The 59,184-nt window shown below is 43.2% G+C and overlaps 2 protein-coding genes and 3 pseudogenes across 2 annotated transcripts; 2 read left to right on the plus strand and 3 right to left on the minus strand.

Moving 5' to 3' along the window:
• Positions 1–3,719: 3,719 nt before the first annotated feature.
• LOC125523963 (phytoene synthase 1, chloroplastic-like) lies at positions 3,720–10,440 on the minus strand (annotated as a pseudogene).
• A 3,903-nt stretch (positions 10,441–14,343) lies between these two features.
• LOC125547150 (uncharacterized) lies at positions 14,344–16,873 on the plus strand. The gene is made up of 8 exons (XM_087532945.1): positions 14,344–14,769; positions 14,851–15,107; positions 15,329–15,551; positions 15,628–15,734; positions 15,846–15,941; positions 16,010–16,104; positions 16,179–16,281; positions 16,574–16,873. The coding sequence occupies exons 5-8, from the start codon at positions 15,888–15,890 to the stop codon at positions 16,871–16,873; spliced, it is 552 nt and encodes a 183-aa protein (XP_087389071.1). The 5' UTR covers positions 14,344–14,769; positions 14,851–15,107; positions 15,329–15,551; positions 15,628–15,734; positions 15,846–15,887.
• Positions 16,874–20,735: 3,862 nt separating this feature from the next.
• Positions 20,736–21,920, plus strand: LOC125519575 (uncharacterized; annotated as a pseudogene).
• A 7,397-nt stretch (positions 21,921–29,317) lies between these two features.
• On the minus strand, positions 29,318–33,291 carry LOC125545878 (phytoene synthase 1, chloroplastic-like). The gene is made up of 7 exons (XM_048709936.2): positions 33,033–33,291; positions 32,223–32,933; positions 32,054–32,104; positions 31,291–31,463; positions 30,402–30,637; positions 30,093–30,285; positions 29,318–29,888 (listed from the first exon to the last, which is right to left on the minus strand). The coding sequence occupies exons 2-7, from the start codon at positions 32,689–32,691 to the stop codon at positions 29,715–29,717; spliced, it is 1,296 nt and encodes a 431-aa protein (XP_048565893.2). The 5' UTR covers positions 32,692–32,933; positions 33,033–33,291; the 3' UTR covers positions 29,318–29,714.
• Positions 33,292–57,274: 23,983 nt separating this feature from the next.
• On the minus strand, positions 57,275–58,372 carry LOC147962620 (uncharacterized; annotated as a pseudogene).
• Between the last annotated feature and the right edge of the window lie 812 nt (positions 58,373–59,184).

Below are 59,184 nucleotides of genomic sequence, written 5' to 3' on the forward strand. Positions count from 1 at the left end.
ACGGCTAAACTATGCCGACGGCTGACCACGCCCATTGGCATAGGGCCCTATGCCGACGGCTATACTACACCGACGGCTATACTACGCCGACGGTCTGACAAGACTACGCTGACGATATCTACACCGACGGGTCTATGCCGACGGCAGCCGTAGGCATAGATCTATGCCGACGGCAAAGGACCTATGCCGACGGCCCCTCTGCCGGTAGTGACACCCTCTTCCTCTCAAAGTACCGTACTGAGGAATTCCTGGTGTGGGAGCCAATCACGGGTGCCCAGCAGCGCGTACCTATCCCCGTGGCGTTCCAGTTCGGCAACACCACCGCAGCCGTGTTCTGCGCAGCTGACAGGTGCAACCTCCATGACTGCCACAGTGGTCCGTTCTGCGTGGTCTTTGTCTTCTCCGTCTCTGATGAAGACACTGACTACGACCTATATGAGACGTCGGCATGTGTCTACTCATCCGAGACTGGTGCTTGGGGCAAGCCGACCTTAATGCACAACGAATTCATCATGGACTTCACATCGTGGACCTCATGGACTTCGAATACTTTTCCAGCGTGCTTGTTGGGAGGTCTTTCTTGTACTTCATGTCATGTGGTGGGTTGATCCTGGAGTATGACCTGGAAAGGCATGGACTGACTTGGTTCGACACACCAGACACTTGCCACTCTAAGGGTGAACCCACTTGCAACCTCATGCTGGCGGTGTTGGAAATATGCCCTAGAGGCAATAATAAAATAATTATTATATTTCCTTGTTCATGATAATTGTCTATTATTCATGCTATAATTGTATTGTCCGGAAATAGTAATACATGTGTGAATACATAGACCATAATGTGTCCCTAGTGAGCCTCTAGTTGACTAGCTCGTTGATCAACAAATAGTCATGGTTTCCTGGCTATGGACATGGGGATGTCATTGATAACGGGATCACATCATTAGGAGAATGATGTGATGGACAAGACCCAAACCTAAGCATAGCACAAAGATCTTGTAGTCCGTTTGCTGTAGCTTTTCTGGATGTCAAGTATCATTTCCTTAGACCATGAGATTGTGCAACTCCCGGATACCATAGGAGTGCCTTGGGTGTGCCAAACGTCACAACGTAAGTGGGTGACTATAAAGGTACATTACAGGTATCTCCGAAAGTGTCTGTTGGGTTGGCACGAATCGAGACTGGGATTTGTCACTCCGTATGACGGAGAGGTATCTCTGGGCCCACTCGGTAATGCATCATCATAATGAGCTCAATGTGATCAAGTGGTTGATCACGGGATCATGCATTACAGTACGAGTAAAGTGACTTGCCGGTAACGAGACTGAACAAGGTATTGGGATACCGACGATCGAGTCTCGGGCAAGTAACGTACCGATTGACAAAGGGAATTGAGTACGGGATTGATTAGGTCCTCGACATCGTGGTTCATCCGATGAGATCAATCGAGGAGCATGTGGGAGCCAACATGGGTATCCAGATCCCGCTGTTGGTTATTGACCGGAGAGTCGTCTCGGTCATGTCTGCATGTCTCCCGAACTCGTAGGGTCTACACACTTAAGGTTCGGTGATGCTAGGGTTGTAGAGATATGTATATGCAGTAACCCGAAAGTTGTTCGGAGTCCCGGATGAGATCCCGGACGTCACGAGTTCCGAAATAGTCCGGAGGTAAAGAATTATATATGGGAAGTTGTCATACGGTCACCGGAAAGGTTCAGGGGCATATCGGTATTGTACCGGGGCCACCGGAGGGGTTCCGGGGGTCCACCGGGAGGGGCCACCTCTCCCGGATGGCCTTATGGGCTGTATGAGGAAGGGATCCAGCCCAAAGTGGGCATGGGCGCCACTCCCCCTAGGGCCCATGCGCCTAGGGTTGGGGGAAACCCTAAAGGGGGCGCCCCCTTGCTTGGGGGGCAAGCCCACCTCCCCTTGGCCGCCGCCCCCCCCCTCTAGATCTCATCTAGAGGGGGCCGGCCCCCTTCCCCCTTCCCTATAAATAGAGGGGTGAGGGGAGGGCTGCATAGCACATCCAAGGCGCAGCCCCTCCCCTCCCCAACACATCTCCTCCTCCGTCACGAGCTTGGCGAAGCCCTGCCGGAGTACTGGTGCTCCACCACCACCACGCCGTCGTGCTGCTGCTGGAGCCATCTTCCTCAACCTCTCCTTCCCCCTTGCTGGATCAAGAAGGAGGAGACGTCACACTGACCATACGTGTGTTGAACGCGGAGGTGCCGTCCGTTCGGCGCTAGGATCTCCGGTGATTTGGATCACGTCAAGTACGACTTCCTCATCCCCGTTCTTTGAACGCTTCCGCGCGTGATCTACAAAGGTATGTAGATGCAATCCGATCACTCGTTGCTAGATGAACTCTTAGATGGATCTTGGTGAAACCGTAGGAAATTTTTTGTTTTCTGCAACGTTCCCCAACAGTGGTATCAGAGCTAGGTCTATGCGTAGTTCTCCTTGCACGAGTAGAACACAATTTGTTGTGGGCGTAGATGTTTTCAACTTTCTTGCCGCTACTAGTCTTATCTTGCTTCAGCGGTATTGTGGGATGAAGCGGCCCGGACCGACCTTACACGTACGCTTACGTGAGACTGGTTCCACCGAGTGACATGCACTAGTTGCATAAGGTGGCTAGCGGGTGTCTGTCTCTCCCACTTTAGTTGGAGCGGATTCGATGAAAAGGGTCCTTATGAAGGGTAAATAGAAGTTGACAAATCACGTTGTGGCTATTACGTAGGTAAGAAAACGTTCTTGCTAGAACCCTTTTGCAGCCACGTAAAACTTGCAACAACAATTAGAGGACGTCTAACTTGTTTTTGCAGCAAGTGATTTGTGATGTGATATGGCCAAAGTTGTGATGAATGATGAATGATATATATGTGATGTATGAGATCATGTTCTTGTAATAGGAATCACGACTTGCATGTCGATCAGTATGACAACCGGCAGGAGCCATAGGAGTTGTCTTTATTTTTTGTATGACCTGCGTGTCATTGAGAAACGCCATGTAAATTACTTTAATTTATTGCTAAACGCGTTAGCCATAGTAGTAGAAGTAATAGTTGGCGAGCAACTTCATGGAGACACGATGATGGAGATCATGATGATGGAGATCATGGTGTCATGCCGGTGACAAGATGATCATGGAGCCCCAAGATGGAGATCAAAGGAGCTATGTGATATTGGCCATATCATGTCACTATTATTATTTGATTGCATGTGATGTTTATCATGTTTTTGCATCTTGTTTACTTAGAATGACAGTAGTAAATAAGATGATCCCTCATAATAATTTCAAGAAAGTGTTCCCCCTAACTGTGCGCCGTTGCGACAGTTCGTTGTTTCGAAGCACCACGTGATGATCGGGTGTGATACATTCCAACGTTCACATACAACGGGTGTAAGACAGATTTACACACGCAATACACTTAGGTTGACTTGACGAGCCTAGCATGTACAGACATGGCCTCGGAACACAGAAGACCGAAAGGTCGAGCATGAGTCGTATAGAAGATATGATCAACATGAAGATGTTCACCGATGTTGACTAGTCCGTCTCATGTGATGATCGAACACGGCCTAGTCAACTCGGATCATGTTATACTTAGATGACTGGAGGGATGTCTATCTAAGTGGGAGTTCATTGAATAATTTGATTAGATGAACTTAATTATCATGAACTTAGTCTAAAATCTTTACTATATGTCTTGTAGATCAAATGGCCAACATTGTCCTCAACTTCAACACGTTCCTAGAGAAAACCAAGCTGAAAGACGATGGCAGCAACTATACGGACTGGGTCCGGAACCTGAGGATCATCCTCATAGCTGCCAAGAAAGATTATGTCCTAGAAGCACCGCTAGGTGACGCACCCGTCCCACAGAACCAAGACGTTATGAACGCTTGGCAGACACGTGTTGATGATTACTCCCTCGTTCAGTGCGGCATGCTTTACAGCTTAGAACCGGGGCTCCAAAAGCGTTTTGATCGACACGGAGCATATGAGATGTTCGAAGAGCTGAAAATGGTTTTCCAAGCTCATGCCCGGGTCGAGAGATATGAAGTCTCCGACAAGTTCTTCAGCTGTAAGATGGAGGAAAATAGTTCTGTCAGTGAGCACATACTCACTATGTCTGGGTTACATAACCGCTTGACTCAGCTGGGAGTTAATCTCCCGGATGACGCGGTCATTGACAGAATCCTCCAGTCGCTTCCACCAAGCTACAAGAGCTTTGTGATGAACTTCAATATGCAGGGGATGGAAAAGACCATTCCTGAAGTATTTGCAATGCTGAAATCAGCAGAGGTAGAAGTCAAAAAGGACCATCAAGTGTTGATGGTGAATAAAACCACTAAGTTCAAGAAAGGCAAGGGTAAGAAGAACTTCAAGAAGGACAGCAAGGGAGTTGCCGCGCCCGGTAAGCAAGCTACTGGGAAGAAGCCAAAGAATGGACCCAAGCCCGAGACTGAGTGTTTTTATTGCAAGGGAAGTGGTCACTGGAAGCGGAACTGCCCCAAATACTTAGCGGACAAGAAGGCCGGCAAAACGAAAGGTATATGTGATATACATGTAATTGATGTGTACCTTACCAATACTCGTAGTAGCTCCTGGGTATTTGATACCGGTGTAGTTGCTCACATTTGTAACTCAAAGCAGGAGCTGCGGAATAAGCGGAGATTGGCGAAGGATGAGGTGATGATGCGCGTCGGGAATGGTTCCAAGGTCGATGTGATCGCCGTCGGCACGCTACCTCTACATTTGCCTACGGGATTAGTTTTGAACCTCAATAATTGTTATTTAGTGCCAAGTTTGAGCATGAACATTGTATCAGGATCTCGTTTAATACAAGATGGCTACTCATTTAAATCCGAGAATAATGGTTGTTCTATTTATATGAGAGATATGTTTTATGGTCATGCTCCTATGGTGAATGGTTTATTCTTAATGAATCTCGAGCGTAATGCTACACATATTCATAGTGTGAATGCCAAAAGATGTAAGGTTGATAATGATAGTCCCACATACTTGTGGCACTGCCACCTTGGTCACATAGGTGTCAAACGCATGAAGAAGCTCCGTACAGATGGACTTTTAGAGTCTCTTGATTACGAATCGTTTGAGACGTGCGAACCATGCCTCATGGGTAAGATGACCAAGACTCCGTTCTCAGGAACAATGGAGCGAGCAACCAACCTATTGGAAATCATACATACTGATGTGTGCGGTCCAATGAGTGTTGAGGCTCGTGGTGGCTATCGTTATGTTCTCACCCTCACTGATGACTTGAGTAGATATGGGTATATCTACTTAATGAAACACAAGTCTGAAACCTTTGAAAAGTTCAAGGAATTTCAGAGTGAGGTTGAGAATCAACGTGACAGAAAAATCAAGTTTTTGCGATCAGATCGTGGAGGAGAATACTTGAGTCACGAATTTGGTACACACATAAGAAAATGTGGAATAGTTTCACAAGTCACGCCGCCTGGAACACCTCAGCGTAATGGTGTGTCCGAACATCATAATCGCACTCTATTAGATATGGTGCGATCTATGATGTCTCTTACCGATTTACCGCTGTCATTTTGGGGCTATGCTTTAGAGACTACCGCATTCACTTTAAATAGGGCTCTGTCGAAATCCGTTGAGACGACACCGTATGAATTATGGTTTGGGAAGAAGCCTAAGCTGTCGTTTCTAAAAGTTTGGGGATGCGATGCTTATGTCAAGAAACTTCAACCTGAAAAGCTCGAACCCAAGTCAGAAAAATGCATCCTCATAGGATACCCTAAAGAAACTATTGGGTATACCTTCTACCTCAGATCCGAAGGCAAGATCTTTGTTGACAAGAATGGATCCTTTCTAGAGAAGGAGTTTCTCTCGAAAGAAGTAAGTGGGAGGAAAGTAGAACTTGATGAAGTATTGCCTCTTGAACCGGAAAGTGGCGCAACTCAGGAAAATGTTCCTGTGGTGCCTGCACCAATTAGAGAGGAAGTTAATGATGATGATCAAGATACTTCTGATCAAGCTCCTACTGAACTTCGAAGGTCCACAAGGACACGTTCCGCACCAGAGTGGTTCTGCAACCCTGTCTTGGAAATCATGTTGTTAGACAACAGTGAACCTTCGAACTATGAAGAAGCGATGGCGGGCCCGGATTCCGACAAATGGCTGGAAGCCATGAAATCCGAGATAGGATCCATGTATGAAAACGAAGTACGGACTTTGACTGACTTGCCCGTTGATCGGCGAGCCATAGAAAATAAATGGATCTTTAAGAAGAAGACAGACGCGGATGGTAATGTGACCATCTATAAAGCACGGCTTGTCGCTAAGGGTTATCGACAAGTTCAAGGGGTTGACTACGATGAGACTTTCTCACCCGTAGCGAAGCTGAAGTCCGTCCGAATCATGTTAGCAATTGCCGCATTCTATGATTATGAAATATGGCAAATGGACATCAAAACGGCATTCCTTAATGGTTTCCTTAAGGAAGAATTGTATATGATGCAACCGGAAGGTTTTGTCGATCCTAAGAATGCTGACAAGGTGTGCAAGCTCCAATGCTCGATTTATGGACTGGTGCAAGCATCTCGGAGTTGGAACATTCACTTTGATGAGATGATCAAAGCGTTTGGGTTTATGCAGACTTATGGAGAAGTCTGCATTTACAAGAAAGTGAGTGGGAGCTCTGTAGCATTTCTCATATTGTATGTGGATGACATACTGTTGATGGGAAATGATATAGAATTCTTGGAAAGCATAAAGGCCTATTTGAACAAGTGTTTTTCAATGAAGGACCTTGGAGAAGCTGCTTATATATTAGGCATCAAGATCTATAGAGATAGATCGAGACGCCTCATTGGTCTTTCACAGAGTACGTACCTTGACAAGATATTGAAGAAGTTCAAAATGGATCAGTCAAAGAAGGGGTTCTTGCCTGTATTGCAAGGTACGAGATTGAGCTTGGCTCAATGCCCGACCACGGCAGAAGATAGATAAAAGATGAGTGTCTTCCCCTATGCCTCGGCCATAGGGTCTATCATGTATGCTATGCTGTGTACCAGACCTGATGTAAACCTTGCCGTGAGTTTGGTAGGAAGGTACCAAAGTAATCCCGGCATGGAACACTGGACAGCGGTCAAAAATATCCTGAAGTACCTGAAAAGGACTAAGGAAATGTTTCTTGTTTATGGAGGTGACGAAGAGCTTGTCGTAAAGGGTTACGTCGATGCTAGCTTCGACACAGATCTGGATGACTCTAAGTCACAAACCGGATACGTGTATATTTTGAATGGTGGGGCAGTAAGCTGGTGCAGTTGCAAGCAAAGCATTGTGGCGGGATCTACATGTGAAGCGGAGTACATGGCAGCCTCGGAGGCAGCACACGAAGCAGTCTGGGTGAAGGAGTTCATTACCGACCTAGGAGTAATACCCAATGCGTCGGGCCCGATGACTCTCTTCTGTGACAACACTGGAGCTATTGCCCTTGCCAAGGAGCCCAGGTTTCACAGGAAGACCGGGCATATCAAGCGTCGCTTCAACTCCATTCGTGAAAGTGTTCAAAATGGAGACATAGAGATTTGTAAAGTACATATGGACCTGAATGTAGCAGATCCGTTGACTAAACCTCTCCCTAGAGCAAAACATGATCAACACCAGAATTCCATGGGTGTTCGATTCATCACAATGTAACTAGATGATTGACTCTAGTGCAAGTGGGAGACTGTTGGAAATATGCCCTAGAGGCAATAATAAAATGATTATTATATTTCCTTGTTCATGATAATTGTCTATTATTCACGCTATAATTGTATTGTCCGGAAATCGTAATACATGTGTGAATACATAGACCATAATGTGTCCCTAGTGAGCCTCTAGTTGACTAGCTCGTTGATCAACAGATAGTCATGGTTTCCTGGCTATGGACATGGGGATGTCATTGATAACGGGATCACATCATTAGGAGAATGATGTGATGGACAAGACCCAAACCTAAGCATAGCACAAAGATGGTGTAGTTCCTCTCTAAGGACCGTACCGAGGAATTCCTGGTGTGGGAGCCAATCACGGGTGCACAGCAGCGCGTACCTATCCCCGTGGCGTTCCAGTTCGGCAACACCACCGCAGCCATGTTCTGCGCAGCTGACGGGTGCAACCACCACGACTGCCACGGCGGTCCATTCTGCGTGGTCTTTGTCTTCTCCGTCTCTGATGAAGACGCTGGCTACGACCTATATGACACGTCGGCATGCGTCTACTCATCCGAGACTGGCGCCTGGGGCGAGCCGACCTTAATGCGCGACAAATACCTCATGGACTTCGAATACTTTTCCAGTGTGCTTGTTGGGAGGTCTTTCTTGTACTTCATGTCATGTGGTGGGTTGATCCTGGAGTATGACCTGGCAAGGCATGGACTGACTTGGTTCGACACACCACTCTTGCCACTCTAAGGGTGAACCCACTTGCAACCTCATGCTGGCGGAGGGCGGTGGACTAGGACTCGTCGAAGAACTGGATCCGCATCTGCAATTGTGGTCATGGGAGGTGATGGATGCCCGATGGATGCCTGGCCGAATCATCTACCTGGAAAGTTTGTCCCTAGTAAATGGTGCTCCAGTGGGTGCAAAATGTCCGGTGCATGTGTTGGGCTTTGCCGAGGGAGCAAATGTCATTTTCGTGACCACTGTTGCAGGCCTCTTCGCAATTCAAGTACAATCAGGGCAGGCGACCAGGGTGTGCAATAATCATGGATACGGTAAACTGATTCCGATCGTCGGCCTTTACACTCCTATGCCCCGAGGCGAGCGCTTGCCGGCTTCCGGTTGTTAGCTCTCCTTCAATGGCAACTTCCCCGAGGGAGGTTAGCTTTGGGAGTTGCTGTTGAGTTGTAATAAGGTGACTGTCCTGTAGTACATGTAACGTGTGTTTCCATTGTAACTGTAGAACCTATTCTTGAGGACTGCTAGCTAGCTAGTCCTAAGGAACCTCCTTGATCTATGTCCCATCGCCCCTGTATTCATTGAATGTTCCCCTTGAGGGCTATGTCCTTCTAAAGTTTAGAAACAGCGTCATATTTTCTCAGTTCTGTATTCCAAACTGTATTGCTCGAATATATACGCGTACAGAATAATATACCTGTTTTCCGAATTCAGGACCGACAACGAGTATATATATACATCTTGTTCTATCTTCAAACGCACATGTTCTAGCAATAATAATATACATGTAAACATTCGGTCTCCATCGAGGTTTGCTGCAGTATTCTTCTCCCTTCCTTCCCCAGCCCTTCATGTCAACATTGATTGCAGAGGAATGTGCCGATTCACCGCATTGACTATCCAACTAACCGGATGAAGAGCTCGAAGGCAGATGTCGCGACACCACCCAATTTCTTTCTATCTAGCCTAACCTGACCATCTTCATCTTGCTTTGTTGTTTCTTCTAGGTCTGGGTTATTTCTCAGTGAATACGGTAAGAGCAGCGATCTCCCGTACGCAACAGGAAGCGCCAGCACCTTCTTCGCCTTCCCAACACAGGCCCTCTTGGTGAAGTTGTTGTAGTCGTTTGCTTCGATCTCGTCGAGGATCTGTCGATATAGCAACAGAGAGGCCCAAACCTGCAATTGCAATGCAAAACCATATTATCACTCAAGTGATACTTTCTTCTATTTGAGCCCCTAATATTTTTTTTCAATGATTATACATGAGGGGCGGCGACCCCCCTTGACACATAGGTTTTTTTTTGCGGGTTTTGAACTACACATAGCTCCTTCGTTGTTACTAATAATTAACATCGATGAGAACTCTATATGTAGCTCTTTTTGGCTTTCAAGTTGTGGTATTAGGGCACTTACCGGCCACCGGCTCTCCTTCCTACGCTCAGTCACCCCTCGCTCCACCTCCTCGAAGAACATCCTCGCCCTCTTGATCTGCCTCTTCATGAATTTCCTCCACTTGTCGGTGATGACTCCTTTGAAGATGTCTTTGTTGGAGAGCCCCACCTCCGCGAGCTCGTCTTGACGTAGATATACCCTTCTTCTTTGCGCACTGGAAAAGAAATATTGCAAAGACACAAAATTTCAAGACATTCCTATTTTAATACTCATATCATGATTGTTCTTCAGAGAAAGGGAAGACCGTTGCATTTTAGTGGTAATGAGTGGGTGGCTTACTCTTCTCCGACATCCCTGAGTATATTGGTGAGCTGGTTTGTGAGCCCGACAGCCAGAGCGGCACCGTAGACACTCTCAGCCGTTGCTTTGGACTCGGGCGAGATGCCCGTCACCGGAAGCCTCATCACACCCACGGTGCCCGCGACGTAATAGCAGTATATGTAGGGCTCATCAAAGTTCCTGTATCTTGGCTTCTAGAGGTCCATCCGCATCCCGTTAATCATGTCCTCGAATGTCTGGCATATGTACAAAGAGTTGGTCATTTTGGAATGTCGACAATATAGTTTGTAAGTAGTAGTACTAACCAGAAGCAAAAGTTTTATAATGTATTTCTCAGGTCTGAAACTACTTGGACTTTCCCTGATTCCTGTTCTACCTCTAGACCATTTCCAACTTTTTTTCTCTTGCTATGTTCAACGGTAAGGTGCTCCCTTAATAGTGCTCCTACAGTACAGTTTGTGCCGCTGCTGGTCACTTAGTATGTGATCCCAAGTTCAAATGCTCCCAGATGAATAGTAAAATTAAAAAGTTAGTAAAAAATAAAAAAATGAAAAACAAGGGTGCCAAAATTCGACAAATGTTTTGTGTTGCTGTAAAAAATTCATCATAAAATAACATTCTTGGAAGTCATGGCAAAAAAAAATTGATGGTTCAAAAATACTATTTACGAAAGCGTCTTGGAATCCTAATTTTGCTTCATGACTTCTACGAATGTTATCATGAAATGTCATTTCAAAGTATTTTAAAATCATTGGCCTGTTTAAGCATACAAACCTTCATTTTTAGAATACGGAGGGTGAAACTCCAGCACAATCGAGAGAAATAGCGTCGGAACCCTATCCCTAGTCATGAGAAGCTTCCCCTACCCATCTCGTACTTAGCCGCCCCCGCACCCAGACTCCGGCAAGACTTCCATTGTTCTCGCTGGCTTCTAAACTTAAGATCATTGAGCAACTACTCCTGAATCGATGGCAACGTTTTGGCTACCGAATCCCAAGAAAATACCGAGGGTGGGCGAGAAACGCGGATACCGCGGTTACCGTGAAATTCCGAGGAAATACCGCTCAAATTTTTTTAATGCAATTTGAATTCAAAATTTTCTGAGCTTGAAATATATAGGTAATGAGCTCAACTAGTTCACGCAGTCGCTGTTGGCGCAGTGGTAAGTTCTCCCAGTCTGTCCTCCACGTATGCGAGGTCGTGGGAGGGCCATGTTTACCATCAGACCACAGTAGCTTACATGTTTTAGAAGAGTTTCTATCTGTACTTGAGCAGACTATCACCGTTGAAATTCAAAAAATTCGAATTTTTTTTGCTCGGGATACAGCTTTCTCGTGGGGTAGCGAGAAACACGGGAACCGGGCGGTAACCGAATTTTTCGCCCGGTACCCAAAACCTTGATCGATGGTGGCGCCGACGTCCCTCTTGGATTTGACCAGGCGAGGTCTACGAGCATCACCCAGCTAAACTCATGGCGCTAGACCATGCGGCCACTGTGGCCGACGGTAGCGTTGCGTGATTATACATCTTCAAACTTTGGTAGGTTGAGTGCTTAGTAATTATATATTATTAAATTTCAATATTTTTTTTATTTAGTCACGCCAAGTCTAAACAAACGCAATATTTATATAAAGCTTTTATACTTGTTATTTATTCTCGAGATTGGGTTGTAATACTTGATTAGATTAGTAATATTGTTCTTTATGCTCAAGGTGTGGAAAATTACCATGCGAGCTATATTACTATTGGAAGTCACATTAATATTTTTTCATTTCAATACATTATGTCTTAAACAGGTATTTCAATTCAATTGCCAAGAAATACAAACATGCATATTTTTCATGGATGGATACTCACATTAATATAGTGTGTATATATATATATACATATATATATATATATATATATATTTATCTATCCTTAAATAACTTGGTAGAGATTTATAAAGCACATGGTGTCGAAAATATCTTGGTAGCAGTTTCAAGTTTATTATTAGCTATACATAAGTAAAAAATCTAGAGTTTTTTTTGTATGAGGAACTCGTCACGAAATCATCAACGTCTCCTTTAATCATGTTTTATAGGTCACATGTTTGGTTGTTACATGTTACATTGGGTTTGATAGACCATCGATACATATATGCACTCTAGATGTGGCACTGAAAATATAATCAGGATATCTTTTAGTGCAACCTATATGCATACATCTGAGTCAGACCTTGTGAGGAGATGTTTTTCTTCCTAAATGCGGAGAGATCAAAGTCCAAAAAGACTCAAAATTCCTCATACTTCCGGTTCCAAGTCCAAAATCTCTCCACTTTAATATGTTCAGACCTGCGAGTTGTTACCATCCGGAGCCTTGCTCTGAGTAAATCCCCCTGAGTGAGGTGTTCGATATATCTGAGATGTTGTCGAAGCTTACTGCTCATATTTGGTACCTCGACTTTCATCTAGTACATGCGAGCAAGCTAATGCGACTTTGAAGTTTCGTCAGGGCGGCTTTGTCTGATAATGCATGGATCATTGATCTTGCACATGGTGACACCACTAGTCTCTTGGCGGAATTCATCGCACCGAGACACTGGTTGAGTACAATGGACATCCAGCTACCACTAGTAGAAAAAACCTAGTACCGACGTTTGGGAAACACCATTACCGACGCGGAGACCAGATGTTGGTAGTGTCGGGCATATAACCCTGTGTTATAACCCGCCCTAGATGGGCCGGGTTAAAATGTTGGCGACTCAATAAGAAAGCCTTAGACAGGCCTAAAGGAGCCCAAACTGAGCCAAGGAGGCAACTTATGTGGAGAACCGAATTAAAGCTGTAAGCCACCCAATGGCGTCTTTCCTAGCAAGGCAAGGTGATTTAGAACCAGGGTCGGTCCAGAAGTGTGACCCGACCCGGACTCCTGTAAGCCCAGGGCCTCGACCTGTGTTATTAAGGCGAGACCCTATGGCGGGTAAACTTAAGTTACAATCGATTGATAGCTAGGTCAAGCAGATTCGCTCCCTTGTAATCGATACTCAAGCAATACAACTAGAAGTAGGACGTAGTCTTTTACCTCATCCAGAGGGGCCGAACCTAGGTAAACTCGTGTCTTTCGTCCTATTCAACCCCTTCAAGCTAGTCACAGTAGCGATGGCTGCACACCTAAGTCCTTTCACTAGGGCATCTGCCGTGAAAAAACCACGACAGTTGGCGCCCACCGTGGGGCCATCGCACGATGGTTTCGAGTTCTTGAAGGGCTCTTTCCCAGGGATCGAGGGATACGCCATTGGCAGGATAACCAAGAGTCGTCGCGGCAAGCTCTACATCGATGACGCTGGTTGGGGCCCCGAGGCCGACTCAATCGAGTACGGGTACCGGTCCCCTTCAGCGGAATTCATGTCTTCATTGGAAAGATTGGCTGATCTGAGCCTGAGCCGGACATCTCCACCAACCACATCGAGTCAGCTAGGAACATGCAACCCACTCGATTCAACCCGGCCGGAAGCATGTCTTCGTCGGTTTCACGCATGGCATTGATCTTGCAGAGGACTCTGTATCTCGAGGAGAGACTCTCATCTACTCAGGTGATGAGTCCTTTACCGGAGAGACGGAGTTGATTTACTAGCTTCAAGATGGCGGGCTTGGGGCTATTCTAATTGCAACAGTATTCCAGACCCCATGAGCTGCCATCTAGGGCTGCTATCTTTATGGCTCGCACATGACCGGCTCTCAACTCATCAACAGCTACAGCTATGACATCTGGCTCGACTGCGGCTGCGGCGGCTGGTGCTGGTGGCTCAACCAGACCACCGACTCAGGTTATGTTGGAGTTGAGGAATGAGTTGACAACCTTGATGGGGACCGAGGTCACATGAGAGAACCAAGCGGAGAGTAATGCGGAGATTGCGAAGCGTAGGGAACAGAGGACCAAGGCCCAAGATGATATCAATGCAATGCAGGCTCAGATGGATGCTGAGTCACAGCGTATCAGGGTAGAGGCTTTTCGCTTAAGCTTTGATCAAGGCGCCTCTAATGCGGTTCTTCGAAGGAGGCACCAGTCCCGTTTGCCTTTGCAGTATGAGCCGATGAATCTTTTTAACACGCCAGGGGCAGGGCCAAGCAGTCCACCAGTTATAACCAGGGTTGCAGAAGCACCAGGAAGCAGGGCGGAGGCCGGAGACGCACAGTTTTCACCACCGAACCGGGGAGATGACTGTGACTCTCCAGGATGTTTCGATGATCCTTGCACTTCCCATCAAGGGAATTCTTGTCTATTTTATCACTAATGCTGCTAACTGGCGCGATAGGATGTTTGACCTTATCGGTGCGGTTCCTGCGGTGCCGGATGACCCAACTAAATACAGAGTCCCCGCTGGTGCGACTTATGTTTGGATCGTAGAACATTTTAGCCAGTGCCCTGGCGATGCTAGTGAGGAGATGGTCCAACAGTATACACGTGCATACTTGTGTTATGTGATCTCGAGGACTCTTTTTGCTGATGGTGGTGGTAGGACCGCTCCGTGGATGTGGCTGAAGGCGTTATCTGGTTGGGATAGTAAACAAAGCTGGGGTTTGGCGGCACTGGCCTACTTGTACCGTCAGGTAATCAATTGTACATAGTTTTCTCTCTATATTACATCTTCAAACATTCTCTAATTGTCCCGTGTGTGCCTCTATGTGCAGTTGGATGAGGCATGTTGTAGGCGCAAAGATCATGCCAGCATTTGTGGTTCGTTAGTCCTACTTTTAGTTTGGATGTGGGAACACTTTTCAGTTGGACGACCGAAAGTGATCCGTTATGACGCCTGGGACGATCATGATAACCCGCTATGGAAGCCTACATGCGCGTACAAGTGGGACAAGGTTTTGGAGTTCAACGGCGACCAAAAGAGGATGTACATAGACTACACCAATGAGTTCGACGTGCTAACCGCCGAGCAGGTAATAATTGCAATGTCAATATTCACTCGCTCTTAAATACAAACTAATCTTTGTGGAATTATCTCCAAGAGTGGTATTTGGGGAACTCCAAACCTGTCCTTTCAAAAATAGTTATCATTTGCTTCGTTCCATTAATATGCATACTTCTTTTTTTCTTAGTATTATTTTCATGTCTTCCTTAGCAATTTATTCTATTGGCTCCCTGCTTGTACTATGTTACGGTGACGTGGCAGCCATATGGACTGCAGGACAATTTCGCTTTCATCCCCGATTTCCAGTTGAACCCGAAATGCACAGAGGAATCACATCTTTGGCAGATGCGGTGCCCATTGATATGCTTATATGCAGTCGAGCACCACCTTCCACAAGCGTGTGATGACTCAATTTGGGTTATTTCAGGATACACCGCCGGAGTGGAAGGACACGAATATCGTGCTTCACGGGTGAGAGAGTGCATCTTCTGTCTTTAGCATTGTAAACTATTTCAGGCTGCCAATACTTATGATTGTTAATATGAAGCTTGGACAAAATGAAGCAGAAGAAGATCAAGAAACTGGGAGTCATATCATGAAAAGTACATCAAGAAGTGGAATTACTTGGTGAAGGTGGCTAATAATAACAGACAAGTACATCGCCAAGTGCACGATGAAGCTACATTTTACAAATATCTTCAATGGATTCTTAGCGAGTCTCGTGTGGAGTTATGCCCGCCGGCTTATGACAAGAGCATATTGGAGGTGCCCACAGGTTTCGAAGAGACTGCCAACCTCAACTACAACATGCTCATCAGAGAGGGCACACAAACCGGATTTGCTCCTATGATCAAATTTATAGTAAGTTTTGCCCTTTTCGACATATCAACATAACTAGAGCTCTTTTGTTGACTTGTTTGTTTTCATAGCGCACTGAGATCTCGTGCCAGGTTAGTGAAGCCGATCAAGCACTCGCACAACCTCGGGGTGGGAATTCTGAGAATGTCCTTAGAGAGTTTATTAAGGTATGTCGTGAGAGCCTTTTGTTTACATGCTTTGTGTTCAAATCCACTAAAATCTCTATTTCGCAATGTCACGGCGTAGCGCTATTCGGTTATGTTCCTTAGCTCATCTTCTTGGTTGCCGTACCATCGAGGCCGACATGCCCACCCGGTCGAGTTCCACTGCTTCTGAAGAGGAGGTATTAAATCTGTGTTACCATTTATTTTTTAATTTTTTCATATAAAATATTTATCATGGTGTGATTGCATAAACAAATGTTACCGTCTACATGTATTACCAATTACCATACAGAGTTATGAACTTAACATCACTTGTTGCATCTTACAAAGTTGATGCTATGATTCGTATTTTATGAGGTGTGTTCCACAAACAGGCTATATGTTACCAATTTATGATTCATCTTTACTCAAACTGAATGTTGAATTTCGTGTTAGATCCAATTCCACTCAAACATATTCCTTATTTTTCAGGCGCCCGACGAGATCACCCTGAGGGGGTTTATCGATGATGCACCTCAGCCTAGTCAGCCTAGTCAGCCTATTGAGCGTCGCCACTTCAATTTAAAGCCTAGGAAGACCTTCAACTATTATACACCGGAGGCATGGAACAAGAAACAAAAGAGGACCGTTGACAAGACCGTTGTCGAGTCCGAGGACGAGTTTGAGGACGAGCAGGAGCCGGCGCCGAAGAAGGTTCTGAGGAGGTTGAAGAGGGCCGGGGACGAGCCGGGGACAAAGAAGGATGTGAGGCAGGCGAGGGGGGAGAAGTAGGTGTATTTGTGAACTAATTGAACTTGTCACTTTAGTTAGCTTCTAGATGTGAACTTCTCGTAATTGTAGACTTCTTGTGAACTTTTTGGCTGTGAAGTTTCTATAATGTGAAATGAACGGTAGGTATGGACAGATTTTACGCCATCAGAAACAAGGGTATGGGTATGGGATTATTTTACCCGCACCATACCCTACCCATTGACATCCTTAGTAGAACCTATGAGTTGGGTTAACAAAAAGTGTACATGTATGGTCTTTTGTATTGTTGTCATTGGAGACTTGGAGGGGCATCAAAATGTGAATTAAGATGTGTTGCTTCAAAGGAACTTGATGAAGCCTGCAATTTTCCTTGGCTTTTTTTGGACACGGCAATATCTCATATGACTAAGAATTATCTATTTTTGGTCGATTTTATAGGTTTGTTCATACATATCAAGAAAAAATTCACCAGTTGTAACAATATATTTATCTAGTAAAAATAATATAGTATCATCTCGGGGTAAAACTATAATGGATATTTTCCGACCAAATATCAGACCGAAGGGCCTCAGATGGCATTCGTTCTAAAATTCAAATAGTTCCCGGATTCGGTCATGGATACAGATAGTACTCTTTGTATTAGACTATGGGTTTGGTTTTGACATTATACCATCATGTTCAAAATTATATTGATTTCAATCAGAGATTATCCAGATAATATGGCAGAGAGTTCGAGGATAGACCACACACCCATTGTTTCAACCCATAAAACAATGCACTGGCTGAAGACACACATGCAGACTTGAGGGGCATTAGGCTAGTCATAGTGTGATTAACTTAGACTAGTAACATGTATATGTTACTAGTCTATTTTAATATTTCACAGTGGGTAGTGTCATAGGTATGATAACCTAGAGAGCTTCATTTATTACTTTGTAAAGTCACTTTACATTAGGAACCTCTATGAGAGATGCATTGGACATGAATTCGCTGAATGAAAGCCTGCCAAATGACAATGCTATTATACGGTTTCTAATCGTTGGTTAGGTCCTAACTATAACTTGTAAATCTAATCACTAAAATAATTTGGATGATGTGGCTTAACGTTGTTCTTTGAATTGAACCACACATTGTGTGTTTATAATACACTAGCACATATGTCCGTGCGTTGCAATGGAAGAGATATTGTTTTTTTGCGAGAAGCAGATAGAGAGATAATTGATTTGTCCACCAAAAATGGTCTCGCAGCCGTGCATGATAGAGTGAGGAGTTGCGGTCTTCTCGCGGGTCATGTCTAGCTCGCGAGATCTTGATAGTGGTGGGGTTGGTCGGCGTGGCAGCGACCATCCAACTCGTACCTTTTTTTCCTCCGGCTCCGCCTTCGTATTGGGGTTGTGCCTGCCTCATCATTCGGTTGCTACACAGCAACGTTTAGGACACAATCGCTTCGACCACTCTCTCCTACAATGGCATAACCGGAGTAATTACTAATTAATTGCATCACATAAATCCGGTTTCATTAGCATAATCATTGCATAACCAGCCATGAATGTCCCTTCTTTATCAGGGTTTATTCTCTTTGATTATTTTAGCACTCGTGTGCCCATAGTATTTTTTTAATTAGAGCAAAACCAGCATTTTCTCTTTTATTGGCATGTGACCGTATTTTTTTCAATTATAGCCAACTGCCATATTCTCTTTGGCACATGCAAGCTACCACCGGCAATAATTTACGGAGTCCATCGTTGTGCTCATGATTCTTGAGACAACTTCCTTATTATCAGACAGCCTCCTTTTTTTAGGCAACCTAGAGACATATAAAAACAGGTGTGATTTAGTATAATGTTCCAAGGTGGGACTATTTTTATCATAATTGCAAGCTATCTGAGTTGGTTTTGTCCATCGGCACAGCAGGGAAGACCCATAGTCCAGTTCCCTTCCGACTTAAATTATTTGCTACTCGTCCGTCCGACAAAAAGGTAAATGTGTGGTAGGCCCAGTTTGGCGCACCTGGGGACAAACAAAAAAAAATCAGGAACTAAGTGCGGAACGGACGGAACAAAATCAATACATATAATTTTGCTTTTCTTGAGCCAGCTGCATGGAAGCTACTATATGATGCTATTTTCGTGAAATAGCGCATGGGACGCACGATAGTTCGCGTCTGGGCCAGCCCACTGGTAGACACCAAAGCAACCTGTGTTCTAAGGCGCGGGTAAAAATAAATAAAACGGCGTGTTGAACGTTCGAACTCATGACATCAAAGTCCCGACTAGGTGCTGCTAGCCACTAGAACAAGCGCGTAAGGCTAAACAATGAACAACGACAATATTAAGAACACACTGCAGCGTCAGAATCTTTTTTTTCTTAAATATGAATCGCCAAATACTGTGGGAAACGTGATTTTTTTAATTCTGAAAAGCTTTTTGAATATTCCGTACATTTTTCGAAGAACATGAAGAAATATTGAAACAGGGTCATTTTCTGAAATTCACAAGCATATTTTGAGAACATGAACCTTATATAAAAACACGAACATTTTGTAAATTTGTCAACAAATTTTTAAAATGGGAACATGTTTTAAACATTCAAAACAACTATATCAAATGAGTTTTCTTAAACATGGACATTATTTTGAATTTGCGAACATTTCCGCATTTGGAACATTTTTTAAAATGCAATTTTTATATCTAGAACAATTTTGGAAAACACGAGTATTTTTCCAAAAATTAGAACATTTTTTGAATTTTGGAAAAAATGAAACGAGAAGGAAAAAAATTAAATTTCAAAAAAAGTTAAAAGAGAAAAAGAATTTTGAAATTCTGAATATTTTTCGAAAATTTCAACAATAATTCAAATTCTGAACCATTTTTTTTGAAAATAATGAATTTACAGAAAGAGGAAAAAGAAAAGTAAACTTGGAAGGGAACAAAGAAAAAAGAAACAGGTAAGAAAAAGATTTTTTGAACATTTGGATGATGTAGCTTTATGTTGTGCTTTGAATTGAACCACGCATTGGGTTTTTAGAATATACTTGTAAATATACGTGCATTGCACATTAGAACTTGGATAACAACCAAAGATTAGCATACTGTTATGGTATATATTAGAATAGGTAAGTGAAAATTTTGAAGCAGATGCATAAGGTATAAGATTCAAAATTGGGTAAATTACACCAACCTTGTTTTGTCCAAGTGGTATCTTTTATCTCATATTGCAGTTTTTAATAGAAAATAACAAGAATAGCTAGTGTTGCATTTGGAAAGATAAATGTGACTATGAAGGTACCTTTGTGGCCTTGAACACAAAGAAATAACTACCAATTAAAAATAAATGATAGTACATGTGGCGAAATGTTCATAGAGTTTAGGCCCAATACTAAACTCTTCTAGATAGTACATGTGGCGAAATCTTGTGTAGTAAAGAGAAGATCCAATGGCTAGCAATATCCGGATTTGCCACCTCTCCACCATCGCATCGGCTTCGTCCAATGACTGATATTCAAAGTTATTCATAGAGTACAAAGATATAGTAGATAATAGATAGATATTGGTATGAGTGATTGGTTTGCTACAAAAACGAACTCCAAGGAAGCGCTTCTGGAGCCAAATTCAATTTGCTATGCAGTCCTTCATGCTATGGCGGAAGTAGAAGCTGGTGGGCTTGTCATTGAAAATGTTGACTCCTGGAGGAATTAGCAGTACACAAAAAGCAGTACACAAAAAGCACCAAGGCTAGCTAGCAATTAGCCAGCTTGGGCTTAGCGTCTGGCCGGCTACCCATCGTGTACATACGTACGCTTCGTCGCCATTGCCGCACGTACTCGTCAGATTGGACCAACAGCAGCTGCCAAGCTCGGAAGTGAAATACCTAGCTAGCGGCCACCATGGCACCAGGACCGCTGCCGGAGTATCATTTGAGAAACAAAGGACCGGCGCCGGCCCTCCCGGACGAGCTCGTAGGAGAGATTCTGCTCCGCATCCCGCCCGACGACCCGGCCAGCCTCCTCCGTGCGTCCCTTGTCTGCAAGTCCTGGAGCGAGGCCGTCTCCCAATGCTGGTTCCGGCGCAGCTTTCACAATCTCCATCCATCACCCACCGTGCTCGGGGTTCTCCATGACTGGCACGATGAGGCCATCCCTACCTTCATCCCGGCCACCGCGTCACCATTCTCCCTCGCCGCCCCTACCGCTTGCTCTGGCAGGCCGTCGACTGCCGCCATGGCCGCGCCCTCTTCCTCTCCAAGGGTCGTACCGAAGAATTCATTGTTTGGGAGCCAATCACGGGTGCCCAGCACCGCGTAGCTGTGCCCTTGGCCTTCCAGTTCGGCCACACCACGGCAGCCGTGTTCAGCGGACGGGTGCAACCACCATGAATGCCACGGGAGTCCCTTCCGGGTGGTCTTCGTTTCCTCCATCTATGACAAAGACGCTGACGACGACCCGTTTACCACGTCGGTGTGCGTCTACTCGTCTGAGGCTGCAGCCTGGGGAGAGCCGACCTTAATGCACCACGAATTCATCGTGGACTTCACATATTATTCCAGCGTGCTTGTTGGGAGGTCTTTCCTGTACTTCATGACATGTGGTGGGTTTATCCTGGGGTATGACTTGGCAAGGCATGGGCTGACTTGGTTCGACACACCAGACTCTTGCTACTCTAATGGTTGGCCCACTTGCAACCTCATGCTGGCGGAGGAAGGTGAACTGGGACTCGTCGAAGAATTGGATCCGCATCTGCAATTGTGGTCAAGGGAGGTGAAGGATGCCCGATGGGTACCGGGCCGAATCATCTACCTAAATGGTGCTCCAGTGAGTGCATCAAGTCCGGCGCATGTGCTGGGCTTTGCCGAGGGAGCAAACACCATTTTCGTGACCATGGCTGCTGGCCTCTTCGCAGTCCAAGTACAATCAGGGAAGGCGACCAGGGTGCGTGATGATCATGGATACGGTAAGCTGATTCCGATCATCGACCTTTACACTCCTATGCCCCGAGGTGAGCACATCAGAAAATTGTCGGCTTCGAGTGGTCAGCTCTCCATCAATGGAAACTTCCCTGAGGGAGGTTAGGTTTGGGTATTTAGCTTGTGCCCATGGGATGGTTGATCCAGCTTGAAATGCACCACTATCACCTGTCAAAGACAATTCATGTTCTGCATACATCATACGCCTCCAAGGACTAGCTATCAGACATGTGTACACGACTTAATTTGGAAGTGTGAGGCACGGGGGGCATATATCTAGGGCGGGTTTTTTTTTTCAATGTTTCAACAGATTTGTATAAGGGGGCAGCTACGCGTCTGCAGGTGATATTTAGAAAACATCCGTCGCCTTAGTAGCCGTAGGATCGTGAGCAAACCAACCGTCTGATCTTCTTTCATTGAGCGTGCATCAACCTTTGCAACAAAGCTTGTGTTGTGCTCCCGCCGAACGTTTTTTTTTCTAAAACAAAGCATGTGTTTCAGAAACAAGATTTCTGTTATAGGAAAAAAAACCTTTGCTCTTGCCCCGTTGCAACAAACGTAGCGTTGTGCCCTCGTCCCCTTGGCAACAAGAGGTCTGTTGCACAAACAAAAAAATCCCCCTCACACCATTGTCATCAAATGTCTGACGGGCATTTTAACCTTTTCAGTATAGATTATGTTGTAGAATTTTCTGCAACAAAGAGCATGTTGCAGAAACGTCTATAGATTTTTTTGCAACATAGTTTGTTATATGATATTTTCCGCAACAAAGATCGTGTTGCGGAAACATCTATAGAATTTTATTTACAACAGAATTTGTTATAGAAATATTTTCTGCAACAAAGATCATAGGTGATGCTGCGGAAATATCTGCAACACAAATACTATTGTAAAAATATTTGTAACAGAAGTTGTGTTGCAGAAAACATTTGTAACATATGTCATGTTGCAGAAAATAATTTTGGGCTTCGCTTTGTTGCAAAACTAGATGCGTCGTAAACAATTGCAACACCACATTTGTTTCTGAAACATAGCCTCTATTTCAAAAGCGTATTCGCTAAAGGACGACATGCAAGCCTTCATTTGGATGTGTGTCATGCAGCGAAGGTGGCGGACGCGGCCACTACGATCCGCCGGATGACGGCAAGCTTTTCCCTTTGTATAAGGGTAGTGGAAAAAGATTGTCGGCGTGGACCTTTCAAGCTTTTTTTTTGCGGGGATGGACCTTTCAAGCTGTACTCTCATATAATAATAAGACATATGACCAGGCCTTGTACACAATTTAAATCCCTAGATTCCCTTTTGTGAATATTGGAACTTGTAAAGCAATTATTTTTCTTATGTCGTCATAGAACTTTCAGGCTTGTAACATAAAAGGAGATATATGGCCAGGCGTTGTCCACCATTTTAATCTGTGTAGGTTCCCCTTAAATTTTAGAACCACGATTTGGCATCGTTAGGTTGAAACAACGTATTAAACGTTCCCATGAAGTTTATGTTTACCTTTTTTGTTAGGTTTGTGTGCCCATCACGACATCATGCCAACGGCGAACGAAGCATTATACAAAATAAACATTTCATGATTCTTTGATCTTGTGTGGATGCCGCATTCTATCTTTATATAGTCGTTCTTCTGGCTTCTATGTCCATGTGTTTGGTGTTCTTTCTGGTTTGGCAGCTTACCTTGCGACGGTCGCAACCAAAGATTTTATGTTCCCACTCCTTGAGGTGGGAGGCACATGAGCTTCTTTGAAAGCCTGGGAAGAGGTGTATTTGACAAATTTAGGTTCTCACTCTTTGGCGTCGACCAAGTAAAACCTAATGATGGCAATTTTACCTATGGGCATGGGCACCCCACTCGCATGGGTATGGTATGGGCACATATTTATGCCCATAGTCAGTACCCAAACTCTACCCGACTAGTCATCGGTATGGCAAGGGTACGATTTTGTGCCCATGGGTATGCCCAGACCCTGCCCGGTTATCTTCGGGTATACCTGCCCACGGGAAATCCGACCCGACCCGGCTCAAAATAGCCCGACCCGGCACGGTCTGGTCTTACCCACGGGCCGAGCTTGGGCCTAGGTTTTGAGCCCGAATGACATGGCAGGCCGGGTTTGGGCTTGACATATGTGCGTCTTAGGGAAGAGGCCCGGCCTGAGGCCCGAGGCCCGGCGGGCTTTTCCACTAACGGGCCAGGCTTGGGCTTGAAATCTAGGCCCAAAGGCCAGGTTCGGGCCTAGGTTTTCTGATGCGAGCTTTTTCAGGCCCGGCACGGCCCGAGTTACGGCCAGGTATATCTTTGGGCCTTATGTGTAGTAAACACTAAGGTACCTAATGTTTCTATATATTAGGTTGCATTTCCCACCCACATCCTCCTCCCAATAATCAATTCTCCAACCATGGAAATCTCTCAGTGGCTGGTGCCTCCATCAAACATTGGACTAGCATTTACAACACCATCTTTCGATGTTGTGTTGATCTTCCCAATGCGTACCAATCGGGCACATATACCCATAGGGCATGGACATGGATATTTACCCGATGGGTAGGTACGGGCAGATTTTACGCCATCAGAAACATGAGTATGAGTATGGGATTATTTTACATGCACCATACCCCTCCCATTGACATCCTTAGTAAAACATATGAGTCAGGTTAACAAAAAGTGTACATGTCTGGTCTTCTGTATTATTGTCATTGGAGACCTGGAGGGGCATCAAAATGTGAATTAAGATATGTTGCTTCAAAAGGAACTTGATGAAGCCTGCAATTTTCCTTGGCTTTATTTTTGGACGCGTCAATATCTCATATGACTAAGAATTATCTATTTTTGGTCGATTTTGCAGGTTTGTTCATACCGATCAAGAAAAATATTCACCAGTCATAACATTATATTTATCTAGTAAAACTAGAATGGATATTTTCCGACCAAACATCACACCGAAGGGCCTCAGATGGCATTCGTTCTAAAATCCAGATAGTTCCCGGATTCGGTCATGGATAGAGATAGTTCTCTTTATGTTAGACTACGGGTTTGGTTTTGACATTATACCATCATGTTCAGAATTATATTGAGTTCAATCGGAGATTTTCCAGATAATACCACAGAGAGTTCGAGGATAGACTACAAAGCCATTTTTTCAACTCATAAAACCATGCACTGGCTAAAGACACACATGCAGACTTGAGGGGCATTAGGCAAGTCATAGTGGGGAGTAACTTAGACTAGTAACATGTATATGTTACTAGTCTATTTTAGTATTTCACAGTGGGTAGTGTCATAGGTATGATAACCTAGAGAGCTTCATTTATTACTTTGTAGAGTCTCTTTACATTAGGAACCAATATTAGAGATGCATTGGACATGAATTTGTTGAATGAAAGCCTGCCAAATGACAATGCTATTATACGGTTGCTAACTGTTGGTTAGGTCCTTCCTATAACTTGCAAATCTAATAGCTAAAATAATTTGGATGATGTGGCTTAAAGTTATTCTTTGAATTGAACAATACATTGTGTTTTTATAATATACTAGCACATATGTCCGTGCGTTGCAACGAAAGAGATATTTTTTTCCCGAGAAGCAGCTAGAAAGATAATTGATTTGTCCACCAAAAATTGTCTCCGCAGCGGTGCGTGATAGAGCGAGGAGTTGCGGTCTTCTCGCGGGTCATGTCTAACCCGCGAGATCTTGATAGTGGTGGGGTTGGTCGGCGTGGCAGAGGCCATCCAACTAGTACCTTTTTTTCCTCCCGCTCCACCTTCGTATTGGGGTTGTGCCTTCCTCATCATTTGGTTGTTGGGCGGCAACCTTTAGGACACAGTCGCTTCGACCACTCACTCCTACAATGGCATAACTAGAGTGATTACTAATTAATTGCATCGCATAAATCCGGTTTCATTAGCATAATCGTCGCATAACTAGGCATGACTGTCCCTTCTTTATCAGGGTTTATTCTCTTTGATTATTTTAGCACTCACGTGCCCATAGTTTTTTTAATTGGAGCAAAACCAACATTTTCTCTTTTATTGGCATGTGACCGCATGTTTTTTCAATTATAGCCAACCGCCATATTCTCGTTGGCACATGGAAGCTACCACCAGCAATAATTTAGGGAGTTCATCGTTCTGCTCATGATTCTTGAGACAACTTCCTTATTATCAGACAACCTCCTTTTTTCAAGCAACCTAGAGACATATCAAAACATGTGTAATTTAGTATAAAGCTCCAAGGTGGGACTATTCCTATCATAATTTCAAGCTGGATGAGTTGGTTTTGTCCATCGGCACAACAGGGAAGGACCATAGTTCAGTCCCCTCCCGACCTAAATTATTTGCTGCTCATCTATCTGACAGAAAGGTAAATGCGTGGTAGGCCCAGTTCGGCGCACCTGGGGACAAATGTAAAAAATTCGGGAACTAAGTGCGGAACGGACGGAACAAAATCAATACATATAATTTTGCTTTTCTTGAGCCAGTTGCATGAGAGCTACTATATGGTGCTATTTTTGTGAAATAGCGCATGGGACACACGACAGTTCGTGTCTGGGCAACCCACTGGTTGACACCGAAACGACCTGTGTTTGTAAGGTGCGGGTAAAACTAAAAAAACAGCGCGTTGAACGATCAAACTGATGACATCAAAGTCCCGACTAGGTGCTGCTAGCCACTAGAACAAGCGTGTACTGCTAACCAATGAACAATGAGAATATTTAAGAACACATTGCAGTGTCAGAATTGTTTTTTTCTAAAATATGAATTGTCAAATACTCTTGGAAACGTGATTTTTTTAAAATTCTGATTATTTGAATATTCCATACATTTCTCGAAGAACATTGGAAAATATTGAAACAGGGTCATTTTCTGAAGTTCACAAGCATGTTTTGAGAACATGAACCTTATATAAAAACACGAGCATTTTTTAAATTTGTGAAGAATTTTGAAACTGGGAACATGTTTTGAACATTCAGAACAACTATATCAAATGAGTTTTCTGAAACACGGACATTATTTTGAATTTATGAATATTTTCTCGCATTTGGAACATTTTTTAAATTGCAATTTTTAAATCTAGAATTTTTTGGAAAACACAAGTGTTTTTTTTACAAAAATGGGAACATTTTTTGAATTTTGAAACGAGAAGAAAATTTAAAAGTTAAAAAACAATTAAAAGAGGTATAGAATTTTGAAAGTCTGAATATGTTTTGAAAATTTGAACAACAATTCAAATGCTGAACATTTTTTGAAAATTATGAATTTACAGAAACAAGAAAAAGAAAAATAAATTTGGAATGGAAAAAAGAAAAAAGAAACAGGAAAGAAAAATATTTTTTTTAACATTTGGATGATGTAGCTTTATGTTGTGCTTCGAATTGAACCACACATTGGGTTTTTAGAATACACTTGTAAATTTACGTGCATTGCACGTTAGAACTTGGATAACCAGCAAAGATTAACATACTGTTATGGTATATATTATAATAGGTAAGTGAACATTTTGAAGCAGATGCATAAAGTATAAGATACAAAACTTGGGTAACATAAACCAGCCTTGTTGTGTCCAAGTGGTATCTTTTTATGTATCTCATATTGCAGTTTTTAATAGAAAATAACAAGAATAGCTAGTGTTGCATTTGGAAAGATAAATGTGACTATGAAGGTACCTTTGTGGCCTTGAACACAAAGAAATAACTACCCATTGAACATAAATGATAGTTTTGTTAGAAAAAGACGTGGGGAGAGTCTACATATAGAAGAGTCTAGAAAAAAATTAGAAAAGTTTTTTGAGTTTTATGCAAAATATTCGTAGAGTTTAAGCCCTACTAAACTCTTCTAGATAGTACATGTGGCGGAAAATTGTGTAGTAAAGAGAAGATCCAATGGCTAGCAACATCCGGATTTGCCACCTGTCCACCATTGCATCGGCTTCGTCCAACGGCTGATATTCAAGTAATTCATAGAGTACATAGTAGTACAGATATAGTAGGTGTGATTAATTGGTTTGCTACGAAAAGGAACTCCAAGGAAGCGCTTCTATGCAGTCTTTCATGCTATGGCGGAAATAGAAGCTGGTTGGCTTGTCATTGAAAATGTTGAATCCTGGAGGAGTGCAACCAAACAAACGAAGGTGGAGTTTGCTTATAGTTAAGTTCAGTTACATTTGGTGTCCCTTCTATAATTCTATTAATGGAATCTTGGCAGCCCTCATGTTAACTTTTAAAAAAGGTTAACCTTAGTGTGGGATGTGGGATTCCCTTCCTGTGGTTTAGCTGTTGGTGTTTTCTCTTTTTTGTGTTTTCTCGCGACCTGCTCCTTTTATGTTTTTTGTTATTTTACGCAATCTATCTGGTGTTGCAGAGGGTGGAGGCCCTTGTAAAGCTCTCAAAATAAGTTGGGCCTTGGGGTCTTTCCTCCAAAATACACCTAATATTATTTTATTTTATTTTGTCAGTCATGCATATACACTACTAAGAAATTATATATGCTCCTATCAAGTACACAATCGAGTAAACATGCACGATTTTTCAAGGCGTCATCGTCATCATCACCTATGTTGTGCCTTGATGAGTTTGGGAAAAAAAAGGAAAGGGGGGAGCAACGCCCAAGCCACAGAGACGAGCGAGCCGGTGACTGTCCTAGGTGCGCCAATTTAGTCAGTTATGTTCTCTGGTTTTCCCAATTTCTGGAACCTTTTAGAAGTTTTGGGTACAGTTTTTTTTCATTACTGCTTTTTGCAGGATTTCTTTTACTTTCCGAAAAAAATCCAAATTTTAGAAAATATTCATGTTTAATTTTTCAAAATCTCTATTTTTTCCGAAATTTCAATAAATGTTCTCTCATTTGAAAAAAAAATCTCGTATTTATAAAATATGCTAACATTTCACAAAAAGGGTTCTCAAGTTTTAAAATGTTCATTTTTTAAGAGTAAATAATTTTTGAGTTATTCTAGAAAATCAAAATAGAAACCCCAGAAAAACAGAGGAAAAAAAACAGAGCTAGAGCTCGCTCGCAACTATGTGTTGCTTCAATTGACCGGCCTACCCAAGCGAAACTTGTGCTGATTGGCGGAGTGTCAAATAGGGCCTTCCCTAAGAAACATCATCATATATTCCACACGACATTTTCTCAAATAATAATAATTCCCCGCAACAAAAATTATGAATGCTATAAAAATATTAAAATTCAACATGTTCTGAATAAATAGCTAATATTATTATATGATTAATTTCGGAAAGTATAACAGAAATTTTACACCGAAAAGGGTCAGCCTCCGTGATTAATTTTAACCCCCTTTTTTTTATCTTTTCGCAAAAAACATCTTCTCGCATCCATTCCTCTCCACTTCCTACAAGGCTGCAATCATAAATCAAAAACCTAATCCGGTGTGAAATCTCAGATATTAGTTACTCGCTTGATGCAAGAACAATTCATAGATGACCAATGTTAATTTTTCAATGTCTTGCATAACTGGTTTCCTTTGAGCGGCATGTCCTTCTAAAGTTTAGAAACAACGTCACATTTTCTCAGTTTTGCATTCCAAACCATATTGTTCGAATATATATGCTTACAGAATAACATACATGTTTCCCGAATTCGGGACCGAGAACGAGTATATATATACATGTTGTTCTGTCTTCAAATGCACATGTTCTAGAATAATAATATACATGCAAACATTTGGTCTCCATCTCGGTTGGCTGCAGTGTTCTTCTCCCTTCCTTCACCAGAACTTCATGTCATGCGTACAACATTGATCGCTGAGGAATGTACTGATCGATTCGCCGCATTGTTTGGCCAACTAACTGGATGCAGAGCTCCAAGGCAGATGTCGCCACACCGCCATGTTTCATTCTATCTAGCCTAACCTGACCATCTTCATCTTGCTTTGTTGTTTCTTCTAGGTCTGGTTATTTCTCAGTGAATACGGTAAGAGCAGCGATCTCCCATACGCGACAGGGAGCGCAAGCACCTTTTTCGCCTTCCCAACATAGGCCCTCTTGGTGAAGTTGTTGTAGTCATTCGCTTCGATCTCGTCGAGGATCTGCCGGTACAGCAACAGAGAGGCCCAAACCTGCAATTGCAATGCAATGCAAAACCATATTATCTTCCATTTGAGCCCCTAATTTTTTTTCAATGATTATTATATCAAGGGTGGGGGGAGGCGACCCCCCACGAACTACACGTAGCATCATTTTTGCTACTGATAAATTAACAATGATGAGAGATCAATATGTAGTTTTGTTTCACATTCAAGTCGTGGCTTTAGGGCACTTACCGGCCACCGGCTCTCCTTCCTAAGCTCAGTCACCCCTCGCTCCGCCTCCTCGAAGAACATCCTCGCCCTCTTGATCTGCCTCTTCATGAATTTTCTCCACTTGTCGGTGACGACTCCTTTGAAGATGTCTTCATCGGAGAGCCCTGCCTCCGCAAGCTCGTCTTGCGGCAAATATATCCTTCCTCTTCTTGCACTGGGAAATTATTCGAAACACCAGAAAATTCAGGATAGTGCTATCTCAAAATGTCCATATCATGATTTTACAAGGGAAAACCATTGCATTGTATTGGTAGTGAGTGAGTGGCTTACTCTTCTCCGACATCCCTGAGTATGTTGGTGAGCTGGTTCGCGAGCCCGAGAGCCAGAGCGGCGCCATAGACGCTCTCAGCTGTCGCCTTGGAGTCGGGCGCAATGCCCATCACCGGGACGCTCATCAACCCCACGGTGCCGGCAACATAGTAGCAGTACATGTACAGCTCGTCAAAGTTCTTGTACCTCGCCTTCTTGAGGTCCGTCCGCATCCCGTCGATCATGTCCTTGAAGGGCTGCCATATGTAAAAGTAATTGGTCATTTAGAAAATCAATAATATAGTTCATAAGTAGTTGTGCTAAGAACGACCAAGACCTTTCTTTTTTACAATGCAAGGCAGGATCACTGCCGATTTCACTAAGAGAAAAAGAAAAGAAATACAGAGTAACGCGGTTTATATGGGAAATTAGGCTGAAAACCACAAAACCCAGTAAAAAAGAGTGACCAAATACATTTTCATGATGTATAATTCAGGTCTGGAGTTACTTGGACTCTCCCTGATTTCATTTCTCCTTCTACATCATTCCAAGTTCCTGTTTGTTCTTGGTATGTTCGGGAATAATACTTACTGAAAAGTTCTCCCTATAATTTCCCCACTTTGATTAAACATATCTTTGACCAGACGATTCCCACTATAGCGTCTAGTCAACAGGATAAGTCCCCACTACAATGTGTGAAAAGTTCATACGGCTCAACAACAGCATCAGAGACTAACAAAAGGCCGACAAACGAAACAATTTTGACCAATCATCGACTTTCCGGTCATCTTGCACTGAGATTGTGAGGTCTAGGGGCAATTTGATGCTGACAGGGAATATCCACCACCACTCTGTTCTACCAGAATCATACAATGTGGACTGAACAATTATGCACCGGCTAAGCTGATACCTGAATATCTATGGGGAACTTGGTGATGATGTCAGAGAGCGCGGCGTCGAGCATGTCGTAGGGGCGCCCGGCGAAGAGGTCCTCCAGCCTCCTCTCCCACCGGTCCAGCGCCTGCGGCGTGATGTGCGACGCGTTGGGACCGTCCACCAGCTCGTCTGTCCTCCTGCACCATACTGAACAATGATGCTATACATCAGATTCTGAAAGTGATTGATGCCTAGAGTATATCTCATTTAGAACTGACGGTACTCTCAGATTCATGTCCTTAGGCAATTTGAGGAATATGTTCTTGCAACCTTTTCTCGTGTACTTTGATCCTATTGAAGCCATTTAGCCAAAAAAAAGCCTAATTTGATGCTTCCACACATAATGGCATATAAAAAGTGGTATACGAGCCCTTTATTCTTCACTGACTATACTACGTATATAGGAGTATCTGTAAACACATAGCATGCAAGTTCAGCAATGTTTCTATTTGCCATTATTCGCATCCAGAACTAGTTCACACCATTAACTTTAAAGTGGCCAATTTTCTTGGGGAGTGTTGAACATTCTTGCAAGTTGCTGTTAAATACAATATGTAGCAATTTAACTGATGCAAAATGTGGGCATGCCCTTTCTGACGGTCTGAAGTGAGAATGAAACTAGCTGAATTTTCAGTCACATTACTGACACTAACTAACACTGTGTGACACATACTGATACCACAACAGGGGAGCAACAATGGAGGGTCCAAACCAGGCATGGTGAATTTTCAGATTACCGTAGATGGCCCATATGGCGCGCCGCCGCTCCTCGGTCATCAGCAAGGTCCCTGCCATGCACGACCAGACATGAACGAGTGAGCTCCATGATCACCGGAACACCGGCTTGGCACGCAGCCTGCCACCATGGCTCAAGAAAAACAGAGTATCCACGAAGGAGTGGCGTACCGAGGTAGAAGGTCTTGGCGTACTCCTCGCAGATCTCGCCGCAGCGGGCGTAGGCCTCCCCGAGCCCGCCGCGCGGCGCGTCCAGCTCCCTGGCGACGGCGGGCGGCGCCTGCTGCTGCTGCTGCGAGGGGCGCAGCTGGCGCTTGAGCAATGCCGCCTGCTTCACCACCACGTCGTACACCTTCTGCTCCGACGAGACGACGGCGACGGCGGCGTCGCCTCCGGGGCTGACGGTGAGGCTGGAGTACACCGGCGACGCCGCGCTCCGGCCGCCCGCCTCCCCCGGCTCGCCGACGCCGAGGCAGCCGTACTTGAGCGAGCAGAGCACCCAGCGCGGCCTCTGCTGTTTCTTCTTGGGTAGCAGTCGGGAGCACTGGAAGCCGTCCCGCGTGGCGCCATCACCGGCGGCGAGGCCGGGGGACGAGGCTGCCCCGAGCAGCAGCGTGACGGTGGTGGCCATATGCTGCATGCGCGCAACGCCAACCCCAAACCGCCGGAGCTCGTCTCCGCCGCGCCGAGCAGGAAACGGAGCTCTGCTCTCCCCTGCAAGGGAGAGAATTGAGGCACGCACCGTGTGACGGGCGGATGGATGGATTCACCACTCTCGTGTGAGCCGGGGGGAAAGGCGTTCTTGGACACGCACACGCTTTGTCTGGGCCGGAGTGGTGGCCGCACTACCGACCACTAGTCTGCCGGGCACCCCTGCATATACTACACAAGTATGCACACAGTGAGTGAGATATAATGGCGACAATTCTCTTGTGCTTGGGCAAAAGGCCTTATGCACGAGGAACGGCTTAGGCCACTCACCTCTTATCAGCACGCCCGCTGCAAGCTCGATCCCTCTACAAGCTCACGGCATATGCCGCCTTAACCTGCGCCAAATCGCCGTCAAACAAGCAGCCGATACACACGTACGGCCAGATCCCGCTGAGAGTGAGCGCGCGTATGTGAATATGCTGCTGCCAAGGTTCCATGCGAGGACAAAGTCCAGTGTCTCCCTCTCTCTGCGTCCAGTGTCCTCTTGCTTCCTCTGCCTTTGAGAGAGAGAGAGAGAGAGAAGGGGGGAGGGAGAGGGGAGACGTGGAGGAGACAATGGCCGGCCGGTGAGATGAGGGGATAGGGTTATCACATGGGCGCGCTGCGGGTGCGTGCCTTGGCGGCCGCTCAGTGGTGACACCTGGAAAGGGATGGATGGACGAATCCGGCCAGGGCGCTCCTACGTGGCGCCTCGCGCCCGGTGACATGGCGTCATGCATTCCTGGCGCCGGTGGTTAAACATGTGTGGGTGGTAGCATCCAAAAAAAATCACGTTTGCATTACCATACCTTGTTCTAGTGACAGAACCATCTTGCTTGCATTTGCATGGACTTGGCATACATTTTACTACTACTACCTTCTTAAACAAAAATCTTTTTCTTTGATGCGATGCAAGCAAAAGCTCCTCATCTGTAGGAGTAGTACGTACCATCACCAGTTAACAATGTCGAGTTGACCAAGATAAGATTTCTCTTCAACATTGATGCATGCGTGCATGCGTGCATGGGTTAGTTCCAAGGAAAATAAAATAGCCACGCGTGGACACACGAGGAGAATGGGTGTGACTCATATGTGGCTCAAAGTTTGGTGTATGCAAGCGTACGTGTCGCATCTGCCCTGCCTTTGTGGGTGTGAGCTGCACTAGCAGCACTAGTGGCTGTTGCTTGCAATATTTGTGTGGTGGAGGGCGTCAAGTAAACGAACCAATCGTGAAATGAACCGATGGAATACGTGTAGGACTCTGCAGAAAGTCTGGATCTGACTCGTGTGAAGCAGCCTAGCTAGCTCCCAAACCGTCGGAGCACAGTGCATGCCATTATGCATTGCATGTGCTCTCCGGCCCTGTTTCTGCTTTGACCAAAACAGGGCGAACCGTACTATTAGTAGTACCATACATCATGCGTGGGAAGACTATTCCAAGGCTAAACTTTCGTCGCTGAAATTGTAGAGATTACCTAAGCCAATAATAGTAGAACGAAACCATTCGGTGAGATAGGGCATCTCCAACACCGACCCTCAAACCACCCGCAACTGTCTGAACTGCAAGGTCCGGACATATTTTGACATTCAATACGGTCTTAAATCGCCCTCCGCACACACTTTTTCCGCAAACCAGAGACAAACTACAAACTGGGAGAAGGGCTTTCTAGGCGTCCAGACCGCTGCCACGCTCTTGTCTGACTAATCTGGCCTATCAAAAACCCCTCGGGTGCCCACTCGCTTTCCCGCCAGAAGCCAGCTGCCGGCATTCATGCTGCTCTAGAACGATTGCTACGCATTGACGGCGGACCAGAACGCAGGTGGCCACTCTCTCTAGCGCCTGTGTCGCGTCCCCCATGTCTGCGCCTATTTAGTGTCGGACATATGTTTACTGGATGGGACGGGACGGATATATACCACGCTCGTTCAGTGCCTATCATCCATCTTCCATCACTAAACAGGCTCGGGGCTGAGTAACCAACTCTGGCGCCTACGCATTCGGGACGCTTGGCCTCACCGCATCCACCATTTAAAGGCGGCCATAGCCGGCGAAGAACACATCACAAACCCATCAGATCCATATCTTCCTAATGTGCACCACAGCCATCTCCTCCGAGGTCTCCGACGAAGACCCCACGATGGAGACGTGCTCCGATGACGAATCAGCGCCTTAGCCTGCGGCGGTGCATGTGCACTTCAACACTGCCATGGCGAAGGAGTAGCCTGCGCCTGTGCCTCTGTCAGTCTTCCGGCAGGTGCAGGAGCAATAGTGGTACAACATGTTTCTCCTCAAGCAGCACCGATTGGCGGAGGGCCAAATCTACGACTGGCTATGCAGGCGATCACAAACGAGAACGCCGCAAGCTGTGCATCCTACGCCTGTGGATTACGAGAGTGCTGGTGGGATGACGAGAGTTCCGAACCCTCCATTTCCATCGTGGACCTCACGGTCACCGGCGACGGATATGTCGCGGTCTCCGCCGAGGATAAGTAGGGCATGGGAAGCGGCAAGGCCTTGTGTCCCAAGTGGGCCGGTCCGACTCCCATGTTCTACTCTTCCTCGTCGGAGATCACACCTTCACTTCACGGGTCTTGTCGCTGCCGCTCAGGGAGACGACGGATGGAGAACACGGTCACTGGAAGGAACAACAAGGACTTGGATGACGGACGCCGTCGTAGTCTAAGTTTAGGTCTAGTTCCTTTTTTTAATGAAAATTGTCTAAATGCAATGAATGTGCTTCGGTTTGTATGAATTTCGTAAAGTTGGTTGAAATCCGGCTTGAAACGTATGCGGATAGCATTGGACGGCCTGCTCATGCATCCGTGTCCGCGTATTGAGCCCCTATCCGTGGACGGATATGTATCTAATTTACGGGTTAGCATTGAAGATGTTCTTATACTAAATGCAATTAATTGCACATAGGGTTGCCATATTTGCTACTGTCGCATTTAATTTATGATCGATCACGCGTTTGCCATTCACCAGGAGTGTGAGCGGTTTGTTTGGCCAAGGGTGCGCATGTGGCGGTGCGGGCGACATCAACCTACCTACCGAGCAAGAAATGCTTAGACTATCCATACACTAGTAGAAAAAAGGCTTTTAGTCCTGGTTCTGAAACCGGGACTAAAGGGTTGGTACTAAAGCTGGAACCGGGACTAAAGGCCTTTCACGTGGCTGCTGCCTGGAGGTCCATCTTTAGTCCCGGTTGGCATCACACCCTTTAGTCCCGATTCGTGTCTCAAATCGGGACTAAAGGTCTAATCTTTAGTCCCGGTTTGAGACACAAACCGGGACTAAATGGCATCGCACCCTTTAGTCTCGGTTCGTATCTCAAACCGGGACTAAAGGGCTCAGGTGAACCGGGACTAATGCCTTAGCCGCACGAACCGGGACCAATGCTCACATTAGTCCCGGTTCATGAATATTGCCCCGTGACCAAAGCCCTGTTTTCTACTAATGATAGCGGGAGTAACATAAATTATAACATCACACATATCTAGACAAAATAGATTATGTAAGATGTAATTAATGAGAAAAAAGAGACATATGATATAAACATAGTATGGGTAACATCACACATACCAAGACAAGATGAGCATATAATTAGTCACCATTATAATTTAATCATGTACCATTGCCAAAGATTTATTTATTTCCGCAATTCATTCATGCATGGGTGGGTACCTTCCAGAAAATGTGACTCATATGGATCCTAAAAAAAACAAAATGTGGCTGAAAGTTTGGCCAGGGCCAGCAAAGGCAGCGCACGATATGCTACGTGTCTCCTCTGATGCTTGCCTTTGTGGGTGTGAGCTGCAAGCAAATATTATTTGTGTGGTGGAGCTAGGAATATTTGTGTGGGCTAGTGAACAAAACGGAATAATACAAGCAAATCCAGAAACGAACCAATCGATCGAAAACGTGTGGGACTCTTCTGGGGTCTGGGCTTGGCTTTGACTTGTGTAAGCATGCAGCAGCCGGAGTACCGGATACAGCACGTACAGTTCATATTCTTCGGACCCGTTCATGCATGCGTTCACCATAACAAGTCCGCACCATTTTTTTTGACGAAAAACAGCATTGGGACGATTTCATTCATTAAAGGAAGGATGAGACACCCCATAATGTACAGACTTTGTTTGTTCTCTGTACATTATGCACTGTACATTATTCTGTTTTCTGTACATTAGTGGTACATAGTAGATTAACCAAATGCATGGAATAGACAAACTCAATTAAGTGTAGGACTCTGAGAATGTTCAGCTTCGACTCGTGTGAGCAGGCATCGCAGCACTTTTGCATGCTGATATGGGCGGGGCGCACAGATTCTTCGGTTTTGTTTCAGCTTTGACCAGAACGGGTAGGACTGAAGAACAATATTGTTCCTTGTAATCAAATTAAAATTGTATTCATGGCGGTCTTTGGAAAATTGACCAAAAATGAAGTACTAGTAGTACGTAGAAGTAGTAGTATCATGCAACATGTAATTTTCATCGCTGGAATATTGTGGTTTTCGGGTGGAATTTAACCAAAACAACTAATGTCAATCTGTAATATACTCGGTACATTTTTTTGCGAGTCATATACTCAGTATTAGACCATGTGGGGGCGCATACTGCACCCGCCCATTTTTTGGATCTATGGAAGAGCTTAACCAAAGACCATGTGTTTCTGATTCACCAGTTCAGCCAAAAACTGTAACCAATTAACCACACATCAACATGGAAAAAATTGCCTTGCAGCCAGAAGAATTTCACGGGCTCTGTACCATAGTGTTACCACCTGCATTTGGTTTGGTGGTTAGCCATGATTCTGCATCTGCTTTGCATCATTTTGTTTAGAGTTAAGCAATGAAATATTTTAGGTTGCAATTCAAGATCTTTGTCATCTAACTTGCTTTGTAAAAAATGTCAAAAGCAATTTCTGCACACAGAAATTCCATGTGATGATCCTACTGAATAAATGAAATGAAATTAATAAGGTCAGAAGTCAAACCTGCAGGTTCTCATGAAGATGGCGAAAAGGAGATCCATGACAAGATTTTGATTCTGACAATCCGAGTAAACCAAATATCCTACATGTTTATTTACAAAGCGTTATATATTAGATCACAACGACAAAAAAATGACAAGCAAAAAATTAGATGGAGAACTAGACGTAGAGGAATGTGAATAGTACGGTGCTAATCTGGATATTAGTATATTTTCTGCAAAAAAACCTGGATATTAGTATATGCCTTAATTTTCCTGGATTGCAGTCTCCAAAACAATAACATGACCTCTCTTTACTGTTACCTTGCGAATTTTCTAGATAGCATAGTCATCAGCAAAATATATATTTTGCATTTGATAAGTGAAAGATAAACATGACCTTTTAGTTCCTGATGTGGTGTGTCAAAGCAATCCAGATCATCACTGGACTTGTGCTCCTACAGCGCCAAGTAGCGCAGGTGCTTTGGATTCACTCGATGATGGATGAGGCAAACAGGGAAGAGAAACGGAAAAGCCAAACAAAGGAGGAAAGTGGAGAGGCAGCTCAAGAGAGAAAAACCCGGATCAACTGATCGAAAAAAAACTCTCTAGGGCAGCCGATCAACACGATCGACGGACGAACCCTAGGTACGGGTTGCGCAACCCCCCCCCCCCCCCCCCCCCCAGTGGAGATAATGGAGATTGACCTCCCCGGGGGCTGTGAGATGCGGAAGCGGCGGCGGATGCTAGGGATTAGGATCGAGGTAAGGCGATACCATGTAAGAGGATTAGAGGGGCAAGATGATTGTCGTAATGTAGTGCATGTTGTATTGAGCCTCTTGGTAGGTTTGTATAGATCACATGGCTTAAAGGGCAAGAAGTATCTCCTAGAGATAAGGTAGGAGATGGGTTACAAATCCTATTCTACCAAATTCAAAGATATGCCTATATATATACTCTAATAGTTTTGTAAAAATGGTAGACGTATGGATTGTGTTTACAGGAAGTTACAGACCAACCCTTCTCCCCTCACTAATCCCCCCCCCCCCCCGCGCCGATTTTCAGGGTACCTCATCTAATCACCAATTAAAACAACCCACCTCAACCTTGCCTATAAAAGTCACGTAAAACATCCGTAGTTGTAGCTTCGTCCCAAGGATCCATGGTGACATCTGCATGCATTGAGCCAACAGATTGAACAATTTAGGGTGTGAAACCGTTGTGGAAGGTCATAGTTGTTTAGGAATATGATTAAGTGTATCTAGGGGTGGCATGTTTGCCATGATGCTCTTTCCTCGTACACTCCTTCTGCATTAAATTTATGATGGATTTGAGGAATGGACAGGCCATCTTCTTGGCAGCTCCATCATGCACTTGTCATTGATCCCCTGGAAGTGTAAATGTGAGAGGTTCCTATGGACAGGGAGATGGGAGAGGCATCAATCGTCAATCGACCAACCGAAGAATTATGGCATGCTCATGCACTAGTAGAAAAGGGGGCAACGGTCCAGGCCGGGTCAGCCCATTAGTCCCGCTTCAATCTAGAACCGGGACCAATGGGGGCATTGGACCCGGTTCGTGAGCCCAGGGGCCCGGCCGGGCCACGTGGGCCATTGGTCCCGGTTCGTCTGGACCTTTTGGTCCCGGTTGGTGGGACGAACCGGGACCAATGGGCCTGGCTCCTGGCCCACCACCGTTGGTCCCGGTTCGTGGAATGAACCGGGACCACAGGCTCCCCTTTAGTCCCGGTTTGTGCCACGAACCGGGACTAAAGGGTTCGCCCTCGTTGCACCTAGAGTTTAGTCCCACCTCGCCAAACGAAGGGCGCCCACACCTGCTTATAAGCCCGTCCCTCTCTGCGTTGTTGAGCTCCTCTCAAAGTGAAAATAGATGCACCTATAGAGGAAAATTGGACCTAAATTCATAAATAGAAATGAATTATGAATTTATGTTTAATTTTCTCTATAAGTGCATCTATGTTCACTAACAGAGAAGTTTTTATTTTTTTGTGACCTAAAAGAAAAAAGAAATCACTAAAAAAACTATAAGTATTTATTTCTAAGTAGAAATGGAAAAATAAATAGCAAAAAAGAAAAAAAATGCCTATAATATTTGTAAAGTTATTCATAAACTAGTGATTCACACAAATTTTAAAAAATTCAAATTTAAACAATTCAAATTTTAAAACTAATGGCACAAACAGAAAGTTTATAATTTTTGTGACCTAAAATAAAAAAGAAATCACTACAAAACAAAAAAAAGTGCCACCTACTATTAAATAGCAGGAAAAAGATTGACTCAAAAATCAATTTTAACTATTCTACAAAGTGTTTTCACACAAATTTAGTAAACTAGTGATTCATAAACTAGTGATTCACACAAATTTCAAAGAATTCAAATTTTAACTATTCTAATTTGAAAACTAATGGCACTAGTAAAGTTAATCACAAACTTCAGATTCACACAAATTTCAAACAATTCTAATTTTAACTATTCTAATTTGAAAACTAATGGCACTAGTAAAGTTAATCACAAACTTGAGATTCACACAAATTTCAAACAATTCAAATTTTAACTATTCTAATTTGAAAACTAGTGGCACTAGCAAAGTTAATCACAAACTTGAGATTCACACAAATTTCAAAGAATTCAAATTTTAACTATTCTAATTTGAAAACTAATGGCACTAGTAAAGTTAATCACAAACTTGAGATTCACACAAATTTCAAAGAATTCAAATTTTAACTATTCTAATTTGAAAACTAATGGCACTAGTAAAGTTAATCACAAACTTGAGATTCACACAAATTTCAAACAATTCAAATTTTAACTATTCTAATTTCAAAACTAGTGGCACTAGCAAAGTTAATCACAAACTTGAGATTCACACAAATTTCAAAGAATTCAAATTTTAACTATTCAAATTTGAAAACTAATGACACTAGTAAAGTTAATCACAAACTTGAGATTCACACAAATTTCAAAGAATTCAAATTTTAACTATTCTAATTTGAAAACTAATGGCACTAGTAAAGTTAATCACAAACTTGAGATTCACACAAATTTCAAACAATTCAAATTTTAACTATTCTAATTTGAAAACTAGTGGCACTAGCAAAGTTAATCACAAACTTGAGATTCACACAAATTTCAAACAATTCAAATTTTAACTATTCTAATTTGAAAACTAATGGCACTAGTAAAGTTAATCACAAACTTGAGATTCACACAAATTTCAAAGAATACAAATTTTAACTATTCTAATTTGAAAACTAATGGCACTAGTAAAGTTAATCACAAACTTGAGATTCACACAAATTTCAAAGAATTCAAATTTTAACTATTATAATTTGAAAACTAGTGGCACTAGCAAAGTTAATCACAAACTTGAGATTCACACAAATTTCAAACAATTCAAATTTTAACTATTCTAATTTGAAAACTAATGGCACTAGTAAAGTTAATCACAAACTTGAGATTCACACAAATTTCAAAGAATTCAAATTTTAACTATTTTAATTTGAAAACTAATGGCACTAGTAAAGTTAATCACAAACTTGAGATTCACACATATTTCAAAGAATTTAAATTTTAACTATTTTAATTTGAAAACTAATGGCACTAGTAAAGTTAATCACAAACTTGAGATTCACACAAATTTCAAAGAATTCAAATTTTAACTATTCTAATTTGAAAACTAGTGGCACTAGCAAAGTTAATCACAAACTTGAGATTCACACAAATTTCAAAGAATTCAAATTTTAACTATTCTAATTTGAAAACTAATGGCACTAGTAAAGTCAATCACAAACTTGAGATTCACACAAATTTCAAAGAATTCAAATTTTAAATATTCTAATTTGAAAACTAATGGCACTAGTAAAGTTAATCACAAACTTGAGATTCACACAAATTTCAAACAATTCAAATTTTAACTATTCTAATTTGAAAACTAGTGGCACTAGCAAAGTTAATCACAAACTTGAGATTCACACAAATTTCAAAGAATTCAAATTTTAACTATTCTAATTTGAAAACTAATGACACTAGTAAAGTTAATCACAAACTTGAGATTCACACAAATTTCAAAGAATTCAAATTTTAACTATTCTAATTTGAAAACTAATGGCACTAACAGAAAGTTTATAATTTTTGGTATCTCTGTGCAGAAAGATTGTACATAGTAAATATAATACACAAAGTGTTTTCACACAAATAGTAAAGTTATTCATAAACTAGTGATTCACACAAATCTTAAAAAAAATCAAATTTTAACTATTCAAATTTTAACTATTCATAAACAAATTTTATGACCTAAAATAAAAAATAAAGCAAAAAACAAAATAAAATGAATAATGTAGAAAACAAAACAAAAAATCTGAAAAAAATACTTATATTAACAATATGTATTTTGTTATAAGTAGAAAAAAAATAAAATAAATAAAGCAACAAAGAATAAATTATCTAAGTATTTTCTGTTCAAAACATTATAAGCAAAAAGAAACTTTAATAGCAAAAAGAATTATCATAAATATTTCTTTTGTTACAAACTAGTTATTCACATAAATTTCAAAGAATTCAAATTTAAATAATTCAAATTGGAAAATTAATGGCACTAACAGAAAGTTTATAATTTTTATTACCTAAAACCAAAAATAATAACTGAAAAACTAGTAAGTATTTTGCTGTTAGTAAAAAAACAAAAAACTGGATTTTGTTTAAAAAAATGCCGCCTACTGGGCCACCACAGCCTGCATACGACTAGAAACCCGCTAGTTGGGCCAGGATGCAGGCCCACAGTAGGCCCAATAGGCCCACAGGCACAGAGAGTGGATTTAGGCCCGTAAGCCTGCAGTAGAGAGGAGCTCGAAGTGGTCGACTCCGCAGGGCTTATAAACAACTCCGAGCCCCTCTCGGCTAGCGAGGTGGGACTAAACATCCCAACGCACCGCGGCAGTTCCAGTACACGCCTTTGGTCCCGGTTGGTGGCACCAACCGGGATGAAAGGGAGCCTTTGGTCCCGGTTCGTGGCACCAACCGGGACTAAAGGCCGCTGCTTCTCACCCTTTGGGCTGCCGAAAAGTGGCCTTTGGTCCCGATTCGTGGCACAAACCGGGACGAAAGGGGTGCATTGGTCCCGGTTTGTGCCACGAACCGGTACCAATGGCTTTGCTATATAAGCAAAGACTTGGGAAATTTTCACATTTCCCTCGCAGTTGCCCCCGACGACGCCGAGCACGTCGACGCCGCCAGGCTGCCCCAACACCGTCCGCCGCCGCTGCCGTCGCCCCCGACCGCGCCGTCGCCGTCGTCCGTGCCTCGCCGTCGCCGTCGCCACCCCGTGCCCCCCTGCCTCCTCGCCGCCGACGCCGTGCCCCTCACCGTCGCCGTCCGCCGCCCTTGCCGTCGCCCCCGACCGCGCCATCGCCGTCGCCGCCCCGTGCCCCCTGCCTCCTCGCCGCCGACGCCGTGCCCCTCCTCGTCGATCGCCGCCCCAACTTGCGTAATTTCCTAATTTAGAATGTATAGTTAATTTAGTTGTATAGTTAGGATGTATAGTTAATTTAGTTGTACTTAATTTAGATGTATAGTTTAGATGCAAAAGTTAGAATTTTTTTTCTGTTCATACATTTTTTTGGTGATATTATTGTTGCATATGCAAAAGTTTGTGTGTTATATATGCAAATAATATGTTAATTTTTTCATAGAATTTTTATGATTTTTTTGTTGTAATTTTGTTCATAGAATTTTTATTTTGTTCATAGAATTTTTATTATTTTTTCTGTTGTAATTTTGTTCATATTGTGTAGGAATCTGAACGTTATGTATGATCAAAGTCATTTATGTATATGTTCATATTTAGAAGAAAAAGAAGGAGAGAAAAAAGGAAAATAAGAAGAGGAAGAAGGAGAAGAAGAAGAGGAGAGAAATAACAGGAGAAATAAATAAGAAGATGAAAAGAAGAAAAAAAAGAAGAGAAGAAGAAGGAATAGAGGAGAAGAAGAAGAATTCTTCTTGTTCTCCTCTATTATTCCTTCTTCTTCTTCTCCTTTTTTTTTCTTTTTTTTCTTCTCCTTTTCCTTTCTTCTTCTCCTCTTTTTTTCTTCTTCTTCCTCTTCTTATTTTTTTATCGGGTATGTCGTTGTCGACATACCCCCCCTCCCCGATAATTAACTTTTAGTAATTAGTACTACTTAGAAAGTGTTTAATGGAATTAGTTAGAACTAGGTAAACTTGTTTATTTTTAGTAAGTACTACATTATTCTATTTATAGTAAGTGCTTAGTAGTTGAACTAGTTGATTTAATAAAACTGGTTTATTTTACTATAGAAGTAGTTTATTTTTAGCAAGAAAATTAATAGAACTAGTTTATTTTTTTAGTTAAAGCAATTATTCCCGCATCGACGTGGACGATGCCTATCCCGCATCCTCGTCGTCGAGTCGGCGGCGGACGACACCTGCTTGACCAGATGGGCCATGTCCGGGACTGGGCTCCGCCGGGGTGGTACTGGGAGGCGCTACCTTCCGGGGGGGCGTAACTTGGTGAGGAGCCAGCCCTTCGTTGACCCAATCCTTGTTTGGTGGCGGTCGCTTGGGCCAGTGACGGTGCCGAGGCTTCCGGACACCGCGGAGGTGGTACGTCACCGTGTCAGCGAGGAGGACGAGCACGTCCGTCGCTACATGGTTGCGTTGGAGGGCAGGTTCGAGAATACCTAGCAGGTTCTTCAGGGATCTCACTGGAGCTATGATCCTGTGATGGTTCCTTCCCTTTGGGTGTCCACCGCCCGTGCCGATACCCGTCGGGCGCTACGGTTCTAGCTGTACTGCCGATATGTATGATATATAGTATTCGACGTGTATTAGTGATAATATTCGATGTACGGACACATGGAGATGATGTAGTTTTTCTTATAATTGAAGGCATCCTAATTTGAATACTACTTTATTTTGCGATTTGATTTTTCTTATTGAATGCTCAAATTGGAGAGCACTATGCAAGGCATATGCATATGATTAGTTGAATAATAATGATCTAATTTAGTCTTTGAATTATGAACGTATAGGAAATGTCATCATCGGACGACGAAAGTCTCCCGGGGGAGCACGACTGGTGCCACGATGATCGAGGTGAGTGCGACAGGCCTCACCTGGACGATGGTCGGCGCTTCAGCATTAAGCTCGAGGAGACCTTCGAATTTGAAACGGTACGCAATGACGACAAGTGTTTTTTTCATAATTAAGCATGACTTCAACTATTTCAACGTGTAATTTTCATATTTTACAATTCGAGTATAGTTTATCCCATGCCATGCAAGACGCTATGTCTTGGAGAGGATGGATTTTGAAGACCATGAAAATTTTGAAACGAAGAAAATTCACCTATGGACCCATCATGATGTGGATTTTGAAGTAAAGTTGTATAATGCTGAGAGCGTAACTCATTTTGGTTGCAAAAATTGGGAAGCATTTTGCAAATTGTATGGTTTTGATGAGGGTATGCTTGTCACCATGGATCTTGGTGATCCTGAAATCGAGCAAGACAATATGGACATTTGGGTCCTTGTTGATACTCCTCCAGTTCTACCGCTATGTGAGTTTCTCAAACATAGTTAATTATTAACTAATTTATATTGTTCATTTCAAAATACTTGAAAACTTATTTCCATTGACAGCTTATTTTGAAGTATCAAAGAATGTGCAGAAGATGGTAGATAGAACTTACTACACCGATGGCTCTGAGTTAACTTACAAGGAGAAAACTCATCTGGTTGGATTTTGTAATAATCTTGAGAATTACAATATCTACAATCGAACTCCTCAACATTATGGTCAATACGTGCCACTAGTGCACGTGTTGAACTACGGTAACTACCATGGAGATACCCTGGTAAGTTTTTTTACTATTACTACATCCATGCATATTTTTGCATACTTCTAAAACTAGTACATCATTGCTAACTACGAAGTTACTACTATGTTTTTCAACAGAGAATCCCAGAGGATTGTGTGCCTCATTTGATGTATCAGAATGGCGGCAGCCTTCGTGTTTTGAACATATATCCAGGTCATCCTACGAATCTCAACCGTCCATACCGGATTTCTAAAAGAAGTGGAGACATGACAATCAAAGGATGGAAAAAATGTATGGACAGTCGTAAGGAGCTTCTTGGAAGCAAAAGGAAGCGAGGCGCAAGAATTGGAGACAGGATGATCTCCATTCTTCATAATGGAGAGTCAGGGTCTATATTGTTTTATGCTATTTTACCTTAAGTGTGTTTAGGTCCTACCTGATACTGATGATCATGTGCTAAGAACAATTATGTAGGGTTGGGTTCGATGACTATGAGGATGATGATCGTATGACTTATTATTAATAACGAGTAGAAGCTGTATGATGATGCTTGATTAATTAGTAGGACTTGTTATTATATATGATGATGTATGATGCGAGCATGCATGAGTTATTATATATATATCTGCGGGTGAAATGAACATAGCAGTAGCGTAGGTAAACCAAGGATGAAGATATAAGAGAGGACACTTCTCTCTATTAGCTAGCTAATAATAACCTAAAAATAACCCCCTAAACCCCTAAAACAGCCACTTTTTTTTAAAAAAAATGAAAAACCTCAGCTCCAGCCAGATGCTGACGCGTGGAAGCCTATTGGTCCCGGTTTACGTCATCAACCGGGACCAAAGGCCCCCCTGCCTGGGCTGCCGGCACTGCCCACGTGGAGGCCCATCAGTCCCGGTTCTGGATTGAACCGAGACTAAAGGGTCGGGGCATTAGTACCGACACTTTAGTCCCGGTTCAGGAACCGGGACTAAAGGCCCTTACAAACCGGGACTATAGGCCCTTTTTCTACCAGTGATGGTTTGACTTGGGTCGAAGAGAAATACTGGATCTGATCAGAGGGAATGGAGTGCCCTGTCGCCACTAGCACTCGCTTGGCAAGGCGCTAGATTAGGACAACACTACACCTACGGACAATTTTCACGGGAGTCAGGTTACGGGATGAGGTGTAAAGACGTGATAGGAAATCAAAGGAAGAAGGGGGCCACCACAGGAAATCAGGGGGGGAGATGATTTATGGGGAAATGAGTCTCTAGGCAGAATCTGTAGAAGCCATCCGTAAGTCTAGCATTTTTGCGCTAGATTAAGCCAACCGTATCCTCTGTTTACTGGTTTAGGGCATCTCCAAGGACACGTGTGAACGCCTTATATGACCACGGCCAACCAACAAGCTTCATTTCTGCTCTCCTCTAGCGGCATTCTTCCACTCCCCCCCATGTCTTCACTGGCACTCGCTTGGCAAGGCGCTAGATTAGAACAAACAATACACCTACGGATAATTTTCATGGGAGTCAGGTTACGGGATGAGGTGTAAAGATGTGATAGGAAACCAAAGGAAGAAGGGGGTCACCTCAGGAAATCAGGGAGGAGATGATTTATCGGGAAATGAGTCAGTAGGCAGAATCTGTAGAAGCTATCCGTAAGTCTAGCATTTTTGCGCTAGATTAATCCAAGTGTATCCTTTGTTTATAAGGACATCTCCAAGGACAAGTGTCAACACCTTATATGACCACGACCATCTAACAATGTTCATTTGTGCTCTCCTCCAATGCCAATCTTCCACCTTCCCCCTCCCCCCACCCCCAAAAGAAAATCCATGCACATACACATACAACACAAAGTTTCAAATAGGAGATACTTCATACAAACTGACGTTTGGCCGACATTTTCCTTCTCTTAAGTGCAAGTGAAGGTTCAATGCGGCGTAAAGGTCCTCGTCTTCCTCGTACAGCAGTCCGGCAAGGGCTCAGGGAGTGGGGGCTTGCTCGTTGGCAAGGGCTTTGGCGAGGGCATCTTTCTTCACTTGGAGTCTTCGCGTTCTTTCGTCGGTAGTAGTGGCATTAGACTCCATGGTAAATGACCCGTGGAGGATGTATCGGAGCACATGACTGGTGGCATAACCACAGGGTGGCCAGGGTGGTCCATGGGGACCACCCTAGGAGTCAGCCAGTTTTTTTGAGCAATAGGAGTCAGCCAATTACGGTAGTATACCTCGGTAAAAAAGGAAGCCCAACTAGGCTTAAGTCCAAGCCCATGAAACAAGAAAACTATTCATTTCTCCAAGCCTCCTCATAGTCTATCTATACCTAGCCTCTGTTGATTTTTCGTGTAACGATTAATCGGCTAAACAATGGAACATATTTACAGAACTGAGGCATTCCAATCATGATTGCCTGATTTCGTCCAAATATTATCCCGATTTACTCTAGAAGTGGGCCGATGATGCATGCTGCCAGCAGTTTCGTTGGTGGATTGGGGCGCCAAGACGCGACCAGCAGGGCGCTTGGCAGGCCGACGTGTGAGAGCATACCGAGGCATTAAAAAGTGTAATTTCAAGTATTACCTCCAGCTTCTTTATTCAAAGTATGACTGATACGTCTCCAACGTATCTATAATTTTTGATTGTTCCATGCTATATTATATTCTGTTTTGGACATTATTGGGATTTATTATACACTTTTATATTATTTTTGGGACTAACCTATTAAGCGGAGGCCCAGCCCAGAATTGCTGTTTTTTGCCTATTTTAGGATTTTGCAGAAAAAGAATATCAAACGGAGTCCAAACGGAATGAAACCTTCGGGAACATGATTTTTGGAACGAACATGATCCAGAGGACTTGGACCCTACGTCAAGACATCAACCAGGAGGCCACGAGGTAGGGGGGGCGCCTACCCCCCTAGGCGCGCCCTCCACCCTCGTGGCCCCCCTGTTGCTCCACCGACGTATTCCTTCCTCCTATATATACCTACGTACCCCCAAGCTACCAGATACGGAGCCAAAACCCTAATTCCACTGCCGTAACTTTCTGTATCCACGAGATCCCATCTTGGGGCCTTTTCCGGAGCTCCGCCGGAGGGGGCATCAATCATGGAGGGCTTCTACATCAACACCATAGCCCTTCCGATGAAGTGTGAGTAGTTTACCTCAGACCTACGGGTCCATAGTTATTAGCTAGATGGCTTCTTCTCTCTTTTTGGATCTCAATACAAAGTTCTCCCCCCTCTCTTGTGGAGATCTATTTGATGTAATCTTCTTTTGCAGTGTGTTTGTTGAGACCGATGAATTGTGGGTTTATGATCAAGTTTATCTATGAACAATATTTGAATCTTCTCTGAATTCTTTTATGTATGATTGGTTATCTTTGCAAGTCTCTTTGAATTATTAGTTTGGTTTGGCCTACTAGATTGATCTTTCTTGCAATGGGAGAAGTGCTTAGCTTTGGGTTCAATCTTGCGGTGTCCTTTCCCAGTGACAGTAGGGGTAGCAAGGCACGTATTGTATTGTTGCCATCGAGGATAACAAGATGGGGTTTATTTCATATTGCATGAGTTTATCCCTCTACATCATGTCATCTTGCTTAAAACGTTACTCTGTTCTCTTGAATTTAATACTCTAGATGCATGCCGGATAGCGGTCGATGTGTGGAGTAATAGTAGTAGATGCAGGCAGGAGTCAGTCTGCTTGTTTCGGACGTGATGCCTATATACATGAACATACCTAGATATTCTCATAACTATGCTCAATTCTGTCAATTGCTCAACAGTAATTTGTTTACCCGCCGTAAATACTTATGCTCTCGAGAGAAGCCACTAGTGAAACCTATGGCCCCGGGGTCTATCTTCCATCATATTAATCTTCCAATACTTAGTTATTTCATTTGCCTTTTATTTTACTTTGCAACTTTATCATAAAAATACCAAAAATATTATCTTATCATATCTATCAGATCTCACTCTCGTAAGTGATCGTGTAGGGATTGACAACCCCTTATCGCGTTGGTTGCGAGGATTTATTTGTTTGTGTAGGTACGAGGAACTCGTACGTGGCCTCCTACTGGATTGATACCTTGGTTCTCAAAAACTAAGGGAAATACTTACGCTACTCTGCTGCATCACCCTTTCCTCTTCAACGGAAAACCAACGCAAGTGCTCAAGAGGTAGCAATGACTTTCATCTCCTTGAATTTAAATGTATGATATTTTTTTAGAAAGTTTAACCTATAGCTCTTATGGTATTTTTGTTATTGAGCATTGATTACGGGTTCATTCCAAGTGACAGTTCATGAATTGAACTTTTATATTGTAGAATTGTTGCATAATGAAGCTGATCGGAGACATTGCATCTCATTTTTATTGAATGGTTTTCTAGCCATATACATTGTGCAAGATGTTTTCTTCAAAGTTAACGAAGATGATATAATCCATACTCTAATGACCATGAAAAGTCATCGTCCTTGACAAAGAAAGTGTGGTATTTTCTTTCTGTAATAAGACTTAAATGTGAATTTAAATATACTTTGCAAGATCTTATTGATTTGCGCTTTTGATAAATTAAATACTAGTATGTTATATTTTAGTTATTTTTTATGCTAAAGGGACCACCCTGACCTAAAATCCCAGTGCCACTTCACCTCACCCTTCTCGGAGGAGGATAGCACGACCACTGGAGCAGATGAGGTAGACGCGTCACGCGAGCTGGATCCGCCCAACAAGATGGACGTGGAACGCTGGGCTGCTTGACCCATAGCCTTAGACGAACTCATCCCGCCATGGAAGCTCTAGAGGAGCTTGAACTGTGCCTAAAAAGAGAAGGTGGGAGATGGGTGAGCAGCCAACACTAGGGTCTTGACCCATGATGAGGCAGGAAAACGACGCCCGACTGTTCTAGTCATGCCAGGTGGTGGGGATGGTGGGCGACATGGATCTACACCTATGTTTGCGAAAACAAAATACATGACAAACATGGAAATAAATGATTGTGGTGCATGTAAATATAATCGTAATAACTTCCATGATAAATATGTATGGTGGATCTTTTAGGAGATATTTTTGCTTATCTGCAGGAAAATTTTAGGAAGTTCTCCCAAGGAATTTTGATGTAGTCGTGAAGTATGCTCCATGTCTCAATGTGAAAGTGACCAATGTGAGCAACGCGGAGCACTTCAAAGACCAACAATTCTAACTTTATAAAATGAAATGGAAGTGTTGACTCACCTACTGCACTCGAAATCTAGGGGTGAAGGGGTAAGTAGGAGAGAGAGGTACAAGGACCGGAGATCAGAGATCCTAAATTTGTGTGCAGGCAAATCCTCGGAATCTATAGGTGTTTTAGCCTGGAGCCTCTGGTTTGTTGGTTCAGGCTCTTGTTAGTATGGCACTGGTGGTCGTCGTTAGGGTTGTCACTCCTGCTTGGCACGGAGTGTTTGACTAGATTGAGTCGGAGGCTCCGCTATTACGAGGGAATGAGTGGAAGTGCAGGGCTCCAAGACTATTCCTTAGGGTTATTTGGCTTGGAGTCAGATTTTGAGTATTGCTACGGGTTCCCTTGGTTCAGACCCGAAGATTCTGTGCCAATCTGGGTGGAGGCTTAGGAGACCTCGCAGATGCACTTCCTTACCCTCTTCACATGTTCGCTCTGTGTTCGTGACTCGGTCTACTTTCCTCATTTTTCATGGTCCATGCCTTCACACCTGAGTTTACATAAATGAAAGTGCATCTCTTAGATAACCCTATTTGGTTTTGGTGCAGATGTGCTTTGTATGATTTTGGTGAATCCAAGATTCACATTGAGTATAGGACAACTGTATTATGAAGAAGGGCACAAACAATATAATTTCGTTCGAACTACAAGAATAGATCCTAAAGCAAGGAAATTTTTTGCTTTCAATATTTCCGAGCCACTTAGACTTATTCCTCCACTTAGAGGAAACCCTATTTTCCACATGATGGAATCGCTGCCATTTTTTCTCTCGAACAATCGAGCCAAATTTCATTAAAGCATTCTTTGTTAGCTCCGGCACTTTTGTTTGGATTGAGGTCAAAGGACTAGACAGTGGTGAATAGTCATATGAGACATTTCAACTCCAATTTAGTGGTTTACAGCTTTTAGAGTAGCATGGCAAGGGCAAACTTCCTGAACCACTTACCAAGCAAGCTATCAAGAGTATTAAGATGCGGAAAGTAACAACCTGCAAGTAAGTAGAAGGTAGGGTAAACATGCGAATACCCATGAGACGAGGATGTTTTTTTTCATTGTTCAAATAGAGCCGGCTCTATGTTTCATCCACATTGATGGATGCTTCGAACCAACGATTCTAGGATCATAATGATCTTGTTTGTGACACCGAACAAGCGATCATGGTTTGCACCCAGAAGCCTCACTGAGGGGTAGATCTTCACCAAGTAGTGATCCCTAATCCTATAGAGACTCTTGAGCCCTTCACACACAGAAGATGATAGGCTCTCAAATGCCTCCTAACCGTCCTCGAGTAACAAGCAAATCAAAGTCACTTGACACGAACTTATATGATCTTCAATCAAGCACCTTCTTGAATCCAAGAGAACATTCTCTCACAAGAATAGAATTGTCGTGAAATAGATGAACATAAGGAGTAGGAATAATCCAATTAAGAGAAGTTAGTTGCCTTCAAGGAATGAAAGAAGTGATGATTGAATCTACCCAGATACAAGAAAATCAATATCATTAATTTTGCTGACAAGGAAAGTAAAAAAAATCGAGGCTCTAGTTATTAAGATGGCACTCAGAGTAGGCCTTGACCTCCGCCTCTCCTTTCTAACTGGCATTTGCTCCATATGATGATAAAAACCGCAAAGGCGTGTGCATAATAAAAGTTGAAAAAGGGCGGAACAAGACTTGCAAAAGGCGGAAGGATGAATGGGTTGATGACAATGACGAGAAGGAGCAATTGTGATAAGTGGCAAATACATAGTTTTGTTACCCCATTGCAACGCATGGGCCCTTTTGCTAGTAAAGCTAATGGATCCTCCTCCATCAAATATTCATTTTATAAATCAGGATGGAGGTCGTGCCTTATGTAGTGCAATGGTGCATACTTTACCATTTGGGGTATTTCTGGAGCATTTTCGAGGGGTGCGGCAATGCAAGGGCCAAGGTTACATGCACTTAAGAATTTTTTTCATGTCCATAGCCCATGATAGATAGTTACTTCCATCTATTTGCAGTTCTTGGAATTCTTTCTTAATGGTGTCAGCCATATTTCCTGCATGTACGATCATGCATTTGATTATTTTTACTTGATAGTGTAATTTCAAGTATTACCTCCAGCTTCTTTATTCAAAGTATGATTTTCATCTCCTTGAATTTAATTGTATGATATTTTTAGCAAGTTTAACCTATAGCGCTTATGGTCTTTTTGTTATTGAGCGTTGATTACGGGTTCAATACAACTGACAGTTCATTAATTGAACTTTTATATTGTAGAATTGTTGCATCATGAAGCTGACCGGAGACATTGCATCTCTTTTTTATTGAATGGTTTTCTAGCCATATACATTGTGCAAGATGGTTTCTTCAAAGGGAACGAAGATGACATAATGCATACTCTAATGACAATGAAAAGGTGTAGTCCTTGACAAATAAAGTGTGGTATTTTCTTTCTACAAATTTAACACTTAAAATGTGAATTTTAATATACTCTGCAAGATCTTATTGATTTGCGCTTTTGATAAATTCAGTACTAGTATGTTGTATATTTGTTATTTTCTATGCTAAATGGACCACCCCGACTTAAAATCCTGGTGCCACTACACCTCACCCTTCTCGGAGGAGGATAGCACGACCACGGGAGCAGAGAAGGCAGCCGCGTCGCGCGAGCTGGATCCGCCCAACAAGATGGACGTGGAACGTTGGGCTGCTTGACCCATAGCCTTAGACGAGCTCAACCCACCACCGTGGTTCCACTCGCACGGGGTAGCTAGAGGAGCTTGAACTGTGCCTAAAAACGGAAGGTGGGAGATGGGCCAGGCTCTTGACCAGTGATGGGGAGGCGGGAACGACACCCGACTGCTCTAGCCATGCCAGGTGGTGGGGATGGTGGGCGACATGGATCTACACCTATGTTTACGAAAACAAAATACATGACAAGCATTGAAACAAATGATTGTGGTGCATGTAAATATAATCATAATAACTGGGGAAATTCCATGATAGGTATGTATGGTGGAATTTTTTAGGAGATATATTTGCTTATGTGCAGGAAAATTTTAGGAAGTACTCCCAAGTGATTTTGATGTATTCGTGAAGTATGCTCCACGTCTCAATGTGAAAGTGACCAACGTGAGCAACGCAGAGCACTTAAGAGACCAACGATTATAAGATGACATGGAAGTGTTGACTCACCTACTACACTTGAAATCTAGGGGTGGAGGGGTAAGTAGGAGAGAGAGGTACAAGGACTGGAGATCGGAGATCCTAAATTTGTGTGCAGGCATTGTTCAAGAATTCGTTTGATTAATCAGTTAACATGCCAGTTAATCGCTACTCGTAGGACGACCAAGTCGAATAGCACCTATTCGTTGCGTTGACTTTTCAGGCCGATTAACTTGCCCGGGAGACTGGTTAATAGGTTGTCCAACCAATTAATCACTGCTATCCCATTAACTTATGGGCAAACAAAGCCCAAATTTTTGGCCCGTAATCCCTCCCATCCCCCTCTCGCCCCTCAATAGACAAGGTTCGACCAAATTGTAACATATTTTGGTATATATTACATAGCTGGGAGCATTAGAGTATGGTATAATACCTAAAAAATATAGCTATATGTTGGAAGGTTCCTATTCAATCTATTGATTAATGGTCGACCGATTAATCCAGCTAATAGGCTGATTCACCGATTAATCGCTACTCCCAAGCCGACCGATCAGCTACTAGTTACCGATTTCCTTAACAATGTGTGCAGGCAAAGCCTCGGAATCTATAGGTGTTTTAGCCTAGAGACCCTGGTTTGTTGGTTCAGGCTCTGGTTAGTGCGGCAGCGGAGGTCGTCGTTAGGGTCGCCGCTCCAACTTCCAGGCTCGGAGTGTTTGACTAGATTGGGTCGGAGGCTCTGCTATTACAAGGGACTGAGTGGAAGTGAGGGGCCAGAATACTATTCCTTATGGTTCTTTGGCTTGGAGTTAGAGTTTCGAGTATTGCCGCGGGTTCCCTCGGTTCGGACCCGAAGGTTCCAGGACAATCTGGGTGGAGGCTTAGGAGACCTCGCAGATGCACTTCCTTACCCTCTTCATATGTTCGCTCTGTGTTCGCGACTTAGTCTACTTTCCTCACTTTCCATGGTAAATTCCTTCACACCTCAGTTTACATAAATGAAAGTGCATCTCTTAGATAACCTTTGGTCTAGAGGTGCTTTTTATGATTTTGTTGATCCAGGATTCACATTGTGTATAGGACAACTATATTATGAAGAAGTGCACAAATAATGTAATTTGGTTCGAACTGCAATAATAGGTCCTAAAGCAAGGTTTTCCAGAAACCACTGAAGCCACCAAAATTTTGAGTATTTATAAGCTTTAGTACCTTCAAAGATTTTTCTTTCAATATTACCGAGCCACTTAGACTTATTCCTCCACTCAGAAGAAACCCAGTTTTCCACATGATGGAATTGCTACCATTTTTTCTTCTCGAACCATCAAGCCAAATCTCATTAAAGCATGCTTTGTCAGCTCTGGCACTTTTGTTTGGATTGAGGTCTAAGGACTAGACGGTGGTGAATAGTTATATGAGAAATTTCAACTCCAATTTAGTGGTTTATAGATTTTAGAGTAACATGGCAAGGGAAACTTCCTAAACAACTTACCAATCAAGCTATCATGAGTATTGAGAGGAGGAAAGTAACAACCTGCAAGTAAGTAGAAGATAGGTTAGAGATGCAAATACCCATGAGACGAGGATGTTTTTGTCATAGTTTGAATAGAGCGGGAGCTATCTTTCATCCACATTCATTGAGGCTTCGAACCAACGGTTCTATGATCATAATGATCTAGTTTGTGTCGCCCAACAAGCGATCATGGTTTGCACCAAGAAGCCTAACTGAGGGGTCGATCTTCACCAAGTAGAAATTCCTGAATCCATAGAGACTGTTCAGTCCTTCACACACATAAGAAGATAGGCTCTCAAATGCCTCCTAACCATCCTAGAGTAACAAGCAAATCAAAGTCACTTGACACGAACTTATATGATCTTCAATCAAGCACCTTCTTGAATCCAAGAGAACATTCTCTCACAAGATTATAATTGTCGTGAAATAGATGAACATAAGGAGTAGGAATAATCCAATTAATAGAAGTCATTTGCCTTCAAGGAACCAAAGAAGTGATGATTGAATCTACCAACTCTTCTTCTCCTCACTTGTGGTGGTACATGATTGGAGTGGAATGGATGGAGTACGTGGAGTGCATTGCAAGGTAGAATCAATGAGTGAGGTTGTTATGAAGGTTTTAGCCACGAAAGGGTATGTGTGTGTACTTATAGATAGAATTCTAAATGTGGTGTAGCCCTAGATGACCATATGGGGTGTTAAATTTTCTAGCAACCTTCATCAAACATGCATAAACATGGAGGTCAAATACTCCAAGATCCAATGCTTATTGTAGGAGACGACACGAGATGCTCGGAGGGAAGAAAAACAACCATCTTGGTAGCCTCCCAGAGCACATCATTTCTAAGTCGTTTGGATATGAAGTGATTAGTGTCAAGAAATCAAATCACCCTTCTCAAATAGGGTATGGTCTTCAAGAGAGGATCATTATACACATGGATGGGTTTATGGTAAAACTACGAATTATGAATCATTTGATAGCAACCAATAATAAGGTGGCAAATGTGTAAGTAAGTATTTTCTTTGCTCGACTTACTGAAACGCTCATTGTCATTTTGCGTCGCACTGCCGGACCACCTTGAAGGGGAGAAGTGTAAAAAAGACATGTTACTCCATACTTAAGTCCATGGAAGTTGGTAGTTTTATTTTTTCTTCTAATTTATTGAGAAAAGACCTGGCTGTGAGTATTTTTCAGATTGAAATCATATAAAAAGACTTGTGATGAAAGAGCTACGGAAGAAAAATAAGCAATCCTAACGGATTTGGTTTTTTCCAAAACCGGAGGTTCCCAATCAATGTCACTCTTCGTATGGAGGGTTGGAGAGAAGCAATTCAAGCGGGCGTGTTTCTTTTGGATCGAAATCATTGAAGAAATCTTGTTGATACACGAGTTACCGAAAAATCAATCCTAGTCGTACAGATTCTTTTTCCTGAAATTCAAATCATAGAAAAAAGATAGCTCTCCGGATGGAGGGGCAGAGAGCGGCAATACAAGTGGATGTGTTTATTTTTTCAAGAAGAAAATCATTACAAAAGACCTGCCGTAGTATGAGAAAAAACAATTTAAATCATAGAAAAAAAATCCATTGCGTTTTACAGAAATACAAATGAAAGAAAAATGAAATTCATGAAATAAAAAAAGGACTTACATCACTTTGTACGTCTCCCCCCCTACACACACGAAGTCACATTTGTGAGGCCAGCGAACTAGGGTAACGGGCCGTTATCAGGGTTTCATACGGAAACTCGTCTGTTACAACAGGCATTTCAAATGAACTACGAAAAGGTTGAAAGTTGGCATGGTATCATCATAATAGTTATGGAGAGAAAGTCTTCACTTTTTCTTTGGTTATGTCCTTTGCTTATTGCGCCGTAACCATGGATAATCTTCATCGTTTATGAGGATGCTTGGGTCAGCCTTGACTTTGAAGGGAGAAATTTCATGAAACTTTTCATAATCTTCGAACATGTCTGTCTTGCCCTTCAGTCCCACGATGTCCCTGTTTCCTGAAAGGACTATGTGGCGCTTTGGCTCATCGTATGATGTATTCTTTTCCTTATCTTTTCTTTTTCTCGGTTTGGTAGACATGTCCTTCACATAGATAACCTGTGCCACATCATTGGCTAGGATGAACGGTTCATCAGTGTACCCAAGATTGTTCAGATCCACTATTGTCATTCCGTACTGTGGGTCCACCTATACCCCGCCTCCTGACAGATTGATCCATTTGCACTTAAACAAAGGGACCTTAAAATCATGTCCGTAGTCAAGTTCCCATATGTCCACTATGTAACCATAATATGTGTCATTTCCCCTCTCGGTTGCTGCATCAAAGCGGACACCGCTGTTTTGGTTGGTGCTCTTTTGATCTTGGGCGATCGTGTAAAATGTATTCCCATTTATCTCGTATCCTTTGTAAGTCAGTACAGTTGAAGATGGTCCCCTGGAAAACGAGTATAGCTCATCACAAATAGTGTTGTCACCTCTGAGACGTGTTTCCAACCAACTGCTGAAAGTCCTGATGTGTTCACATGTAATCCAGTCATCACACTGCTCCGAGTGTTTGTAGCGCAGACTGTTTTTGTGTTCATCCATATACGGGGTCACCAAGGTAGAGTTCTGTAGGAATGTGTAATGTGCTTGAGACCAAGAATGCCCGTCCCTGCATATTATTGAGTCCCCTCCAAGCGTGCCTTTTCCAGTCATTCTCCCCTCATACCGCGATTTAGGGAGACCTATCTTCTTAAGGCCAGGAATGAAGTCAACACAAAACACAATGACATCCTCTCTTTGATGGCCCATGGAGATGCTTCCTTCTGGCCTTGCACGGTTACGGACATATTTATTTAGGACTCCCATGAACCTCTCAAAGGGGAACATATTGTGTAGAAATACGGGCCCCAAAATGACAATCTCGTCGACTAGATGAATTAGGACATGTGTCATGATATTGAAGAAGGATGGTGGGAACACCAGCTCGAAACTGACAAGACATTGCGCCACATCACTCCTTAGCCTTGGTATGATTTCTTGATCGATCACCTTCTGAGCGATTGCATTGAGGAATGCACATAGCTTCATAATGGCTAATCGGACGTTTTCCGATAGAAGCCCCCTCAATGCAACCGGAAGCAGTTGCGTCATAATCATGTGGCAGTCATGAGACTTTAGGTTCTGGAATTTTTTCTCTGGCATATTTATTATTCCCTTTATATTCGACGAGAAGCCAGTCGGGACCTTCATATTGAGCAGGCATTCAAAGAAGATTTCCTTCTCTTCTTTGGTAAGAGCGTAGCTGGTAGGACCTTCATACTGCTTCGGAGGCATGCCGTCTTTTTCGTGCAAACATTGCAGGTCCTCCCGTGCCTCAGGTGTATCTTTTGTCTTCCCATACACGCCCAAGAAGCCTAGGAGGTTCACGCAAAGGTTCTTCGTCACGTGCATCACGTCGGTTGAAGAGCAGACCTCTAGGACTTTCCAGTAGGGTAGGTCCCAAAATATAGATTTCTTCTTCCACATGGGTGCGCGTCCCTCAGCGTCATTCGGAACAGATAGTCCGCCAGGACCCTTTCCAAAGATTACGCGTAAATCATTGACCGTAGCAAGTACATGATCACCGGTACGGATGGCAGACTTCTTCCGGTGATCTGCCTCGCCTTTGAAATGCTTGCCTTTCTTTCGACATTGATGGTTGGTCGGAAGAAATCGACGATGGCCCAGGTACACATTGTTCCTGCATTTGTCCAAGTATATACTTT

The sequence above is a fragment of the Triticum urartu genome, chromosome 7A (genome assembly GCF_056163025.1).
Source record: "Triticum urartu cultivar PI428250 chromosome 7A, HENAU_Tu73, whole genome shotgun sequence".
NCBI lineage: Eukaryota > Viridiplantae > Streptophyta > Magnoliopsida > Poales > Poaceae > Triticum > Triticum urartu.

Coding starts and splice junctions, on each gene's coding strand:
- LOC125545878 (XM_048709936.2), bottom strand. CDS start 32,691: ATGCAGCATATGGCCACCACCGTCACGCTGCTGCTCGGGGCAGCCTCG. Junction 31,464..32,053: donor CGCCATATGGGCCATCTACG/GTAATCTGAAAA, acceptor ATCATTGTTCAG/TATGGTGCAGGAGGACAGAC. Junction 30,638..31,290: donor AGTTCCCCATAGATATTCAG/GTATCAGCTTAG, acceptor TACATATGGCAG/CCCTTCAAGGACATGATCGA.
- LOC125547150 (XM_087532945.1), top strand. CDS start 15,888: ATGCTCATCAGAGAGGGCACACAAACCGGATTTGCTCCTATGATCAAA. Junction 15,942..16,009: donor CTCCTATGATCAAATTTATA/GTAAGTTTTGCC, acceptor TTGTTTTCATAG/CGCACTGAGATCTCGTGCCA. Junction 16,105..16,178: donor GTCCTTAGAGAGTTTATTAA/GGTATGTCGTGA, acceptor CGCAATGTCACG/GCGTAGCGCTATTCGGTTAT.